This window comes from Pyxicephalus adspersus, chromosome 1 (genome assembly GCF_032062135.1).
Source record: "Pyxicephalus adspersus chromosome 1, UCB_Pads_2.0, whole genome shotgun sequence".
NCBI classification, from domain to species: domain Eukaryota; kingdom Metazoa; phylum Chordata; class Amphibia; order Anura; family Pyxicephalidae; genus Pyxicephalus; species Pyxicephalus adspersus.
The window spans coordinates 117,152,388-117,217,518 of NC_092858.1; the positions used below are offsets into that span (position 1 = coordinate 117,152,388).

Consider the following 65,131-nt stretch of genomic DNA (forward strand, 5'->3'; position numbering starts at 1 on the left):
GTCTCTAATAACCCCCCTTCCTGTCCCCAACTGATCCTTTTTCTTATGTTTTTTTTTTTCTGGAGCTTAAAATGCTTGAACAGTGTGGCTATAAGTGATCTGGGCAATTTTATGTATATCATGTAGGCACATGTTTGTATACACGCTCTGTGTAATGTTATTTCATTGACTGTTAATATTTACAGGTTAGCACAGGTTTTTAAAGCTCCAGAATTTATTGGAGGTCATTGACCCTCTGTGTCATATAGGAAGTGTAGGCGCTAAAGATTGCCAAGGTGCAGGGTCTGTGGAACTGCCCAGAGTTCACCAGAGCACCCTGCATGGGATAATAGGCTTTGCTGTGGACAGCTTTCAGGTTGCACTGGCAGGAGATGACAAAGTAAAACAAAGTGTGATAGAAAACTGGCAAGTAAGGTCAAAGTCAAAAAATCAAAAGGTCAGAACAGACAGGCAACAAGGATCTTCAAAAAACAGAAAAAGGTTGGGACAGGCAGTTAAAAGAAATTATAGTAGGAATCAGCCCTGGAACATAGCTCATGGGTACAGAAGCTTCTCCAGACATGACCAAAAATGTCCAGTGGCTTCTTCCTTGGAGCCAGCTGGTGGTGAACAGAAATGTTTTAACAGGTGAACATTGTAGTTTTCCAAGGATTTCAAGAACCTAGTATGAAACCTAGGTGTAGGAGAGGGTGATCCTGCAGAGATCCAGTTCCAATGAACAGCTGCAAATAGTGACATAGGCCAGTTCTTAAGACTGCAAACTGTGATGCTGAATAAATAGGATAGACCTTTAAAAAGCATGTTCTTTAACTCTTCCAGAAATGTGTTACACAAATCATAATACACCTTCTGTTGAATATGTAAAGTGATGTTTAAACTGGATTCTTATATGTATTTTTTTCCATAAATCTATATTTTTCATAATTTAATTTTAATTATGTAAATAATTTGCTAAAAACTACTTTTCAGGGAAGATAGATGAAATAAATGTTTATATATGATGGTATCAATACATTTTTGCATGTTTTACCCCTCATTTATTCATATCATATATTTAATCACTGTACAGATTTTCTTTTACTTAAACAGTGGTATACTTTGGGCCCTGGAGCCTGCTGTACGAAGCAAGTCAACCACAATACAACTCAAATTTTAACTGCAATGGTATAGGAAAATCAGTAAACTTGATTATTATGTAGGGGAGGTTAAAACAGTAACAAGTAATATTAAAAAATATTCACAATTACACTAAAAATCAAAGTAAAAAATTAAATAACAGATTTAATCTCTGTATGTGATATTCATAATTTGTCATGTGACTCAGTGGTGTTTGGTGGCCTGGGGGATCTCCTTATTGACCTGGATCAGGCCATTCATAAGCTCATGGACAGTCTGTAGCTCTACTTGGAGGAGTTAGTTGCACCAATACCTAATGTCTCCATTGGATTCACAATGGGGGAAGTGGGGGCCAGTCAGTGCAGGAACTGCTCATACATTCTGGCCACATAAGACGGAGCTTTGTTCCTACTGCACCAGTGTAAGGTCTAACAATTGGTCTTTAATTCAGGTACCTAATGGCAGTTTGGTTACCATTAGCTAACACATGGAGGTATGTGTGGCACTCAAATATATGATCCCAGGAATATCACTGATCCACCGCCAAACCAGTCATGTTGTATGATGTTGCAAGCAGCAAAATATTCACCATGGGGTGTCCTGACTCTTTAATATCAGTCACATGTTCATTGTGAACCTGATCTCATCTGTATAGAGAATGGGGTGCCAGTGGTGAAACTGCTAGTTCTGATGTTCTCTGGCTGTCAGTCAAGCTGTATGATGACGGGCTGTGAGCACAAGTCCCAATACAGGACATCAGGTGCACATGCCACCCGCATGGACTCTAATGGAGTTTTTGACTGTTTGGTTAGATATATGCATATGAGTATCCCACTGGAGCTTATCTTGTAGGACTCCTGTTCTTCATTGCACAAAGACACAGATACCAGTATTGCTGCTGGGTTGTTGCCCTTCTACAGCCCTGTCCAGCTCTCCTTGTGTAAAGGTATTTCCTCCACACTCTTAAGACTGGGCTAAGAGAAACTGAATTCCTTACAACAGCACAAATGAATGTGCCATCTTGGAGGATCTGGACTACCTGTTCAACCTGAATGGGTTGGAGGTCTGCCTCATGCGACTGTACAGTACCTGTGGTCATGGTAGTAGCAAAATGCAAAACCGATGAAAAATCAGTCTGGAAGAATAAGGAGAAAGAAAAGGTCTGTGGTAAAATCATTACCACTTTGGGGGTTGGCTTGCTTGTTGTCCTGTCCAACAGCAGTTGCTTTTATTTGCACCAAAGTAGGTGAAATTGATTCACATTTACTTATGCTTCCTAATTTTGACAGGTTGGTATCCTAATTGACTTTTTGTTATACAGTGTTGAGTCTTGAATTACGTGTTCTCTTTTTGAGAAGTGTAGTTTAAAAATGTGCAGTGCTCCAGATCACTCAAGCAAGGTCCAATGCTCGCTTCTGACAGGACCCATTCCAGGACTATTTGGTGAATGTGAGCATGTGTGTTCCCAAAAGCCAGATAAGGAAATACATGTGTATACTTTGCATCAACACATGGCTGCTGGTAGGATCACCAAGTGTGACTTCATTAAATGAAGATTAAAAAACAAAATATATTTTCTCACATTACTGGAACATCTTCAACAAGTGTGTGGGTTGAAATTTGCTTTTAATTATGATAATTATGCTGCTATGATTTTGGAATATTTATATTTGTCTTTTTTAACTTGGGGCTGCTGTCAAGAAGGCTTTTGTGCACTTCAGAAATGTTAATCTCCCTATACAAGTCTGCTAGAATGCAAAAGTGAAGCATGCAGCAAATACAGAAAATGTAAGTTCAGTGACTTATAGGACTCTGTTTAAAAAACAGGGAATCAGACATTCCATCAAACATGCCCTTGTGTTTCAATGACAGTAATTAATTACCACCAAGGAATGATTGAGGGAATGTCAGATTCCCTGTTTTATAAATAGAGTCCATAATGTGTTGAAGTGTTGAATGAAGTTTGAAAATTAAATAAAACAGCAAGCATGCAGGTCCATTTTTGCAGAAAAGACATTCTATGGTACTAAAATTATTATTCAGAATAGGTGTCCTTTAATTTAGTGTGCAGTTTAGTGTTTAGTGAGCTGATTACCTCCAAAGGTCCCAGCATTTACATCCGAAGCATATTTCTATCCTAAATGAAGAATTGAATGTAGACATGAAGAAACAGGAAGAGTGTCATTTGCAGCAAATGGCCATTTCATCTAAAGAATAGAACTTTAATGTTCAGATATTTGGTATGTAATCTGATACTTTATTTTGATGTTTATTAGGGTATACTTTAGATGGTTGGGCCTCCTTCCTTCAGACATTTCTTACCTTTAGCATTTTTAGATTGTGAGCAGACCACTTAGGCAATTCCATGTCTTGTTACATTTTGCATTGCTAACAATTATTGTATATTTATTTGTACCCCATTGTAAAGTACAATGACCTAAAAAAAGTATATACATTTCAAAAAATTGCAGAGTGTTTGAGGCATACTAAGGCCTTCACAATGCACAGTGAATAGCATAATTAAAATTTAAATCTGCACGTAACATGGAAAGGATTATGTAATGAAAAAGAATTGTATATTTTTAATCAGAGCATATATATAAAAGGTAAGATGCTAAAGTTTGCCTTAAATAATGTTTTATCATTTCACATTTGCTTCTTTATATTTTTCTCAGTGCATTAGCTATAAAAAAAAGTTCCACTTCCTGTCTAACTGCTTTTGAAATTTTTGCAGTAGTATAGCACAGCATTACACTGCAAACAAGCAAGACCAGCAAGATGACCTTAGTTATGCATACTAAGTAGCTCCTTTATAGATGTAAAACAACAAAGAGAAATAAGGTTTGTAAAACATTCCATATTTTTGTTTTATTTTTAATTCAAACAGATTTTACATGTATTTCTACAAGTATATTTACAAAAAAACCCTACACATGGGGCCTGATTTATTAAAGCACTCCAAGGCTGCTGATGATAGATGATTTCATCAGCTGGGTGATCCAGCAAACCTGGAATGGATTTCCCAAAGTTATTTGCTATGTGTTGGCAAATGTTTTCAATCCTGAACCAGATCCTTTTAATGTTTTTTTGGGATCACCCAGGTTTACTGATAAAAATGTATCCTCTCCAGTCTTGGGGAGTTTTAATAAATAGGGCCCATTCTGTTACCTATTGGCCAACTGTCAAAAGAGTACAGCAGTCACAATATTAACAGTCAATCTGTGAAACAAAAAAGAATACCATCTATAAGATAACAATTTCTATAGGTAGTAACATATAAGTGGAACACATTTTCCTAAACAGAATATGCCCAAATTAGGGCATGAAGGGATACAAGGGTGTCCTTTACCAATACTCATACCATCCACTCAGTTCAACAAAAAGGATATCTGCTTGTTAACCTTGTCTGCAAACAAATCTTTGTCTGACATTCCATTTTCCTGGGAAATCATTAGGATAACCAGGGGGTTTAAGGTTTTTTTTTAATGTTTAAAGGATCTACTTGCTGAGAAAATCTGCTACTAGGTCGTCTACTCCCTCGGATGTGCTGCTAAAATAGATTTAACTCTCTGGGCTTTGCCTGGGCAAAAATTGTTTGAGTTCCACTTGCCTGTTCCAAGTTCAGTCTTGTTTGTTCAGGAGGGCTACTGGAGTGACATTATCAGAAAGAATCTTTATAATATTTCCCAGGCTTGCTGGATCACCCAGCTTTACTGATGAAAGTGTATCCTCCCCAGCCTTGGAGAGCTTTAATAAATCAGGCCCAATGTGTAGGGTTTTTTTATTGATATACTTATAGGTGGTATACAATCTGAACACAAAAATCTGTTTGATTTAAAAATAAAACATACAAAATTGGACTGTTTTACAAACCTTATTTCTCTTTGTTATTTTACATCTATAAAGGAGCTACCATAGCATGCATAACTAAGGTCCTTTTGCTGTTTTGCAGTGTAGTGTTGTTGCTATATATTACACTGCAGGAGACAGAATATAATAGGCGAACCTGGGTGATCTAGGAAAACTGGAATGGATCTGGTCCAGGATTGAAAACATTTGTCAACTAATAGCAAATGATTTTTAGGAAAATACATTCCAGGTTTGCTGGATAACCCAGGTTCATACATGATAGTCTCTCTTTTCTAGTCTTAGGGAGCTTTGAAAAATCAGGCCCATTATCCCTAAATTTTAGCAACACTGATATATTGTATACATTCAAAAAAACACAATCTGAAATTATTAAAAAATAAAAATTAAAATAATAATCTATTCTAGAGCTAATATTATCTTGTTCAGTTGTTGTGATATAATTATTATCCCAGTGATCCCAAGCTCCCTCACACAGAGTGACCGATCTCTTTTGGTGTTCAGAGGCTGACGTTTTAATCTAGCACCATCTGAAATCGGTTATGACGGAGGGCAAAGAACATCTCCTGGATTGCACATAAAAACCTGGTACCTGCTCAGCTTGAACGAACAGAAGAAAATAAAATGTGTGCTGAATAGTTAACAGTTTGTATGTACTGGGTTTAAGTTTTAATATTATGTTTGGTGCACAATAATACATTGGTCATGTTTCTTTCTCAATGCAGAGCAAAATTAATAAGTACCAGCAGGACACTATATTATTTTATTTTTATTTTATATTATTTCTGTTCTATTTCTATTTTTCTAGTTCCCCAATGGACTGTTTTATGTATTAGGTTTGGATTAGAATCCTTATCTTTATTGAATGCATAGTTTTTAACTTTGTGGCCAGACTATTCTGTTGGCCTATTCACTCAAAGTAATATTTTAGTAATATGATTACCCAGACTTTTTTTTAACAGAATAAAGTATAAAGGTTGAACTTAAGTTCAACTTTTAAGTTTGTATGATCATGAATGCTATTTTTGCAGAAAGGGACAGGCAATGTCCCTTTCTGCAAAAATGTGTCTTGCCTGCCTGATTGCTTTGCATGCACAACATCAGCTTTGGTTGCCGGGGAAATCCACCATTACCAACTTCCCATTGGAGTTACTTCATCCCAATATAGGCCCAATCACGACATCTGAAGGAGGAAGAAGCGTAGGAGCCTAAACACTGGAATGTGGACAGGTGAGTCGGCTGACCTTACAGACTGAATTACATTGGTACTGGGTACTCCACTAAGCCTTAATAAAAAAGCCAGGGATAGAATATTAATTATAGCAATTTGAGTTGGACAAACCATAGAAATAATTAGAATTGCAACATTCAAAATAACTGATGTACAGAATGCCGAAAAAGCCCTAGGTAAACTGTAAAAGAATTTAAAACATAACCGTGTATTATAATACCATATTATATTTATGCCAACAATTTCATTTCAGGACCAACTCTTGCTTGTGTGTTCTACCCACTTCTGAGTCCAAGCAGTACTGACACACAAAGGCTTAGCAAAATCTTAAATTGTTTTTAAAGACAACAAACACAAAAGAATAATAAAAATTGCGAATGGTAATTAGGTAAGAAAATATATAGGCTCTGGGATGGGAGAGGAGGAGAGAAAAGATTCACAAAGATGAGAATGGTCATACAATTATTTGATAGTGATCTAGAATGCTGAAATCCACATTCAGTCTGTTATTTCTTGTGTTATTTGTCAATGTAGTTCTCCTCTTCTGTGTATTCCAGCTATGTTTGTATGTAACTCTTTGGTGAAAATATGAAGAATATTAATAAATGTGTTCCTGGGTACAGCTCAGAGGTCAGTCAGTGGCCACGTCACTAGCCCTATCCTCCAGATTTTGAGTTTTACTACACCTAGCCACTAGGTGGTAAAGTGGTACTTGTAGCTTATATGATGAAAAAGAGGAATACCTGATAAGGAATAATTTATGTTCCTGTTTCCATAGTGTTAGACCAATACCTTAAAGAGGAACTCTTGTTTATACTCTTTAAGGGGAAATCTGACTGTGGTATTCTTGTCAATGTCATACCAATTGTCTAGCTAAAAAATGCTTTTCCAATTGCAATCCCACTTTTTGGTTGAATGCTTTAAAAATGGTAGAAATGAGAATGAAATACTATATTACAGGATTTACAGATGGATTCCTTGTAGGGTTTTTAAATGAAAAATGCTTAGCCCTAGGAAATCTTGTTTTATATAAATAAAAATGTTTGCAATTTGTCTGTTTATTTTCCTTTTTTTTTTTTTGTTTTTGTTTTTGTGCCATGGTGGATGGGTGAGAATATATCTCTATACAGCAGGAAAAGAAGACAATTTAAATGCTCTCCATATTTGAATAGAAACACCCCTGTAACCCCTGGTAACCTACAGTGTTATTGTGAATTTTCTGCTGCTTGAACTGCTGGCCTTAAGAAAGAATGCTGATTTTGTTTGGTGTGGGGTCGGGAAGAAGATACCTGCAGTGTGAACAAGGAGAAATAAAGAACATTTATAGTGGAGGACGGTGTGCACCCAGTGGAGTTTTGCCAGAAAAGAAACAGAAGAGAGACCCTAAAATAGTTAAAAGGAGACATCTGAAGGACCCTTATCTGCAGTGAAGTGGTCGGGAGTGATAGCATTCACCTTGGAAAACTGAGTATTATACTGTGATTGTGCCAGTTAAAGGGATCTGTTCTCTTCTGATTGACTTGATGTGAAGTTTTGTTAAGTATTTGGCTTCTTTAATGAATTTCCTTGTGAATTACAAATACTTCTGTTTAGCCGAGTGCTCCAACAAATGACAAGAGCCCCAACGAAGGACACACTGAGACTAGTAGAAACATTGGTGTGTGAGTTTAGACTAGTAGTTGTAATATAGAATGGTTTCATTTATTAATTGTTTTCTATGGTTTAATAATAACTGACCTTCTTAAATTTACTGCAGAGTTGCTTTTCTGTTCCTGCCTAGTGTGTTAAAGGTGTGGCCTCTTACAGGCTGTTTGGGAGAAGTGAACATTTTGTTTTATGCATATATTTTTATATGTTTCAATATTGCTGATGTTTCATTGCACATTAATTGGATTCCATTTTCAATAAAAAAAATTAAGAAAAAAAAGAAAGATGTCTGTTATGAATCAATGTCTACATCTTCAGGCAAAAGCACCATGGGGTCACCCTAAACTTAACATAATAGACATCAATACGTATAATGCAAAATAGCCATACTAAAATGTACTTCTGCATAGAACTGCAATTTAGAAAAAAAAACACTGTTTACATATGACAAAGTGCTTGGTAGATCTGCTTTTCTTTCCCTATTAGTTCCCACATATATGTGATTGTTTTCTACAATTGTGGCATTATATACTTATTGTTGCTAATGAAATTCACCTGTTTTCTCATATTTTGACTTTTATTTTAGGTAGAAAATCATTGGGGGGACTCTTTATAAAGCAAATCATCTGACACTGCACACACATTCTATGGTGGAAAATCTTCCAGGTACATGAGAAAAAAGAAACCCTTTACTCTACAGTGGGGAAAAATTTCTATGTGTAACTGGAAAATATTGGCGTGATTTTTTAAAAAAAATCATATTGCCTCTATTAGCAATGGGATAGAGAAAGGAAAAGAAGAGTGGGGGAGAGAAGGAGAGGGGAAACAAGCTGGTGGAAAACAGAAAGGGGGATTCTTGTATATCATTAGGTCTCAATACCTTCCTGATGAAGCAAGTTTTAAACCTGCGAAACCCATAGAAAAAAAGTCAAAAATTCCATCTGACCTATATGAGACTATGCTATGATGTGAAAATATTTTTGTTTTTATTTATATATAGTTATATTGTCAACTTTTTACTTGTGTTTTAAACATTCTAAAAAAAAGTTATATTTTCATTTATTTTAAAACTCTGTGGCCAAAAAGTCCCGTTTTGTTTGTGATACCTGTATGCTTACAGAGGAGACTAGGTAGTTTTGTTACTTGGCAGCAAAGTTAAAATTTAAACTTGTGGTTTAAAAATGACTCTTCAAGACTCACACTAGTCACCAAAGGGCTTGTTAACTTGCAATATAGTTTCCCCCCACCCTACAGTCACTGAGTGTTCTCCCTAATAATGTCACAATAAAAATAGTATCTTCAGTCCTTTGTGCATAATACCTGTAAACCCCTGAGGGTTTACACATTTAGGCTGTGATAAAAACTTGTGGGCCACAATGCAAACAAACAATAAAGATGTATGTTTAAAACTAGATTATTTATATTTTAAAAAGAAACTAAATTGAAATGTTTCTAGATACTGTAACGTAAATGCACCAAATAAAAGATGACAAACTAAGAATTTCTACCATTTGATTCTCATTTAATGCAACATTTAATCAATGAAAGATACAAAACTAAATCTATTATACAGTGCTGGATGGTCATATTGCTCCCCGCTCACCATTTCTGTTTTAGAGAGCAGAAACTCTACCATACAGTGCTCCCTGTCAGTTATAGGAGGATAACCTTTTTTGTATCCCAAAATCTCTGCAATGGATACTTCCAATGCAAATGTAACTTTAATGAAATTTTTGTGACAGATAGCCAAGAGGTACATGTTGTTACTACTACATCTTCCCATTCCTGAGCAATTAGGGTTCACAGAAAGTAAGTGGCCAGACATGTGTGACAGGGTAGCACGGTATGACAGATATAGTTTTTCTTATCTTGTGACGGTGCCGCAGCAATACAATTTTAGGAGGAGTTAGCCACAAGAGTCCCCCATTTATCCTACATTTTATTATACCTAAAGTTACCCTACTACCCTTCTCAGGAGAAATTGGGGTTCAAAGAACATAAAGGGAAATTTAAATGAGACAGGGCACCATGGTGGGTTTCCCCATTAATCTTACATTTCTCTACAGTTAAAGAGAACATGGGGTTCACAAAAGGTAAGTGGCCAGCTATGTGTGTCAGGGCAGCACGGTATGACATTATAGTTTTTTAATTCTTGTGATGGTGCAATAGTGATGAAATTTTAGGGGGAGTTGGCCACAAGAGTCCTGCACTTGCAGTCACATTCCTACAGATAAATCTGGGTTCATGGGACAGGGTGGCATGTTATGATGGGTATGATATTTTAATGGGGAAGGGGGGCGGGACAAATGTAGTTTCCTACTGGCTCCCACTTCTCAGTTGCCATTATCCCTCTGTTCCAGAGAAATTGGGGTTCAGAGGAGGTACGGCCAGCTATGTGTAACAGGTACCCCATCAGACGTTCAGTCCCTCACACTGATTTGACTCCAGGCAGCAGTGAGCAGTACTGAGCGTCTCTACCTAGGGAGCATTCTATGACATCAGAAAGGTAACCCCACCGCAACCTCACCGCCAGTCTGAACACAGCCTTGATGTTTTGGTAACAAGCAAGTATAGAGTATATTTGGAGCACCACAGTATAGAGCAAATTGACAGTACCCTAATGCTCATTGCCATGGAAGTCACCCCCGGGAGTCCCCAACATGCAAATCAATTTGGGGACCCAGGTTTTGAAACGGTTCCCTGTGTACCCTGAAAATGTCACGTTTCTATGATAATGGGATAATGAAGCTGCCTGGACAAAGACACAGCTCTCATGGTGGTGCAAGGTGGGCGGGGAGCAGCCATAGCTGATTGCCAGGTCCATAGTACACGGCCACTCTCAGGGAGCTCACACTCTTGGTAGTACTATCTGATAGAGGAACAGAGGAGATGCGAGCACCCCGTCCTCCACAAGACAACCACCAGAAAGGGAATGAGGGGAGGACTGGATATGGTCCGTGGTTTGTAGGTTGCTCACCCTTGACTTACACCATGAAGATAAAAAAATGGCATAATTAGTCCTAAATTACTCTTGCCTTATGCTTTTAAGTATATAAGTGATATTGCTTGAGACATACAATTGAGTGGAATTATTTTTTTTTTATCCCAGATAACAACTAGAGAGAACTATACAGAAAAGGGAATTTTAAAGGCATCTGGTTATCAGACAAAGTTGAAGAATTTAAAATGCCAGTAAACTTTACTTCATGTCTCATAAAACATAAAAAATCTAAAAAAAAAACATCCAAAAATTACCTTGATTTAATAAAGCTCTCCAAGGCTGGAGAGGATACACTTTCATCAGCATAGATGAAAAACCTGGAACGGATCTGGTCCAGGAGAAAAAACATTTGCTAATAAATAGCAAATTACTTTTAGGAAATCCATTCCAGGTTTGCTGGATCACCCAGCTTCACTGATGAAAGTGTACCCTATTCAGCCTTGGAGAGCTTTAATAAATCAGGCCCAAAGTGAGGAAAGTTGTAACAATGATTTGGACCTATGTCTTTCAAACTAGAAGTGTTTGGTGACAGAAAACATTTCGTATTACTTTTTTATTACACCATGTAGAGGACCTGTCTAGAGGTACTGAGGATACATGTAGAAAAAAAGGGATAATTAGGGCTGTAATTAAGTCTTAAGTATTTTATGGTAGAATATTTTAGTAAAAGCAAAACTTTTTTTTTATTTATAAAGTATGGAAGCAATAGACCTTTTGACATTTTTTGTTGCATTAATTGGGGAGATTCACTACCCTGATTTCTCCTGGTGATCATTGTCACAAACACATCATTTTAGCAACAATCCAACATTATGGAGTTTATTTGTACATTTTATAGGCTGGAGGACCTATACAGCTGTCACTGCAATACAGCAAAACAGAGCAGTTCACAGGATTAGGAAACTAACATTTACTGTATTTGAATGCTGCGTTCCCCACCTCCTGCATCAGCAATTATGCATGTGTGTAAAAGAGTCACTAGGAGAAGGGAGACTGGGTGGAGGAGATTTGGCAGCTGGACAACAGCACCGGGGTGCCAGCTGATGCCACCAAACTAAGGGTGGACAGACAAAGACACGGTGGGACTCCTCCAATAACAGTTGCATAATGACACTGCATTTGTTTTAAAGAGTGCATCTGTGGTAACAAGCGAACTGCCAAATGGGGTTATCCTGCCTAGCTGGACAAACTGGTGCCCCAGAAGGCATGGTAAGGGATACCACAAATTAATAGAGGAGGCACAGGACTTCCCATAGACACATTAATGAATTTTGAATATGAGGGCCCAACATTGTAAAATGCCATGAGAGAACAGCAGTGGGGCTCCCTACCCCTAAAAATTTGTGACCATATGGAGGGACGTCACCTTGAATGGTGGACACCTAGAGATGTACTCCAGTCAGACAGGTGGAAAAGACCACTTTATTAGGTACGCCTGTACAACTGCTTGTATTTAGGAAGCTATCAATTTGGGAGACAGCTATATAATTCAGGTGCCGCATCCATAATTAGAATTTCTATGTTTATTTTGCAGATTTATTGGACTTTTAAGGCACCAAAAATCATTATTCTTTATACAACATAAATTATTAAAACATATTTTAATATTCATTAAAAAGCATACATGAGATATCAGTTGACAGTTTTCCATAGATTATATTAATATAGATGTTACCAAAAAATTTTTCATTTATGGGACACCAAAAAAACAATAAGGATCAGTCTCATTTAGCTTAATCAGCTTCAGGACAAGATGTCCCTATGTATAAAAAGGGCAATATAGATCTTATAAAAGATCTTACACATCATTATTGAACTTTGCACACCATCGTGTCATCAATTACTTGGAAGCTATTTGGAGGGAGGAATATGTTATTCATCTTCAAACTTTTTATATCTTGTATTCTATGTCATAAAAATATCTCAAAATATATAACCCTTTTAGAAAGACACTTAGTCCTCAGGGAATCTGCTGCATGTCTGTGCGGTTTCAGAAGATAATTATTATTACTAATACTATTATTATTATTCCAATCTACATATAAACATGAGATTTATCCTTCCATTACTCAGTTTTTGATTCTGCCACTAGATGTCATTAGAGATTTATGAAATGTTGCTGCATCAATAACTCTCATATCCTCAATTATAACCAAGTATGGATCTCATTTGAGTAAAATAGTTTGTATTGTCACATATATTAGTCTAACAGATCAGATATAAATATTGCTGTATCAAACAGCCAGAAAGCGGAAAATATGTTATACTTTTAACAAGAGAACATTTTAAATGTCTTCCTCTACACCTGGTGGGATGGGTGAGCTTAATGACTTATAGCCAATTTGCGCATTGTTGTATGAGATGAGATTTCCAATGCCGCACAGAAGCTATCCTCAGAGAGATTAAAGAAATAGGCCAGTGTACTTCCCTGTTGAGTATAGATAATGCCACCACAGTGTTGGAAGGGCATGAAGAAGACCTGAAATCCCTACAGGGACTTACAAAATAGGTTGTGACGCAGCAACTTACGGCTTAGAAGTTTATCTGAATTTATTGTTGATCTACAGCTGCAATCATTGATGAACTCAGTGTGCGATCCTCAGGGCACTAGAGGTTAATTAACCTCTAGTGCCCCGGGATCGCCTGCATTTACAGCTGTGACTGCAAAGTTCCCACGTTCACGTGACCGTGGGAACTGAACTGCAGATGAATTCTGCAGTTCCACTATGATCCCTGGGGCACTAGAGGCTAATTAACCTCTAGTGCCCAGGGATCGCAGAGGATTTCCAGGGCTGCATGATGCAGCCGTAGAAATCCTTTTGTTCGGCGAGAGCTCGACCTCTCGGCGAATCAGAAGGCCATACTCGCTTACATTTTCGGTAAACCGGAAAGGCCCGATTCGCCGCAAGATTGAACTTAATATTCTCACTCGCTCATCCCTAGTAATAAGGCAGATTCTCCTTTAGCTAATAGTAAAATTAATAGTTAGGTTGACAAAAAGTACATCAAGTTAAACCACTAGGGAAATACACAGATACCAACCCTATAGATATTGTTGATCCAGTGGAAGGCAAAGAAAACTTTAATACCAAGTTATATTCTGTGCTTCTAGAAAAGCACCCAGCTTTTTCTTACAGCAACCTATAGTACTTGTTGAAACTTCTTCCTGAGGGAGCCTATTCCATATTTTCACAAACCTTACAGTGAAGAATCCTTTCTTTATCCGCAGATTAAATTTATTTTCCTCCAGATGCAAAGAGTGCACCTTGTCTCATGAAATTACCTTACAGTGAATTATTGAGAAGCCGATTCTCTTCTCAATGAATAGTTAAGATTTAGTTCAGCTAATCTCTCCTCATAGCTAAGCTCCTCCATTCCTTTTATTAGTTTAGTTGCCCTTCTCTGGACTCTCTCCAATTCCACAAAGTCCTTTTTGCAAACTGGTGCCCGAAACTGGACTGCAAATTCCTAATGTGGTCTGACCAATGCTTTGTACTGGAACAGGATAATGTCTCCATCTCTGCAGTCTAATCCTATTTTAATACATGAAATTACTTTGCTAGCTTTTGATATTGCAGCTTGGCATTGCATGCTGTTATTAAAGCGTACCTAAGTTCACAATTTTCACTTTACATATCAGGGTAGACAACCCTTTTATTTAAAGTAGAAATTCTGTTACTTTGTGTTTTTTTTGTAGGTGCAACACCCCTTTTTTTTTTAAAAAAAAGGGCGCATCACCGCCCTCCTTAATTCTTTATCTCCTAGGTGACTGAGAGTGAATGGGAGTGCAAAGCCTCCCGGGATACCTACGTAGGCCCTTGGCTGCTCCTTGGATGCTTGGGCATGAGTAGAAAGAGCCCTTTCATCCAAAGGGGAAAAAATTGGCAATCTCATGCATCTGCAGTGAGATCGGCAAGTTTTTTTCCCAATCTGTGTCACTGGATCTCGTGCCTGCGTCGGATGATGTAGGAAGAAGAAACCGGAAGAAGAGTAGAAGATTTTAGGACAGTTCTCTATTCATTTACAGATTGAATCTTCTAAACCTACTGTATAAACCCTAACTTGCATATTAACCATCTGTGGGGTGGAGTCCAAATACACTATATCATCTGCTACTCCACTGTTTACCTGTTTACTTACTTCCTCATAAAAGAAAGTAAATTTGTTTGACATAGAAACCTATCAATGTGGTTCTTTATCATATTCTCTAGGATTGTTTCAACTATAGAAGTTAAACTTACCAGTCTGCACTTACTTGGTAATAACTTTACTCCCTTTTTATAGATAGGTACCCCATTAGCCTTACACCAATCCATTGGTAGCATGCCACTCATTAAAGAGTCTCTAAAAATTTTAAACAATGGATTTGAAATAATTGAGCTCAGCTTTGAGGAAACCTGGATGTAATCCATCAGGTCCCGGTGCTTTATTAACCCCAATTGTATCTCGCTGTTTCTCAATCAATTTTTAAGGCAGTGATATTGCTATTTGCATTTTGGACCTAAGCTCTGCCATTTTCCTTTGGGTACACAGAGCTAAAAAAAGTTTACCAACAGTTACCAACCCAAAGACTTCCTTTAGGGATCTACATTCTCAAATCAGATCTTTTTGCTATTAATATATTTACCATTTTTTTTTTGGGGGGGTGGGGGGGTTTGCTTTACTTTCTTTTGCAACCTCTCTTTAATTTGAAGGAAGTTTTGCACATTTGTTTTCTTCTTGACATGTTTTGTTATATTCTTTATAATTTATAAATGATGAAGGTGATCCTTCTTTTTTTCATTTTAGGAAAGTCCATTTCTTGTTCTTTACGTCTTTTTTAACATTAGCTGTGAGTTTAATTTTAGCCCCTTTAACTTATTACTTATTGGAATATATTTTGATGTGTGTTTGCGTAGAACAGACTTTATACATTCCCATTTCTGTTCTGTGTTCTTTGAGGACAATATTGTCTTCCAGTACAAGTCCCAAGGAGCCGTCCTTTAGAATGGAAAATTTGCTCACTTAAAATTAAATGTTTTTATCTTTCCTTTCTTTGCTTCCTGTTTAGAGCCTAAATTAAATGAAATCATATCATAATCATTGCTACTCAGATTTTATTTTATACGGACATTTGTTATAAGCTCTGCACTGTTAGAAAAAACTAGGTCCAGCAAAGTATTGTTTCTAGTTGGGGCTATAAACTGTACCAATATATTATCTTGTAATAAATCCATACGTTTGCGCCCTTTTCCTGTACCAGCAGTGCCAGTCAATGTCAGAGTAGGTAAAATCGCCTATCACTACCAATGTCCCAGCCTGTGCAGCTCTTTCAATCTGTGCAAATAGTTTCTATTTTCCAAGATTTTCTATCTCTTCTTTAGCACTGGGGAGCCTATAGCAAGCTCCAATAATTAACTGTGTATTATGCATCCCCATATTCAACTCCACCCATAATGTTTCAACCTCATCACATGCCCTGACAATTTCTTCTTGCACATTCACTTTCAGATCACTTCTCACATACAGACAGACACCACCACCTTTTCGTTTTACTTGTCTTTTCGAAAGAGAGTATACCCAGGAACGTTAACAGCCCAGTCATGTGATGAACAAAACCAGGATGCAGCAATACCAACTAAGTCATAATGCTCTTCATTTGTTAAGGCTTCTAACTCCCCTATTTTGTTTTCCAGATTTCTAGTATTGGTGAACAGACTTTTTAAACTATTGCTGCATTTACAAGCAGTGTTTGCTAAATCCTTTTGTTTTTCAATACAATTAATACTGCACAATCCATTGTTTGTGTGTAACATGAGAAACTCCTTATACTTATCCATAATCCTTCCCCCAACTATCCCCAATCTACCCTAAACTGGTGACTAACCCCTGTCTGACCTTTCTGCCACCTTATTTGACTTTCACTTTTACATCAGAACTTAAGCCATCCTATTAGCTGTCTACGCTTATGCTGCCATTCCTGTGTTGTGCATGGCACAGGCAATATTTCAGAGACTATAACCTTGATCAACTGATCAACTAATGATTTTAAGGATCCATCTTCAATATATCCTGTTATTGGTTCCAATATGGACCAAGACACCTGGGTCATGCCCAGCCCTTCCCAGTATATTGACCACTCGGCCCACGACATGCCAAACCCTGGCACCTGGGAGACAGCCAACTATTTGGTTAAAGGGATCCGGGCGACAAACTATTCTATCTGTCATCCTGATTATAGAATCCCCTATTACAACCAATTGTCTACGCTTTCCTGCATTTCCTTCTCTACCTCTACTAGATGGGCTGCTTCCCCGGTGGTATGTAAATCTTTACTTACTCCTACAGTGGAAGTACTAGCCCATATTCTCAAAATATGGGCTTCAAAAGATACTTTAAAAAAAAAGCCATGTCTTTTATTTGGGACATCTTCCTTTTCTTTTACTTCTTGTTTTGTCAAATTTGGATTATTCTCAGAGCATTCTACCTATGTTTCATCTGTATGAGCCATCTATTTACCCAGAAATGTGTATGTTTGTTTGAAAATGATACACCATGAATGTTGTGATTTTTTACTAATTGTCTCAATTTTTACTTGAGATATTGTTAAAGAATGAAAATAGGTATATGGAGACCAAAAAGTGGAAAGTTCCTTCAGAGTTTTTCTTGTTTTTGTTTCCTGTTGTTTCTTTTAGGGGTCTATTTTTAATACATTAAATCTAACATTCTTTAAAATATTACTGCCATTAAAACACCTGGAAGATTCTCTGCCAGGGAATGTTGTCATTTTCACTCCCTTATAAATAGATGCCCTAGAGCAGGGGTGTCCAAACTTTTTTGCAAAGAGGGCCAGATTTGGTAAGGTGAAAATGTGTGGGGGCCGACCATTCGGCACATACTTAAGGTTAGTGTGGGCGTAGTCTACACAGGTCCCGCACAGCACACGCCTACCAGGGTGGCGTGAGGGATTACCAGTGCACGGAGTCCGGTGGGGTTCTTGTAATCAGAATGGGTGTGGTCCGTGAGGGTCCTGCACAGCACACGCCCACTATAAAGTAGGGGATTACCTGAGCAAACATAGGGACTCCCGTCCTGATTGCGGGCTGATAAACTCTAATGAAATATAAAAAAGCTTTTTTGTATGCTTTTTGTATGTGAGGCTGTGGGCCAGGGGAAATCTGAACACAAGCTGCAATTTGCCCCCGGGCTGGACGTTGGACATGCCTTTCACTCACTAAATTTAGCCAGTTATGCCTGTAATGTAGCATATTATAAGGAAAACTACATTTTTTTCTCTAACTTGATTATTTACCTAGAAAACACCTGTGAATCAGCCAATGTTAACCAAGATATCAGATAATTATAAAGGGGAACCCTGTCCATTGGGACACAGAAATTTGAAGGGGATTTTAGAATCAGTCAATGAACACTTTAAGCTGTTTTCTTTGCAATGGCGGCTGATTTTTATACCAGTGCTAAAATCTCCAGGCAGATCTAAGATATGAATGAAACTATGAATTATTTATTTATGAATTATTCAATATATTTTTGCATGTAGTTTAAGTGCCTAAATTGACTTTGTATTAGCCTCTCGTGTTCACCTGTGGAGCAAATGTGCTGATCAAGAACGTATCATATGGAAAGGTTGTTGCCCAGAGGGGACACTACTACCTGTAACAGAGAACATGGTGTCACCTGCTTAGCTGTGCAGTTTAAATATCAGAGCTAGATGGACATGAGACCTCAAGTGCATGTCCTGACATCCTTTTATTGTTTACTGCTTGTAATGCTAAAGAATATAATAAAGACTGTGAACATAACACAGCAGACATGCTACAGGAGATGGTCAGAGATGGCAATATACTACAGCCATGGAGACTAGGGACACGCTACAGGGACTGTCATAGACGATTTGTTGTATGGCCTATTACACACCATCAGACCCCCTGAAAATTTTGTAATAACTAGAGAGGTCAATTTGATTTACCAGTCAATTTACAATCCCTGAGTTTGTCTCAAAACATGCCAATCATGTGTAAAACATTCTGCCTTTCCCATCAATACGAGTGGGATGGGGTGAGCCACAGAATCTGGCTGTAAAGACTTTAACATATGGGACACCTCTTCTGATTTGTTTGATCTCATCACCCCATGTTTGGCTGAGAACCAAAAAATCATCTGCTTATGATATGAATCTGTCACTAAATTCACTTTTTATTCATGTGCAAATAGTTAGTTTTACTAAAAGGGTAATGATACCAAACGTAAAAAATGGTCTGTGTGTATTAGGCCCTACATTTTTTATATACAAGTCACTCCCAGATATCAACCTGCTGACCAGTGAACAATAGTTGTGGCCATTGACTTTCAGATAGTATACAGTAATAATAACAATTTTCATTCCAAAATAAAACCTGCTTTCTCTCTTTATGTTTTCTGCATATTCAAGTGCTCTTGAACTCTCATAACAGTAACCCACTTCTACTAAACCCACAATGGAAATCTATCATTCAAATCTATTTAATTCTTTCCATTTGATCATTTCGGTACAATTCAAGATACAGGGATGGGAAGGGGTGTAGGGATACAAACTATTCTTTAAAATTATAGTGCTAGTGGCAAATTTGAACAAAGTAGTTTTATTTATTTTATAGCTTTTAGATCTGTTGTAGCTTATTCTTTCTCTGATCAATTCAGACCTGTCACCACATGATGAAAAAATCAGGTGTCACAACTACATAAACAAGCACTTTTTCACATTGAAATGGGTTGATTAGGGTGCTGTTCATATTAAAAGAATTTGGCTGTGCAAGAAATTGACTTTACTGTAATACTACATGCAACAAAAAGGCAGCCACTAAGCATGCAACATTTCAGGACTGTTTTCTTTTCCTTCTAAATCACATTTAAAGGATATAGTATTTTTTTTTACTTTGCTTTGTTAAATGTCACTGATGGTAGGACTAATATACTAATATAAAGTTTTTCTGTCAAAATTACAAAATGTATGGCTAATTTACATTGTCAGTGAAGTTGTGGTGCCTTTACCCCTTCCTCACGCCAGGATCTGCTGCCAATTGTTAACATAGTACATGTAGTGTATACCTGAGGCAGCCCCTTAGAGAATGACTAAGAGCTGCAGGTGAGTGGTACTAAAACTGCTCTATGCTGCCAGCTGTCACATGTGCAGATGCTAGTTCTTTTTAAAACCACCACTGCCATGTGAGTGCTTCAGTGGCTAGCAAGGTGCAATCCGTGGGGAGCCACACAAAAGTGCATGATATAGTGGTAGGGTTCAACTTGTCCTTAGTATCAAGAAAGACGTCAATGGGATTCATAATCAACTTCTGGTTTCACACATACTAGGCAAGACACAAACCATCTCCCCTGACACTCCACCCATCAACCATAGGTAGGTTCTTCCATGCCTAAACACAGCATAAATTCTGGCAAGGTACACTGTGTTGGATCTAGGATATTTAGGTATTTTAGTTATTGCGCAGCATCAATGTGCTCAGCAGCATAAAGTAGACAAGCCCTGACAAACCTGCCGCAGAACTTTAACAGCATGATGATATTTAGTCTTTTTAAACATAAAGTTTGTTAGCACAGGTCAAACACTTCATTAAAATGTTTGTAAAATATATTTTTTTTAGTTGAAAGTAAATTTCCTTCATTTTGGATACATTTTCTTTTGTTTACTCTTTTGTCTTCAAGAACCGGAAGTGTAGGAAAATCTTCTCAGAAAGCAAATAATACCCCAATAGTGCTTTCATTCATTCTTGTACTTTTCAAAAAAAAAAAAAAGCATACACTTTGAAAAAATAAAAAAATCTCATTATGTCATACACATATGGAATAATACAAGTGGAGCTTCGTGAATATGCCTATCTTAGAAGAGCAGTGTGCTAATATTGATATAAATATAGAACTTTTATGTTGTATTTCAAATTGTCATGATAACTTAATATCTATACATACGCAAATTTCCTAGATGATGTCTTAAATGTGCATTTAGCAACTTATATGCAAAGTTGTAACTATGACAAGGCCATAATGATGTAAGGTAAAACAAAATAGATAATTTAGGGCCTTGATGAAAGACAATTTTAAAAAGTCAAATAATATATTTTAAAGAATTGTATATTGTATGGTATGTATTGTAATATTGTTCTATATCCATCCAAAAAAAAAGAAAAACAACTGAGGAGGAAAAAAGGGTTGAGGGCTTGGACGAGGCACAGTCCCTCCAAGTCAGGGATAGTTAAGAGATAGGTATTATAATGATATTAATGATTGTTAACATTCTTTATTTAGAGGGGAAAAGGTGTGACAGAGACCAATAGAAAATATAATTTACATAAACAAAAGAGGAAAAGTTCAAGTGGTTAAAGCAAATGCCAAAACTCCACACACTGCAAATTTAAAGAAAGCTAAAATAACAAAGCAAACATGGCTAAGAAAATCTAGAAAATCATAACTTATCAACATATCTTATATTGATCATATTCAGAGTCACCCTGTCCAGTACAGACTTTAGAACAAATGCTCCACCATTCCTAGGGCCAATGAGGAGCACCAATAGAGTGGGAGGAGCAATATAAAAGTCCATGGCTATACGTGGGATGGCAATCAGGCCTCTAAAAGCCATGTGCTAGTGCCAAACATAAAAAAGACATATAAAATGCAATACTAGGCAATAAAACCTAGGCCTAGGAGGGATAATAGAACCCCAAAGGCAGAGAGTAGGTTATAGTTGTGCATGCACTGCAGCCTATATGCATACACACATACATACACTTGAAATGGTTCATCCTTCTGTTCTAAATATATTTTTATTATACTTTATAAGAGTACTGTACATGGTAGGGAGCTGTAAAAAGGAAGTGTGGATAAGAAAAGATATAGGGGAGTAAAAGAGGTAAAGGCAGTGTGACAGGTGATTGCACAGATAGCAGGAAGGCACCATACTCTACATTCTCTACGAATAGAGTTTGAGTCCCACACTTGTTGAAATGGCTTCAATTAGATAAAAATGAAAACAAAGTCCAGCTAACTCTAGCAGTCACATATAGTCCAATGTAGGCCTGGCCGTAACCTAAGAAGCTCACATGTCAGAATGCATCCTTCTAGCCATGAAGCAAGAATCAAACAAGTATCATCGGACTTAAGAGTAAGAGTAAGAAGGGGAAAAAGAAGGAACACCAAGTGTGAGGGTTACCTTCAATTTATTGAGTTACAATCCTGGGAGTAGGAGGAAGCAATGGGAATAACCCATTTGTAGGCTGACATAAAGCTTTCAGGAAAAGGTGAGTTATGTTTTGAGACCGGTAGCCATTATTATTATTTTATAATAATAAATTAATAAAATAATAATAAACAAGTTTTTTTTATAGCGCAGCTCTGTACATTAAATAGGAGATGCAAATGACAGACGAATACAGACAATGACACAGGAGGAGGGGAGGACCCTGCCCAGAAGAGCTTACAATCTAGGAGGTGGGGCAAGTATCATACAATAGGTGAGGGAGATATGTAATGATGAGAAATAGTGGGGGTTTCAAACGACAGAAGATGATGGGTAGGCAAGTTTGAAAAAATGGGTTTTGAGCAGAAAGTAAGAGGTAGCCGAATAGGATGAGGAAGACCATTCCAAAGAGTTGGGGCAGCTCTAGAAATATCTTGTATCTGTGCCTGTGATGAGGTTATGAGTGAGGAAGTCATTAGTAGGTCATTGGAGGAGCGGAGAGAGTGGCTGGAGGAGTATTTTATTACCAGGTCAGAAATGTAAGTGGGACAGTAACTGTGGAAGGATTTGAAGGCAAAGCACAGGAGCTTTAAATTGATTCTCAGGTGAAATGGAAGCCAATGAAGAGAACTACAAAGAGATGCAAGTTAAGGAGAGGGGTGGGAAGGATGGATAAGTCTAGCTGCAACATTCATAATAAAATGTAGAGGAGAGATACGGGTTTAGTGGAATACCAGAGAGGAGGATGTTATAGTAGTCCAGACGAGAGATGATAAAAGCGTGTACAAGGAGTTTGGAGGTCTCTGGGGACAGGTAGGGAGGGGGGGGATTTTGGAGATGTTGCGCAAATGAAAGTGTCAGGACCTAGAAATGTTCTGAATATAAGGGGTAAATGAGAGGGCAGAAGCAAAGGTGATGTCAATACAACGTGTCTGAGGGGTGGGATGAATACCAGTGTTGTTAACATAGCCCTGTTGTCTTAGCCCAGAGGTAGGCAAACTCTGGCCTTTAGGCCCGATACGGCCTAGCCAGTAGTCTGTTCCGGCCTAATGCCCCCCTAGGCGATCTGACCTAATCCCAGCCGACAGGCAACCCGCGGCTCTTGAGCCTCCTTGGTATGTCTCCCTTCCCTATTTACTGCGGCTGGTGTTAACACTTCTGCCACCAGGGTAGGGGGACATTTCCTCTCCTCGCTATGCATTGTGGAGGAGAGGGGTTTCCCTTCAGGGGCGTCCCTGGTGGGGGCGGAGCCATCAGCTCGGGACTCGAGAGAGAGTTCGGCCTACTGTGCTCTCTTGACCTCCTAAAATAGCCTAGTAGCCAAAAAGTTTGCTGACCCCTTATTTAGCCTGTGTCTGGTGATACCACTGAATTTCCTGAACCCATTTACTGCCCAAGATGTTCAAACCACAGCCTCCCATTTCCTTTTATTATATAAACATCTCAGATGGTATACTTTTCTGTCATCTGTTGTGGGTCTGGACTGAAATCCTTCTTAATTCCAGAATCTGACCACAATGTATTCCCTAACACTTCCCCTACTAGAAATGCAAACACCCGCCATCTTGTCCATCATTATGGACATTAAAGTAATATGGCTTTATGTTTCTGCTTTTTTTTTTTGTCACACTTCAACTTTATTTGCAAAAAACAGAAGTAACAATAATTTAAAACAGTATACATCTTGTAGCAGCAAAATAAACTAAATGACTTATAAATAGTACACGTTTCTGCTTTTTATTATGAGTAACGTCTATATTTTGTCAGGACAAGCTGCACACACAGCAGAGGGCCCAGCAGCTACACAGTCTTTGGTGAGCGCCTTAAGAAGTGTTTGGCCCTTTTAAGAGCGGCTGCTGGGGTTCAGTGCGAGGCTGTGACGTCAATGGTGGAAGTGATCCGGCGTTGGAACATTTTGTAGTCCTCAACGCTCCAGTGTGGAAGGTCGGGCCGGAGTGAGGAAGCGGCGCTCGGATTAACAATTGTAATCGACGACTTTGTCCGAGTATTCCCGAGGCCGTGACCGGTTTATTGGGAATTGGGGCTTTCCTTTGTATTACGAGGCTAAACCGAAGGTTTAAGGACCCCTCCCCCACTTCCTTAAAGGATCCCACACATACTTAGAGCTCAGGGGCCCTTCGACCTGTGGCCCCGGAAGGTTTTTTTTTTTTCATTTCTACCCGTCTGGTAGATATTGAGGAGCCTAAACTGCGACTGGGGGTATCAAACACAACTAAACTAAGTTGTCCCCTTCACCTGCCGACTCGCCTGGCCCTGTTATATTTCTCATTAAGGATGATGAACCCTGGGCTGCCTTTCCTGAACCCTCCGACACTAGGCCAGCCCCCTGTCCAGCAGCAGCAGCCGCCTCCACAGCAGTTTAAGTCTATAGTGCCAGTAAAAAAGAATGCCATCACCGATGACTACAAAGTGACCAACCAGGTGCTGGGACTGGGCATCAACGGGAAAGTGCTGGAGATCTTCAGTAAGAAGACTGGGGAAAAGTTTGCCTTAAAGGTAAAAGGGGATTGTGGGAAGGGGCTGCCAATCACATCTCCCTCTGTGCATGAACTACATAGGATTACCTCATGCTGTTTCGTCACTGGGACACATAAAGTTAGGAAGGGTAAAAGGTGATGGTTGTCACTGGTTTAGGAAGTGGCATGGAATCTTTCGATGGGGACATGTATTCTGGTGACCATCCAATAGGTGATGCAGTCCTATGTTTTTATAAGGCCAGCATTGTTTGTGTGTATATGTTTCCTTCGCTTTTGGTGAGGGTTGAGAATCTTCTTTTGTATTACTGTCAGGTCTCATTTATAAACCATTCATGTTTACATATTATTATGTGATTGGTTGGTGAGGGGTTGCCAGTGGCGTGTGATTGGAGGGTTGGTGGGGATGTCAGTAAAATCTGTGCGGTAGTTGAGGTTTTCTTTAAAATGGACTTTCCGTTTTTATGAAAGTTTGTAATATGTTTGTAATCTGGTCATAGTCACTGGTGTATTACCACACTTGGCTGCCTCATACAGAACACTAAGGGACCTAATTATAGCACAGCGCTGAACCATTATTATCTCTTGACTGGACACAGCAATGTTTACAGCACCAATTACCTTCATGGTATGAGCCATTCATAAAATACAAACCTGCTCTGCCCCTGGGATCGCTTAATACAGAGATTCGCACTCTGATTGGAGAAGAGGCCAGTCATGTGACTTTGTGACAGTCAACCTCCCCTTATTGTTGTGAAGGCTACTTTTCTATGGTAACATTTTTAATTGTTTAGGTATTTTAAAATGTAAAAAAGCCCATAACTTTGCTGTTTCTTTTGCTTTATAAGGTTTACTTTTACCGTGACCCTTCACTTTTTTTACTAAATAAAATCATTTTTATTTCAGCCCCAGGTGCTAAGTTACCCTTATTTTTTTCTGTGGCTGTGAGGATATCGATAACGTAGCACAAAGTGTTCTAACCCCTTCCATCTGACAGCAAGAAAATTAGTTTGAACCAGATATACCCTTTAGCTCTGTTTTAATGGTTTGGGATGTTTTTTGTTTTTTTTTTATCGCTGTGGTCACTGTGCTTTAAGAGCTGTTGACACAGATGTCTTACCTCATGTGGCTCCAAACCTGTCATTCACTATTATTATTTCTTCTGCAATATTGACATGATCTCCATCGCCTCATCCGATTTTCACTTTAATGAATCAACTAGGACTAGTGTTTATTATTATTATTAATAATAATAATAATAATAATATTATTATTACACAGTATTTATATAGCGCTGTGTATTGTAGTTAGTATTTATATAAAATTATATAGTTATTATGTTATTATATTAATATATAGTTATATTATTATATAGTTATTATATGTTAAATAGCACTGCGCTATATAGCTATTACGCAGTGCTGTACAAAGTCCATGTCACTAGCTGTCCCTCAAATGGACTCACAATCTAATGGCCCTACCATAGTCCCATGTCATTACCACAGTCTAAGGTCAATTTTTTTCGGGGGGAAGCCAATTAACCTGCATGTTTTTGGAATGTGGGAGGAAATTGAATTACCCGGAGGAAACCCACACAAACACGGAGAGAACATACAAACTCCATGCAGATAGTGTTCTGGCCGAGGTTCAAACCTGGGACATAGCGCTGCAAAGACCAGAGTGCAAACCAGAGGTTTTACTGCAGCCATCCTATGTTATAAATGTATGATGGACACTTTGGTAGTGGTGATCTCCATAGGCCTCATTGAATCAAACCGCACTGATCTCATATCACCCTGGTTGCTGTTTTTACTGCAAGTTCCACATTTAAAGCAAAACTAAATTCGGTTAATACTGTACCATTCCTCTCTCTTTCATGGGTGCCGCCCATCTTCTCTTTTTTCCTTCCCATCCTCGCCCATGATAACGTAGGCGCCCGGAAGTTCATTTAATCCCGGCAACCTCTTGGGAAGCTGGAATGTGCAGCACCATGATTTTGACAGATGAAGGGAGCAATCGGGCAGGTAAGAATGCTGCTTGCATAAGGACATCACCTGTCCTTTTCAGCAATAAAGCCCAGCCTGCTCACAGGTTTTTAAAGTGTAATAATGTGTCCTGACCCTTTTTCTTCCAATCTGTAAGTGTATAGTGAACGTGGTACTTGCTGTCAGACGAGACGGTTGGTGGCAGTCATAAACACTTGTCAAATTTCCCCATCAAGACTATTTGAATATTTTGTAAAAAAAAGTTATCACACAGTATTTTTGTTTCTTCTTGGGTTTATTGTTTTCTTTTGTATCACCTAAAAGGATTTCACTGGATATCTATTTTTGGCAAAGGCCCCAAGTATGTTTGATTGACAGCTGTGTAAGCAAATCATTACGGTGTATACATGGAAGCACAGCGATGGACACCTGTCACAAATATCAGTGCTTGTAAAGTCTACGCTGAGCATTGCAGCTGGTTATCAGCTTCCTTTTTTAGATTGTGGTAGTGAAAAGTAAATGATCTTTAAATACTCTTTAGGACATTACATAAAGCACTGGGCACTCTGCAACAACGTCGTGCTGTTTTAGTTTTTGTGCTGTTGTAATGTCTTGTAGGATGACTTGTATTGAAATATAGACTAGTTCAAGCTTACATATAAGTAGCAAATTGTATACTTGGTTTGATTACAACTTTGGTTAGTTTTACCATTACACTGGTAATGTATTTATCTGTTCTGTGTTTTATTCTTTTAGTGAGGTTGGTTTATTTATGTGTGGGCCATTCTTCTTTGTTAATCAGGCCCAGTGTTTTGTGTGACAGAATATTTATGTGGCCATTACCATTTAGTATATATAACAGAGGCAAGGTTGCGAGTGTAGCCGGACAAATGTATTCTTCCACAGTACAGGTCACACAGACCTCAGTGAAAGACTTGTTCTAATTTCAAAATATATAAAGTAAGATAATGGTATTGTCATTGACATCAAATATGTATATTGGCTTACTTCTTACCTGTCTAAAGAAAAAGAATGAACACTCAAACGGAGGGATCTCTGGTGAGCGGTGTGCAACTAAGAGGAAGCCAGGGGGAAGGTATAAAGCTAGGTATAGTTGTTGTCTGTTTCCCCAATACAAAATCAGCATTTGACCCAAACTAAGGCGACGCAACCTTTGTTGTTCCATTAAAAGGGGCCGCCATCTTCCTCTTCTTCTTCCCGGAGATAATCTTCAGCTGGACCGGGATAACTCCCGTGCAGGTGTTGGGGACTTCATCCCTTGCACACAGTAGGGAAGTCAGGTTTCCCTGGCAACCAAGCTGATGCTGCGCATGCAGCCAGAAACCTGGAGCCATGAGATAGGTAAGACACCTCACCTGTCCATTTCCTGCTTGATCAGGCATTTGTAAAGGTTTTCAAGAACTTTAATCCTTGTGGTGCATGATGATTGAGACTGGCTTCTCAAAACTCAGTAACATAAGGTGTGTTTTTTTTTTTTTTTTTTTTTTCTTTAGATAATAACTAATGTTTGGTCAGTGTATATATATATATATATATATATATATATATATAGCAGGGGTTCCCCCCACTACCTGAAAATTATTTCAAGGGGGTTCCCTCATGTTGAGACGGTCAAGAAACACTGAGCTAACTCGCCTTTCTCTGTTTTCAGTTTTGCTCATCTCTTGTGGAGAGTCCCATTCATATAATTATTCACTTTCTTGTTTTCTTGAGTAGCTCCGCTGAGCTGCACTTAACCTTTCAACTATGTTGCTACCACCTTCCCCATACTGATCTGTCTGTGAATCTCAGAACTTGTTGACTAGAAGTTATTGCTGATGTCTTCTTCTAATAAAACAAGTTGCCTGGATTTTATCCTGATCCAAAGGCTGAAATACTTGAGGTGCTGACCCAGAACAAGTATGTTGATTAGAATGCTTGTTCTAGGTCAGTGACTCAGAAGGTATTTAAGTCTGAGGCTCTTTGACAACTAACATTTTTCAGGAGGTCAGTAGTAGCAGCCTACATATCTCATACTAAATCCAAGAGCAAAAAGGTCTCCTGATATCCATATTGAAGCTGTAGTATATTTGTACAGATCCAACACACCCCTACTGCCTAAGAAGCTAAGGTTCTGCTATTATCAGGGAATGAGGTACTGTGATGCAGAGCTATAGCTCCGACTTAGTGGAGGCTTGCTAGGCTTCAGTGTAAAAAGATCACTACTACCACATAAGGAGCAAGGAACCTTTTTACGGCATATGGACAGAATTTTCAGCTAACACCTTTTTACCCATTCACAGGGTTTTAAATTGTGTTTTACTGACTGTAATTTGACTTTGGTTTATGGAAAAACACATGCTGTTTATTTATTATTATTAATATTATTTTTTTACTTGGGACATGCTCCCACTGGTGCAGTCCCCTGAATAGTGCTATGTTCAAGAGTGTTATAAATACCTATACAATTTAGCATCTGTAGATTTCAATGGTGTTACAGAATCTTGAAATTTTAAACAAGCTATGATGAATGGACCTAGGCTGAAACATGCAAATTTAAATTTCAATAGTCAGCACTCATGTGTTAATGTCAAGCAGACCATATTCCTCTGACTTACTTAAAGCAACTGTTGCCTTGTATAGACATCCAGATTTCCTGGGACTGCTGCTGGGCTATCTTGGATGTGAGGTCAGCAGGCACTGAGCTGTAATTTTAGTGACAGTCTGTAGTATTCCTTTTTGCTCCTCTTCTGGCAACTACATAAAAAAGGTTACATAAGGTTATGATTTTGCAGTAAGATCTTTGGTTGTGCAAGGAAAATTACTTTTCCAGAAGTGGTTGAATTGGCAGACTAGGTGAAGGACAAATTGCATGTGAGGGCTGCATGCTGAGATTTTCTATATACCTAAAGTTTGTCCCAGAATTTCTCAGATTATATAGCAGTAAACCCTTTTAGGACTGTATACAGACATTCAAGTAACTTTTATTTTTGTTACCAGAAAATAATTTTTTTAACATTCACTGCCAGTGATGTATTCTAGCATTGCTTGTGATTATTGACATCACACTGACCTTTGCCACCACAAGGTTCAAGATTCCCTGTTAGCCTATCCCCAGTAATATTCCATTTTCATCACACACATGCTCGCACTCTTTCCTCTGATGCACACAATCTCTAGTTGCCCCTTTAGAAAAATTCTGTGCATTATTTGCTTGCAATCTCACTACAAAAAATGTGCATCTTGGCTATGACTATGTCCTTTCCACAAACAGGTCACTGAGCCCAAGGGTTCAGTATTAAAGGTCAGTTCGGTAGTAGTCTACCCTTCCCCCTGCTTCCACAATGAAATTTTCCATTATTACTCTGAGAATGTGCATTAACTCTTTATTTGCCTACTTAAGGTACATATGCATTCAACCATTAGTATACCAACTGCACTGTAATCCCTGAGTGATGTGTCCTTGGTATATGGGCATTAATAGCAGCCAGACCCCAGTTTATGTGTTTAAACGCAGCATCTATTCCCCTTCACATACTTGATGACTCCTCTGCACCAAGTGCATGTGCCTAAACCATATACCATCTGTTCTACAGGGTAAATGTTTTAACGCTGTTCCCTTCCAGCAGCTTGTTTCCAGTGCAAATAAAAACCCTTCAGTTTGCAGTGCATGTATGTTAATGACTGGCACACAATTGCCTACTGAGGATAATACCTCATGTTTATTCTGTGCACCATCAAGTATTATCTTTTCTGCTTCTGGTCTAGTAGTGATCTTGGCTTCCTATCTCCCATGTCCTCTGTGCCACCTCAACTATTTTTGGACTCTTTACCAGCTCCTGCTAACAATCTGTTTCAGTTTTGCCCGCCTTTCAAATTCCATTGTCTGCAAATCCAATGATACACTTCTGTTTGTGTACTCTACGTCACCAATTTTTTTCTCTTCTATAATACATTCTGTGTATGGCCTTTCTATTTCACTGCCAATGGCTGCCAAGTGCAGTCTAGAGCTCAGCTCCCTTTCCCCTACCTTCCTGCACATTGTGTGCTATGACATACCTTTTGGAATTTTTTTTGATATCTCCAATTTCTCCACTTTGGCTAGTCATATATTTCACTGATTTGAATATAGTAAATTATCACTTCTGTTAATCTAGTTGATATTAACTCTTGTTTTTTGCCAGTTATTTTTTTGGGCTAATCATGCCTTTCTGTGTAAAGCTCATGTTCTGGTTATACAAATAATCAAACAAGGTTTTCCTTGGAGCACATTGCTCCAGCAACTTTTATGTGAACATTAAAAAAAAATGAAAACTTGATTTTGCATACCATAATGTGTTATATTTATTATTTATGAAAAAACATTCTAAAGTAACCTGTCTATTACCCTGGAGGTGATGTGCACATTAGCCTAGTTATGAAACAGTAACACCTATGTGAGGTCAGGAACTTGGTCCTCAGAAGATGTGGTTAATAACTAGCAAATATTGAATGGGTTAAAATTCACAGTATATAAGTAAGTTTTGTCAATAACTATGTTAATGTTTGAGCTCTTTTTCAATGCGACTAAATATTAGTGTTTGAGGTGGCGTATGTTATGCTCCACAGCAGCAGTCGCCAACTGGTGGTCCGTGGCTCCAGCCAGTGCGCCCCCCACCTACCATAGCAGCGGACCATTTGTCTCCCGTAGGGATCACAGGCTCAGGCTGGTGGGCGGACTGTGTCTCTGGACACAACCTGCCCACTCTCTCATCCCAGGCTCAGCCCTTCGATGGTAGCATGGGTAAGTTTTGGCATAATGATGTCACTATGGGGAAAGTTTCTTCCCCTTTGAGTAGCACACAGCTCCCGGCGCATGCACAGTACAGTTTAGTGGTTCGTAGGTCAGAAAAAGTTGGTGACCACTGCTGTACAGTGTACTTAATAGGGCCATAAAGATAACCTTGCCCCACCATCCATCCCTGGCACAAATACCCCTCACATTTTATGCCCACCTCAAAGTTTTAATCTGTGGAAAAGCAGGGTTACCTCTGACCCCCTTGCCAGGTTTTGTCTTTACTCTACTGTAATTACTGCTTATTTTTTTAAGGCAATTCAAATTAAGACTGGTCTAGTATTCCATCTTGCATCATTTCGTGTTTATCTTAGTTTTCAACGTTTATCTACGCCTGCTTAGTACCCATGGTGTTCATTCATTCTTTTCCTGCTAGTTCAACAGTGAGGTTTTGAATTCTTTCCACATCAGCTCATAGACAGCAGGGATGTTTGGGCTATTTGATTTAGTGTAAGAGGACTCTCTTGATACACTTGTTATTTCCTAAAAGACATTTTTTAAATGTTTACAGTTTTCGCAGAATTATATTAAAAGGATTGATTAAAGACATAATTATGTAATTTAGTGTTCACACTCAATAGTATATTTAAGAAACTCTCAAAAGATAAAACACCCCAAGAAACTTAATAAGCAATAAGAGGAGAAAAAATGTGGTGGTGAGGGGGAGCAATCAAATTTAAGTTGCTGTAATACTTTATAATCAATAATTGGAGAACCTGGTACACTGACAGTGAGATTGAAGTACATTAACCACATCCTCACACCAAGAAACGCTGCCACATGGGGAGATGTTACATGTACCAAAGAGAACAAATAGGGGCTACAGTAAGTGGTACTAATACCGCTCACTACCGCCAGGTGTCAAATGTGCAGATGCTGGTTCTTTTTCATGACTGGGAAGAAGCCGTAGGCTGTTTTCCAACCAAACTTTCAGTAACCACCCAAAAACTGCTGGGTGGTTACCCAAAAGTCCCAGATGTTGCGCCCGGCTAAAAAGAGCTTGAGAAAACACTGCAAAGATCAAAGTTTAAGGCAGCCCACCCCTTTCCAGCAAAGAGTAAATAGGGAAAAAAAAGACCAGTTTAATTTCACAAATGGTAAGCTACTCCTGACTGACTTAAAAGCAGAGATTTCACAAAAAGAAAAAAAAAAGTATTTAACTTGTTAAAAGCTTTCGATCTATGTACACATCACATACCGTGAATCCCTGACTGCCTTGGCCTTCGTCTTCTTTCCGGGGCTTACTTTTCCATCCACCACCACCGTTTTCTTCCTCATAGGTTCTTCCTTATGTCTCTCGATCTTGAACTGCGCATGGGCAAGATCTGGTAACGTGCCTTTATCTAAATGTAAAAAAACAAATGCAAATCTCCCTACGTACGTTTGAGATTGGGAGCTTTTTATTTATCTTTTTTACATTAAAGGAAAAGCAGCCCCCTGGGATAAGTGACATAAATATCCTAGGAGGCTGGGGGTTTCCCCTTAAGGCTTTACCGCTGCACCAATAAAGACAGAAGGGGAAAAGGAGGTACCGTATTTTTCGCCGTATAAGACGCTCCGGAATATAAGACGCACCCAATTTTAAAGGAGGAAAATCTAGAAAAAAAGTTTCTGAAAGATTATTCCCCTTCTGATCACTCATGTGCCATTCATACCGGTATTCCCCTTCTGATCACTCATGTGCCATTCAAATTCCCTTTCTGATCACTCTGTACCTTTCAAATTCCCTTTCTGATCACTCTGTACCTTTCAAATTCCCTTTCTGATCACTCTGTCATTCAAACTCCCCTTCTGATCACTGTCATTCAAATTCCCCTTCTGATCACTCTGTGCTTTTTTTCTATTGTACGGCAGTTAGGACAGGGAACAGCAGGTGGCGCTGTGCCGGCTTCTTTCGCTTTGCTTTACAGACAGGAGAAAACACGATGCTGGCAGAGGAGAGAAGAGAGACACGCTGCAGCCAGAGACACACGCAGGATCGGGTATCGGGTGAGTATAATATTTTAATTTTTTTTTTTAACACATTTGTCGTATAGGACGCACTAACTTTTCCCCCTAAGTTTTGGCATGGCAAAACTTCGTCTTATATGGCAAAAAATACGGTATTATGTAAAAAAAAAAATTAAAACAACCACACAGGTCCACTTTAAACTTACCTGTTCCCAATCAAGTACTATATTGGTTGTGGTGTTTGTCAGCAGCACCAGCTACACTTCAACATCTTTCTGGCTGGGGTCATGTGTGCACTTTGAACTCTTCATTCTGTCTCCGAAGAGGTTTTTCTCCCTGTGCCAGTGGTGCAGAAACTCTATATAAAATTGCAATGATGGATACAAAACACATTGCCAAAAATACATGGCCTGCACTACCCTGGATCAGGGACAGATGGATATATAATTTTCTCAGGATTGTCTTGGGGTAGGGAGTACTCCTTATAGTTTACACACTGATGCTGCCTAATGACCTGTTGCGTTGTGTACAAATATTTTCCATTGAAAAAGAGCCACTAAAGTATGGGAATGCCAATGTACACAGGTATGCAGATGATTTTATGGGTGTAACTAAGTTGCCTATATAAAATGCAAAGATGGTGTTCCTCGCCCACACAATGCTCAACAATTACCGTACTAGTCTAAGCTTAAAAACCAACCTTTTCCATGAGTTGCAGTCTGCACCTGCAAAAATGTAATGTATCAGAAGCTTTGTTTCCTCACAATGACAGAAGGGGTGTACAGACTACGTGGCATAGAGGGAGTTGCTTTGATGTTCATATAAAGATCTGGCAAAAGTGTTAGCTGATAATTGTGCATCACAGATGTGAAGGATGTGTTATCTATGGACAGCTGTATTTTCAAATTAAAATGAAATAAAAAAAAAAAAAAGCCACTAGCTCTCCACACTAAAAAATGTGAAAACTCCTATTCTCCTCCCTAAGGTGTCATGTTATAAACTATCTGCTTATTGCAACCTTTAATGAAAGAGTATGTTCTAGTGTTCTGTGAAAATGTATGGTATTATGTAGTCCTGGGTGAATGTACAGAGAAGGGAGTATAGCCTTTTATCATTAAAAGTTTAACATCAGGCCTGAGTGCCTATGGCTCGCTTCCTGTTTCTATTAATATTCTTGTACATGTAGCCAACTAGGGGACTATAAGTGTGTTACTTGCAGGATTACCAGATGAAAGCATGTGAAGTAGTTGTATGAGTAGCATTTTTGTTCCCACTGGCCAGCAATCTAAAAAGGCATTCTTCCCACTGACAACCAAGCTAATGTAATGTGATCTGTGGCTTTAGTAATTATAGTTGGGGTCCCCTTAAGACCTGAAAGATATTTCAAGGGTTCCTTCTTGTTAAAAAGCTCAATAAAGCTTTATCCAGGCATTTAACAAATCTATAAAGCAGAGGAGCACTTTAGTAACCCCCCTTTTTTTTTAAATACATTTTTCTTGTATGTTTACCTTCTGAAATGTTATGTACTGTTCATTTTTTGAGGTAAAAGCATATTTTAAATCTGTTTTCTTGAGTTGCTGCAAAGTAAGAATCAAGGGGCACTAAGCCTGTTGTAATTTACAGGAGTCATTTTGAAGAAATTGTCTGGTTTAGCTAACCTTTTCACAGCAGAGTTTGGAAATGAGAAGATCTCACAATCATTTGTAATTGGTGGCAGCTTTTGTGTGCATTTCCTCTGGTATACCCATTTCTGGATAATGAAGTTTGTAATCCTTCATGATGATTGCTTTGTTGTTATCTCCTCTGTTACCAGCTGGGTTTGCTCCCTCTCTTCTTTCTGTGACAGATATTCTTTTTTTATAACACGACACACGTCGGGAGCAAAATGGACGCATTTGCTACCGTCTTTACGGTTTCCCATCCCTTTTTTTTGTTATCGATAAGCTGATTGTTGATTTCCTTTTATGCAATGTGTGAATTTGAACCTTAAAGTATTTTTACTAAGAGCAGAAGTGTTATTGGAAAACATTAATACCGACCAATATATGCTTGATCATTCTGGATATGGAGAAAAACACATTTTTACCTTATTCCTATTAAAAACGTATTAGCAGGTATTAGTTTTTTTTCTACATTTTTGTTTACAGAAGTTGTACAATTGTTAGTGCTTTTAATTTGGGTATGCATCCCTAAAAAGGGGCACAAGATAAATTTTGAGTTCCTGGGAGATTCTCAAATATTCTATGTGTGACAGAATCCACTAACTTATAAAGAGAATCAAATTTTTTATTAAATGTAATGAAATGGTTTGTCTGATAAACCTATAATTTTTTCCCTGTTGATAGATGCTTCAGGACTGTCCCAAAGCACGCAGGGAAGTCGAGCTGCATTGGAGAGCATCCCAGTGCTCACATATTGTAAAGATAATTGATGTCTACGAAAATCTCTACCAGTCCCGAAAATGCCTGCTCATCATTATGGAGTGGTAAGTCTGCTTTTTAGTAGTAATATTGATAGTAATACCACTAAGGCATTGCTAAAGTTTGGTCTGTCATAAAACTTTAAATGTACAAAGTGTTAAGTTTTATCAAATTACATTTGATTTTTAAACACTAATTGTACTATTTGTAAACAAAAAAAATAATTAATGTTTGTCCTGTTGCTCTTTCTGCCAATCTGCACTTATTTGAAGAGCTAAGCATGTCAATGACTCTTTAGCGTTTACACACGTGATGCCTGATTCCCAGTGTGCGTCTGGCCACTGTAATCATACGTAATAGATCCAAAGTGGATTTTGTGCTTGACACAGTCTGTTTTATAGTGCTTTAAAGGGTTTTTTCTTCTAAAGAATATCTTCGATATTTTTGTATATCGCTTGGTATGTACAGGACCAAAATCTTCAAATTTTGTTGCAGTCCTAACAGATGTTTTTAAAGGTAGAGGCTTTCAAAGTTGTCAGATGAGCAATAGGAATACAAATGTATTGAAACCATATACCTTCTCTCTAAAAGCCTATAGTTTGTCTCAAGAATGGGCACGCTAATTTAGCCTTTTGTCATAGAGATCTTCCTTAACCTTGCAACTCATTAAGGGATATAGGATGAGGTGTTTGAGAACACGTTTTTAATCCTCTAATAGTGGGGGTAATGAACAATTAAGTGCAAGTCCTAAAATCCTGTACACCTTTTAAAAATGAAACAGACCCCAGCACAGACTGTCGGATATGGTAAAATGGCTTAAAAATGCCCACCCTCAATGGAGAAATATGGTAGAATCAGGGTTTACAACCACAGGGAAACATTATAGTATTTACAGCAAATCAGACTACTTTCAGGTAGAATTTTGGTCATCCAGTAGTAGTTTCTACTTTGAATTTTTCATAGAAGATTTGACTTGACCTTGTTATCGAATGTTTAACATTATTTTCACATAATTGAATATTTATTGCTTACATCTCTAATAATTATTTTTTTGTCTATATTTTAACAAATTAAAGGTTGTATTGTAACTGGGAAGGAAAAAAGTTACTGTTGTGGTAATTTGTACCCTTTATCAATCTGAATAAATAGTATCTCGGTATGGTCCCACAATTTTACATGAAACATTTCTTTTCCTCTATTGCACCACATAATATTGTTGGGGGATTACAGTTCTGCTAAAGTATACATATGTTCACTTTAAGCTTTAGGATTCTACTATGTTACACAATACTCGCACTAATGTAATTTCCTTTTGATCAACAGACTTTGGTGGTTATATATTGCAGTTATTATTGAGGGTTGTGCAAATTATGGGTAAAAATTAAAAGCAACATGCTTTTTTTTTTCTTATTATTTATTTCCAATATATATTTAGATTTGCTACCAAATTGGTGTGGCACAAAAACTTTGAGAAAATGGGGAAAAAAAATGCACTTGGCCTTAGAGTGGGGGAAAAAACCTCTGTGGCCAGATTCGATTTTGTGGTTCTGAGTTTAGGTATTTGATAAACAGATAAATGGGCAAAAATACAGTTTCAGTGAGTAATGCATTTTTATAACTTTTTTTTGATCCAAATGCATGTATTAGGACTTGTGTAGTGCTGAGAAGGATGGCTGACTTTTGTGCACATTGTGTCCCACATTGTAGTCCCCACCCAAAGGTTTGGAAATATTGTTCCATCTGCAGCCGTAAACATATACAAATGTTTTGGGACTTCTCTGTGTAGAATTGATTGTAAAAGGGGTTTAATTAACAAAAGAAGCTTAGGTACTGCTTGAATTATATCTGATAGGAGAGAACCTAATTTCTCCACTGCTTCCCTTTTATTTAATATAAATATGGAGTGGTGATTTTTTTCTTGGGCATTCACCTATTTTATAGTAACTGTTTAAACCATGTAGATAATTCTGTTGCTGACTTTTTTGTTTCTAAATCTTGACTCTTACATTTCAGTCTTGATGGGGGAGAGCTTTTCAGTCGTATTCAAGACAGAGGAGACCAGGCATTTACAGAACGTGGTTTGTATATTTTTTTGTGTTGGTTTGTTTCCATGTTCTTTTAACTAACCTTCCTTATACATTAGTTCAGTGGTCGCCAACCTTTTTGGACCTATGGTTCACTAAATGCACGGACTCTGGACCGGGTATGCATGGGAAGCCGTATGTCACTTAAAGGGGATGAAACCTGCGACGGGAGAGTGGGCGGGTTGAGTCCGTAGGGTAGATCTGGTCTGCGGGGTTCTTCTCCTGATCCTGCTAGGGGGTGGTGGCGGCCAGAGCCGCAGATTAAATTTTTTAGACCAAATTTTTACAAAATTTTTTATCTTATTTTAAAGTACATGTCCAGCCTAATATAATTTAGGCACCATGGGTAACCACATCCAGTAACCACTAATATTGTGTCCGTATTCTACTTAACCTATACTTTCTTCCAACTTTCTAATGCCTTCCCCTAAACATGCCCCAATGGTCCAGTGCAGTGTATTTCAACCCGAATTCCTAGTGTTCCCATGTTTTTGTTAAGAGTGTAATCCCATAAAGTATTTTTTTTTTTATTTTTTTTTTTTAAGGAATTATAGGAAAGTTTCAGATGATGTACAAGGAGCACCTCACAGCTCCTCCTTGGGATATGTGATATTACCAGAAGCCTGTGGGTTACCCCTTCAGTTACCACTGTAGTGGTAAAGATAGAGGATTTTAAATTTTCAAAAATTTTAAATAGTTTAAAAAAAAAAAATATATATATATATATATATATATATATATATATATAATTTTTTTTCCCCCATTATATAAAAGGGATAGCCATAGTTTTTTATATAGTGTTAAAATGTGGTTCATGCATTTAACCATGTGATAGCACATGAGGGCTGGCACTGCTGTTGTCCCCTCTTGTTGCTGCAAGCACATGTTAGCTGATGGGGGTGGGACAGCCAGTGTTCCGCTTTCATCAATGCGGAGCACTTGAAAGCAGATCAGCCTGTTTTACCAAAATAGCGGTCTGTGAAATTTACCCACCCAGGTGGACGTGTATAATAAAGTAATCCGCAGCAGTGTGATAGCTGAGTGTGTGAAAGCTGCAGATCATATTCTGTGTTTAAATCTTCATATCTCCTAAGACTTTTCATTATACAGAAGGTACCCTCCCAGCTACTAAAAACTAAAATTTACGCTCCCAGATTAAACCAATTTCAAGATATTGGGGGCAAACTTGTGAAAATTGAACATGGATGTTGCTGTTTCAAAAGCAAGTGCTCCTAGGAACCCAAAATTGGACCCCCGGGGCCACTTACTTAGCAATGAGCATTGGCTTGTGAATACATTACTATTGAATTATCAGAACATAAGGAACTCTACCCATTTAAAGAGTGCCGCCCTGTTACACATTATTGTCCACTTCTAACACTTGAACATCAATTTCTCTGTAATAGGGAGGTGTAGGAAACTGAAAATGTAGGTACAAGGGGGAACATCTGTGGCTAACAATTTATTTAGAGGATAATAGCCACAAGTGTCCCCCACTAGCACCTATGTTTTTAGTTAGGTACACCCTGTCCACTTCTCTACCTTAACACCCCAATTTATCTAAAATGGCAATTTTGTATAACGGCAGTGCGTTTTGATGGGTAGAGTTGTAATAATGCTATGGTGATGAAATTTTTAGAGGTGTTATCTCCCACTTACACCTAGATTTTTGTTCACCTGCACCTCTCTGTTCCAGACAGGTCAGTGTTCAAGGAAAGAAGAGAAATGGACAGTTATGTGTAACAGGATTAGGCAGCGTGTTTTCGATGGTCAGAGTTTTTTTTTTTTTAAGTTCCAAAATTAATGCAATTTTAGGGGTTGTTACGCACAAGTTTCCCGTTCCCCCCTTGTCCCCCTTGCACTTACATTTTCGGTTTCCTCCACTCCCTTTTCCGGGGAAAATGGAAGTGGACACTGTAGAATAACATGGTTATAACAGGTAAGTTATAGTTTTAAGACATGTAGGTATAAATTTAGGCCCCTACCCCAATGCTTTTTGCAAGCGCTGTGTAATATGTTGGCGCTATATACCTGTGTAATAACAATAATATATAAGTGGCTCCAGGGGTCCCCAATTTGTTTTTAATTTTCAGGCTCCTAGACACACTTGCGTTTGAAACAGCAACTCCAATGTTTAATTTTCACAAGTTTTTAATATGGGGAAGCTGGGGGGCTGAAATTTTGGATATTAGTAGCCAGGAGGGTCCCCTGTTTATCCTGAAAATTTCACGTTGCAGATACACATGTTTGTTCTGAAGTTGTTAGGCTTCAGAATATGACATGCAGCTTTTACAGACAAACTGCTATTACTGTGCTGCTGATGACATTGTTGCACATGTACACGCCCCGTGGGTTTGCACACGACAACAGCGAGCCGGTGGGAGGAGGCACATGTGGTGGGCTGATATACAGTTAGGTCCTCAAATATTTGGACAAAGACAACTTTGTTCTAATTTTGGTTCTGTACATTACCACAATTCATTTTAAATAAAACAACTCGGATGCATTTGAACTGCAGACTTTCAGCTTTAATTCAGTGAGTTGAACAAAAAGATTGCATAAAAATGTTAGGAACTACAGTTTTTTATTTACACAATCACTTCATTTCAAGGGCTCAAAAGTAATTGGACAAATTAAAAAGCTAAAAATAAAATGTTTATTTCTAGGATGAAAACCTCTTGCTTGCAATGACAGCCTGTAGTCTTGAACTCATGGACATCACCAGATGCTGGGTTTCCTTCTTTTTAATGCAGCTTAAGGATGGTTTGTTTCACCTGCATGGAGAGCCTCTTTTGACCGAATGTTGTCATCTTCCACATACAAGCACCCCCCTAAATCAACTCCAGGCCTTTTATCTACTTAATTGATAATGACATAACAAAGGAATTGCCCACACCAGCCCATGAAATAGCCTTTGAGTCAATTGTCCAATTACTTTTGAGCCCCTGAAAAAGTGATTGTGTTAAAAAAGGCTTTAGTTCCTTACATTTTTATGCAATCTTTTTGTTCATATTTGTTCTCCTGAAATAAAGCTGAAAATCTGCATTTCAACTGCATCTAACTTGTTTCTTTTAAAATTAATTGTGGTAATGTACAGAACCAAAATTAGAAAAAAGTTGTCTCTGTCCAAATATCTATGGACCTAACTGTATATACACTCTAGCACAGGGGTGCCCACACTTTTTTGGTTAGCGAGCTACGTTTAAAATGATTCTGTCATCAATGATCTGCCATCAGTAGAAACTTGGACTCAAACTCTACAGTTATTATTTTGAAAGGCAGGGCTCCATGATCTACTCTCGTTGCCTTTGCGATCGCAAACCCTGCTTTAGCACATAGATGCATTTTTACTTTGTTAGGGTGGATTTTTTCTTTGCCCCTGTGGTTCATCGCAGTGCAATATGAAAGTTTGGGTGCCATTAACCATAAATGGGACTGCATCACACATTCTGTGTTGTGTACAGTACCACACACATGTAAATGGCCCTTAGCCTTTTAGAGTCATAAAGGGAATTGGACTATCCATTCTAAAAAAAAAGTTTACTTTATAACTTGTGTTACTTTTTTTCAAAAAGAAAATATACAGACTCAATGTTTTTAACTTTTTTAGAGGCTTCTGACATCATGAAAAGCATTGGAGAGGCCATACAATACTTACATTCAATCAATATTGCCCACAGAGATGTGAAGGTATTTAAATGTTCTATTAAAATTTGTCTTTATTGATAATGTCATTTTGATGTGTTTATGAAATAACGCTGTCTTTAGTATGAGCTGTCCAAATAGTTTTCCAAAATATAGTAAACTAACAAATTCAGTTTTCTTTTACTACCTTTTTAGCTCAGGCTTGGGTAGGGCTGTTCTTGGGATGCCTTGGCAACAGAAGAGAAATATTTATATTCGTATACATTTCCTCCCTTTAAATTCCAATTCCAAACATGCACTGGGTGACTTCTAAGCTTACTACACAAGTGTTTGCCTGTGCAGTATCATACAGCATTATTGCGACTTCAGACTTTCCCATAAACAGGTTTTACAGCCCTATGATAGTTAACAGCGCTATGGGCATTTTTTTTTTTTTTTTGCAATGTCTTTTTGCATGCAGTATAATTCATCTCCTTTGAATATACATTTGCTTGAGGCCAGGTCAAAATGCATAAGGTAAGGTTTTTAGGAATACATGGCACAAAAGCAGAGGTATACATTTTTACATTTTATGTCAACCTGCACTCAAATGTATCCTTAAACTGTTTTCTCCCTTGATTTTGGTGGGTGTGTAGGTAAGGTAGTAGACTAGAGATTTTGGCTACAATTATTCTAAGCATGGAATGCTAGTTTTATTTTTTTTAATTTTTTTTTTAATTCAATAAAACTTTGCATTTGGGGAAAAAAATTATGTACGTGGGCACAGCAGCACGTGGGACAGAGGCTTCTAGAATCCTCCCCAAATTTTGAGGATATTGGAATAGTTAGACGAATGGTCAAAATCACAGCGTTTGCAGACGACTTACTACTCTATATATATCTAAACCAAAACGCAGCTTACCTGCCATCCTAGAGATACTGACACAATATGGGCTGATCTCAGGAGACTCCATTAACCTGGATAAATCCAAGGCTCTCTACATAACTAAATTTGCGCAACCTAGATGGAGTCATCAATACCAGTTTGTATGATGTAAAGAAAAATTGCAGTATTTGGGTGTTCAGATTCCAAAAAATCCCACTAAACTTAACAGATATGACATTTAGCCCTAACGGCAATCAGTGAAAGATCACCTTTTGAAATGGTCTCATTTGACTTGCCTCATCAGAATGATTTTGTTTACAAAAAATTCGCTAGATGTAGTATTACGTAATATTGCTCTGCACCATGACTTCCAGAAATTCTTATTTATTGAAAATTAGGAACCTTATTCATTTACAAGTTTGTCTCGAACTTTGAATCAAATCAGTTGCTCTTAAACTGAGAGGTGTTGATGTCTGCAAAAACTCCATGACCTTACTGCAGCAGCTGCTGGGGAACCCATCATCATGTCCTCTTCTGTCCTGTATACTGTACCTCCTTCAGCTTTGAGTCACCATGTCATACTGGCATAATCGATGAATAGAAGCAAAAGAGCTTAGAATGATGGTAATGGTTTAGAAGGTATTTTGTCTGGAGCTGGGTTATAGTGGTAGTGTACAGAATTGTTTGGCTCATGAAGAGAGAAGTATAGAGTACAAAAATGAAAAAGTAAAACGGAGGAAAAGCTTATCAGTCTGGGGTGCAAGAACTGTTAAGAGTGTGAGCAAGAGTTTCAGTTAATGGCAAGCAAGGCTTGACCTTGAGGTTCTTTTCAATTATTTTATAAATTTTTGCCTTTGTATTTTCCCCATAAAGTGTTTTTTTAAGTTTTATCTAAAACACATTGATTTTTGATCATAATTTTTAAATCTTCTCTAATGGATTTACCAGTGAATTGAAGTTAACGAATGTAACCTAGCTATAAATGTATTTCTTTAAGTTTAAGTACTTGTCTAAAGGCTTTACAGTACAGTGTTCTCCCCAGCCCTTTTTAGCCAGGCGCACCACCTGGCACTTTTCAGTAACCACTGGGCTGTCTTTGGGTGGTTATTGAAGAGTTTGATCACTATACAGGGGCTGCCACCAGCCTACAATGTCTGCTTTAAAAAACGTCTGTGTTGATCATGGCATTAATCTGGGTTGGCTTAACTTCTGGAGAAAAAAATTTCAGCTTTATATTTCAGCTTTTCTCAAATATATTTGTGAGTGCTCTTACATAGGCATACAGATTCAAGATCTTTATAGCCACATTCTTGCATCAAGTTTAATGGGCATTAGCAGCTATCAAAGTACTTCCATTCATTTCCATGTTTATGGTTGTTTCCACAAGACAGACTTTTTACTAAGTTAAAGTTACAGGGCAGGAAAGCAGTTTTGTCTTATTCTCTATTTTGTGGTCATGTGCCAAAATGCTGGATGACCTGCTTCACTGGCTCTAATGTTGGTTGTGGATTCTGCCATTCTTGCAATATATGTGATTTACAAGGACCTTCCTCTTTATTTTTCATCTGAAATAAACTAAACTAAAGAGGAACCATGACCAGATTTTTTACATTATATAAAAGGGTGACCTAACCCATTTGGATAATGAAACAATTTTTTTTATACTTTATTTTCAAATATTTTTTTACAGATATCTTTCTTCTGTATGCACAGTATAACTAATACAAGTTTTTGCAAGCCCCAAAACACCTTTCCTTGGAATGAATTTGTATGATGTTTTTTTTCCTTACTTTTATGCTAAGAAACTACTAATTTTATGCCACCTTTTAACTATATAAGTACCTGTCTCGCTATTCACATATTCTGTGATGCAACCTAGTAGTTACAATTGTGTGTGTGTATCACAGACCTTCTCTTTATACATTTAATGTTTGAATATTTAAGCTTACCTTGCTGATAATGTTTACTCTCCTTGTTTTCTTTCTTTTTTACTTTTACAGCACCTGAAGTTTTAGGCCCAGAAAAATATGACAAATCATGTGATATGTGGTCACTTGGTGTCATCATGTATATATTGTAAGTTTTCATGTTATTCATGCTACCTGTTCTTTGATTGGAAATTTGTTTAGCTGTCATCTCTTAGGTAGGCAAATTTTAGGACCTGAAGAGAAAAGTGTTAGATTCAATTTTAAAAGTTAGATTTACAGTTGATATACAAGGCATTTCTGTAAGTATTACTAAAAATGGCTAGTGGGAAGCACAGAGTCCTGTCTCGACTTCCTTTATGTTTATTAGCCAAGTGTTTTGGAATATAAAAACTTCTCTGCATATTTACCAAATCCTAAACCCTTTTCTACTTTCCTATGGACAGCAGGGCTGGAAAGAGAGGGGCATTTTTTTGTAAACTCATTACATTCACCATTAATCTGTGCAGGTGTCCTTTTTCAACTACCGTGTTTTTCGTACCATAAGACGCACCTAGGTTTTAGAGGAGGAAAACAAGAAAAAAAATATTCTGAACCAAATTGTATATAGAATTATTTAATAAAATATAGCAGAATAATATTTAATGAGAGAGAGATTGCAAGTTGCACAGATATTGCACTACAAGACTATAGTGACAGGAAAGCTACAACTTACTTGTCATAGGAGTATGACTTGCTGCACAAGAAACCCAGCACTGCTCACCTCAGAATGCCCTCTCTCCCTCTCTGCCCCACTCCCCACTTTTACACAGAGCCTTCTCACACTGAAACACATCCCCACATCCCTATAGACTGCTAGGAAACAGCAGGGAGGGGTAAGGCATGATTTTAGTGCAAGGTCCCTTGGAGAGGGTGGAACGGCACTGCAGCCGTTCCCCTCCCTCTCCCTGAACGATCCCGGCATCAGTGTTAACGAGGCTGCAGAACGTAGGGGCCATGCTGCAGGGAGGATGCCAGGCTAGATGGAATTGCAGCCACCTGCCTGGCCCCCCTTGGAAGCGCCGACAGGTTGTAGTTGGACCATAAGACACATCCCCATGTTTCCCCCACTTTTGGGGGGGGTGCGTCTTATGGTCCGAAAAATATGGTAAATAAAAAGTCAAAAAACTTCCTTTAGCTTAGTTTTTAGGCATATACCACTGTGTTTAAAATGCTGCAAGATGATTTTAAGGATGATCTGTAGTTCTTTGTTCAAAGAATGTGTAAATCATGTGTGGTGCTTTTTAAGTAGTGCAGTACTTTTATGTTGGTTTAATATTAGGCTTTTTAATGTTCCCTTTTTCTCCTTTTTTCATAGGCTCTGTGGATATCCACCATTTTATTCTAACCATGGATTAGCTATATCTCCTGGGATGAAGAAAAGAATCCGCATGGGACAGTATGAGTTTCCCAATCCAGAGTGGTCTGAAGTGTCTGAAGAAGGTGAGGGATATTTACAAACTTTTTTTGTATTACTCTCATTCTAAATCTGCCAATGTTCAAACTTTTCTAAGCAATGGTCCTTAATAGTGATATCTTCCACTAAGGAATTCCTGACTGCCTATACCATTTTTATTCTTTATTTTGGCATACCTAGGTTATCTGAAAATCTGTATTATCTTTTTATTTTTTTATTAAAAAATGCAGTGAGTGGCTTACATCTTTCTCACACACACACACACACATATATATATATAGTATATGGTATATGGTAGAATGATCCTTGTCACTGTAGAACAGGATGTGCATTCTACAGGATAGCAGGCTTCTAAATATAATTAATTTAAAAACGCCTGATAAAATGCAGCTATCACACCTAAGCATGGGTTTTGAGTTTGTATACGCTTCTAAGGGAGAGGAAATATTCAGCTTAGGTGAATGGCTTTCTTATGGAGAGGATATTGGTGGTGTATGATATATCATGGACTTCCTGGAGGGGGGGAGTGTGCCTTTGTACTTCCTGGTGAGAATCCTTTGGTTCTCCAGCTTTTGATAGAGCCCAGTCTGTTTCCATATGTCTAAAACTCTTGTTGTGATGTTGACACTAAGCATCATGTGATCAGAGATTCCAAGCACATAGGCTTTATATTTAGCACTGGAAGCTTAGTAATTTACCATAGGGGCAGACTAGGTTGATTGGCAGTAAATATTCTAACTATGCATGGAGTACTGGCTTAATGTACAGCATTTTCATACTATATCAAAGATAGACAATTTGTGTTTGAAGACACGTAAGTCGAACCACCTTCAATTATATCATGCAGATGCATGCTCAGTTTAACAAAAGTATGGGTTTTGTAAGGGCCTTTTGACCCTGGAAACATGTGGAAAAGAATTCTGATCTCATTTACTCACTTTGGTCTGCACTTTTGTACAATTATTGGGAAAAAAAAAATCTTTAAAACTTGTGAAAGTTTATAGTTGCACACTATTATAGTGTAGTGTAGTTATATGTGATCACCGGTCTCTTTATTGGGTACAGCTGTGTTCAGAATATTAGCAGTGTGTCAAAAAAAATAAATCTTAAAAATCCTTACAATAGCTTTTATTTCCATACATGCAAATGCATTGGTAACCCTGCGCATATTTCAAATCAAAACATGAACAATTTATCAATATTGTGTTATTCCTTTACAGAAAGCAAAGAAAAGAGGTTATTGGGCTTTTTAAAATATTAACGTGTAAAGTTCAATTAGTGAGGTCAATGACTGTTCTTACTGATGGTCAGGAAATGTTGTACATGCTGGTAATAGGGCATCTATCCCTTAAATGCAATATATAAAAAAAAAAAGGGTCTATCTGGACCAGGGGTCAGCAACCCGCGGCTCCAGAAGGAGGGGGGAGGATGGCTATTCCCCTTCCGGTGTTCTAAAAAATCTACCAGGGTGCGTGTACAAATGGGCGTGTACAATGACATCATCGTCAGGAAAGTTTCACAGCTGTGTTTGCGTATGAATGCAGCATGTCATGTACTGCAGCCTTACATGTACAAACCTCCATATCCTCCCAAACAGTATGTCATAACGGCTTGAAATTTTCAGGGTAAACAGGGGACCCTCATAGCTAGCAGTACCCTTAATTTCATTTTCTCACCTTTGACAACTTTCAAAATATGTGGGTCATAATTTAAAAAAAAATGTAAATTTGAACATCGGGGTTGCAGTTTTAAAAGTAAGTGTGTCTAGAAGCCCGAAATTAAATATACAAATTATGGACCCCCGGGGCCACTTAAATAGCAAGGAGATGCGAACCCCCAATTTTTTACCTACCTGTCACAAAACTACAAATGTCTTACTACACTACCCTGGTCCCTTCCCTACTTTGAACCCCATTTTCCCTGGATCGAGATGTACAAAAACCAAAAATGTAGGTGCAAGTGGGAGCCAACTGTGTGACAACACCCCCTAAAATTTCATCATTAGGCCATTTTTAGAACATGAAGAACTCTACCCTGTAAAAAAAATCTACCCTGTTACACATTGGTGGAGGCTTCCAGCACCTGAATCCCAATTTCTCAGGAACGAGGGTTTACAAGTGAACAAAATTAGATGTGCAAGTTGGGGACACCTGTGGCGAACACCTAAATTTGAATGTTTTTCACCTATTTTTCACTTTTTACGTACTTGGAAGGAGGGGTGGAGAGAAAGAGAGAGAGGGGAGGGGACATTGTATTTTGTGAAAAGTATTGTATGGTTATGTGATTTTGTATATTTGGTTTTGTTTGATAATATAAATAAAAAAAAGTTTTTAAATAAACACCCCCCAAAATTTCATCACTAAGGCATCATCAGAACATAAAGAACTCTGCCCATCAAAAAAATCTACCGTTACACACATTACTGGAGGCTTTTAGCACCTAAACCCCAATTTCTCATCAACAGGATGGTACAGTTAAACAAAATTAGAGGTGCAAGTGGGGCACACCTGTGGCTAGCACCCCCTAAAATTTCATTAAAACATCATTAGGCCACTGTCAGAACATGAAAAATTCTGCCCGTCAAAAAAATCTACCCTGTTCAAATGTAAGTTTAAGATTTAATCCTACAATGTAATATTTGATATACATAATTGTGTGTAAACATTTGATATACATAATTATGTAGGCTATATATTTATTTACGTAACTTTATATTAATATTATATATATTTAATTACTTAAATTCTATTTATCATTTACCAAATAAATTATGTATTTAGGGAAAACGAATTATGATTGCTGGCCTTTAAAATATAAAAGTATATTCAAGAATAATTACTGATTACTTTAATCATGAGTATATTAAGTCCAGTGAAATACAATAAATACTGCTCAAATTCATAAAATAAAACATGATACTGGAGGCATAGTTCAGTGTTTAATTTATTTCAAAGTAGGCCTACACATGCACACTGCACTTTCTGTTTGTTGTATTCTGTTCATCCTAGGTGAAGTTTTTAAAAAAAGAATAAAACTTTTAAAAGTTTATAAGCTGTGTTATGTTTTGCGGCTCCAGACTATTTTTCTTTAGTGGAAGAGGAAAAGAGCAAAATGGCTCTTTTGATAGTAAAGGTTGCCGACCCCTCATCTAGACATTGTTCAGAAGAACAGCATATTTTCATTGCTGGACCTTAATTTAAAAGAAAACTTGTGGGGCAACCTTGAAAATGCTGTTTCTGTGGCAGAACCATGAAATATGGAAGAATTGTGGAATGTAGTTCAATCATCCTGGACTGGAATACCTGTTCACAGGTGCCAGAGGTTAGTTGACTGCATGCAACACAGATGTGCAGCAGTGCTCAGAAGCTAGAAGTTAAACAACTAAATATTAGGTAAATGATACAAAGTAAAGCAAAATCTTTAAACATGTTTTCAGTTATAAAGTGAATCTTTGTGTTTGTAAAGAAGAATGCAGACAGTGCTATTTATTTTTATTCGAACATCTTATTCCCCTTTCTTTATTTTCTGTCAATTTTTCTTCATGGTTTGATTTGGAATAGAATGTGCGGTGTTCCCAATGCATTTGTGTGTATGAAAATAAACCTATTATGATGAACCAATCGTTATTCACCTTCAAGCACCCTGCTATTATTCTGAACACAACTGTACATCTTTTCAGCTGCTTTTTAACACAAATATCTATTATTCAAGGCTACCTTCAGCAGGATAATGCACCTACAACTATCAAGTGACTGGTTTGCATGTACTGCATGCCCACTCCTCTACCCTGTCTCCTATTGACCTGTTCAACCTCTCCCTTTCCCTATGATCTTGCCCTTAGCCTTTAAACTTGCGGTTGTTCTTCCACTTTTGAAGAAACTATCCTGAGATTTCCTCCCTAATCTCTAGCCAACTCCCTAGGTGCGTTAGATCTAAACATTTACAAGGCTAAATGTGATAACTCATAAACACACACTTTTGAACATTTCTAATTTCCAATTATCTACAGAGGTCATAGGGGTTCTTCATGCTGAATTTCAGTTCTCAGTGTATTCCAGCGGTACTGCTCCGAACTGAATTTTCTCACTAAAGAGCTGTGGACCTCCACTAGTAGTCTTAGGATCGCAGTGAGGTAAACCTTGTCCTGCAGTATGATGAGGTAGGAACAAGATGAAGTGAAGAGGTGCTTATGATAGTAGTATGGGTGACACCGGTGAATAACATTGTGGCTTAACAAGATCCTTCACTATTTTTCAAGATCCTCATTCCATCCCAGCCTAACCAATCAAGATAAATACAAAACATTATTGTTAGCTTTAGGGAAATCTATCCTCTGTTTTGTGTTAGTGGTTTGGCATCATAGTTCCCGGACTAGATCAGACTTGGCTTCTTTTCTTTACATACAGTCCAGTTTTTAGGAAAACCCACCTGAGCACAGGCTACCTAGTAAATCACTTACCTTCCTCCCTATTTAAGCAATCTCCAGTGTGAATTCTATGCCTTATACTGCATGCACATTGTGGCTCCCTGCTTTCCATGAAATACCCATATCCAAGTTGACAGCTGGAGGCCTCCAATATGTTGGCTGACTGATAGTAATGATTGGGGCTGTTGTGTGCATGCCCAGTAGAAAGATGATTTTTTTAGTAGCAAAAGCAGAAACTGTGGTGTTTTAGCAGATAGGCTTCACTCAAGGTGGTAGGGGAGCTGAACGGCAACTGTAATTAAATATAACAGAACAGAGAGACATGTTTAAATGGCCAGGATGCTGTTAAATTATTCTACATTATGAACAGTGTCGCAGCTAACATTAGTTTGCGCCGCATGTGAATGGGCCTCCAGTTCTTATGTTTTGTTTTGCGTGTGTGTTCTTTTTCCAGTTAAACTAGGTGACCTATATCTACTTACAGTCTAACCTTTTTAGCTTTGTAAATTAATGGTTTCAACATATCCTGCATCTACCAGTAACATGTGTGAATGGTCTAGATTTAGAAAGATTTTCTAAATTTCCAGAAATTGCAAATACTTGTTCTGTACGCTATTTTTGCCTACTTTTTTCTCCCATTATCCTAAAGTTTGGGTGAATTAGTTTTACAAATATACCACTAGATGTCCTAACTATCTATATCAATGGTGTCCAAAACGTCGATCACGATCTACTGGTCCATGGTAAAGGCAACGTGCGTCGATTGCAGAGCCCTACCTTACCCCTCCCTGCTGGGATATCCCTATAGGGATTCTGGCGATGTCTTTAAGTGCACTTGTGAGAAGGCTTCTGTAACGGTGGGGAGGAAGACAGGGAGGGCTGAGGTGTGCAGTACTGGGCATGGCGGAGGCAGTGTGATGGTTTGGGCGTGCATGGCTGTCAGTGGCACTGGGACACTAGTGTTTATCAATGATATGACACAGGACAGAAGCAACCAAATTAATTCTGAAGTGTTCAGAGACATACTGTCTGCTCAAATCCAGCTAAATGCAGTCACATTGATTGGGAGGCATTTCATAATACAGATAGACAATGACCCAAAACTTACAGCCAAAGCAACCCAGGAGTTTAATAAAGCAAAGAAGTGGAATATTCTTGAATGGCTAAGTCAGTCACCTGATCTGTACCCAAATGAGCATGCATTTCAGTTGTTGAAGACTAAACTTCTGGGTCGATTTTCCATGCAAAAATCGGTATTCCCGAGTCAGACTCGGGGTACCTAAAAGCAGAATAAAACCCCAATTACCTCATTACATCGCTGTCCTGCTGGTCCCTGCAGGTCATGGGGACACGTCTGCCTCCTACGATTTCCAGCCGCAAAATGCAGAGACGTCCTTCGGGGATTCCCGTGACGTTGGTGCGGCCAGGACTTAGCGGTGGGAAATTCAAATAGTTTTGAGTCTAATACAAACAAATATTCATATAATATATATAATTATATTATAAAAATATTTATGGACCTAAGTGTGTGTGTGTGTGTGTATATCCAAAAATATTGACACCCAGAAAATGCACCACTTCTCCCAGAAAATTGTTGCAAATAAAATGCTTTGGTATTGTCATGTTTAACTTTTGTTGGCACTGAAAGAACACAAAGAAACAGAAAAGAAATCCAAGACATTCCACACAAAATTTCATATTTGATAGCAAACCCTTTGGAAGAGTCGCTTTCTGTAACAATCCATGAGTCTTTTACATCTCTGTTCTATTACGCTATTCTCTAAATTCTCCACTAGAATTTTGGACCACTCTTTCTTTGCCTGCTGCTCCAGGTCTCTCAGATTTGAAGGGTTCTGTCTCCCAACTGCTGTTTTTACATCTCTCCACAGGTGCTCTATGGGATTTAGATCTGGACTCCTAGCTGGCCACTTCAGAACTCCCCAGCACCTTTTGGACAATGACCCAAAGTATACTTTGGGTCATTGTCCAGCTGTAAGACCCATGACCTCGGCTGGGACCTAGCTTTTTGACACTGGGCCCTACTTTTCATCCCAGAATTCTTTGGTAGTCTTCAGATCTTTCTAATACAATGCAAAAAGTCAAGACTACCAGTGCTTAAAGTGGCAAAGCAACCCCAAAACCTCTGTAAACCTCTGCCACGTTGGACTGTAGGGACCGTGTTGTTTTATTTGAAGACTTCTTGTTTTCTGTAAAAACGCGAATGATATGTGTTACCGAAAAGCTGTATTTATGTCTCATCTATCCAGAAGACTGGGTCTCCAGCCATAGCGTTCCTTTTCATTCAGAAGGAATGGCAATGGATAGTGCGAGCTGACACTGTTGTATCCTGTGCCTGCAGGTCAGCTTGAATTTGTTTGGAAGTTGATCAAGGTTCTTTATCCACCATTCGAACAATTCTTTGTTGTAACATATCAATATTTCTCAATTGTCCATGTCCAGAGAAATAGCTACTGTGCCATAGGCTGTACATTTCTATACAGTGCCTCCAGTGATGTTGCGCATCATGGACACAGGGACATTAAGATTTCCGGAGATGGACCTTAGAATTGGCCATGCTTTTCCATATTCTGGTTCTCAAATCCTCAATATTTTGCTGTGCTTTCTTTTCTCCATGCTCAGTGTGTTACACACAGACCTCCAAATCTGAGAGACCTGGAGCAGCTGGCAAAGGAAGAGTGGTCCAAAATTCCAGTAGAGATATGTAAAAGATTCACTGATTGCTACACAAAGTGATTACATCAGTTATATCTTCCAAAGGGTGTGCTACCAAGTATTAATTCCTGACAAAACATGTTTCATGTGGAATGTCTGTTTTCTTCTTTTTTCTTTTTTGTGTTCTTTCCATTCCATCAAAAGAAATAAACATGACAATACCAAAGCATTTGTAATTGCAACAATTTTTTGGAGACGTGGTTCATTTTCTGACAAATTCAAGGGTGCCAATATTTTTGGCCAGGACTGTGTGTGCCAGTGTATTGTGACCAAACGCTTCAGTAACCATCCAAAAACAGCCGGGTGGCTACTGAAAAATGCTGACGGGTGTGCCCGGCTAAAAGGAGCTGGGGTGAACACTGGTGTACTCCCTATAACACCCCAGAATATATATTAGTGAGTGTGTTCCGGGAAGAATGGTAATTACTTCTACATTTCTGTTGAACACTTCCCAGTCAAGATGAAGACTGCATAAGAGAACTTATGTAACACACTTCTGTGTTAGCAGTTGTATTTAAACATTATTAGAATTGTCAGTGTAACTATTACTGGGTGTCATTAACCAACTGGTTTTTTTCCCCCTCTGGCATAAAGCAATTTTTTCTCCAAAAAGTTTATTGTGCTGCTTTTTTTTATATGTGTTTTTATGAATGTAGACCCAAGGTTGTTTTATTTGAATGCCGGTTTATTCACCAACACAGTAGACCATGCAGGTGATAACATACAGTTATCCACCAAAGCATTAAAACCACATGTATAATATTATGTAGGTCCCACATTGCTTCAAACTGCCAATGGCATGGACTCCACAAGACCTTTGAAGGTGTACTGTGGTATTGGGTAGCAACACATTAGCAGCAGATCTTTACAGTGCCAGCTCCCCATGTGGCACCTGAGTGTAAAAAAACATTCTCTATCTGTTTTCTAGCTCACAACTTTTGTTTGTGATCGATTTTATATTCTACTGCCATGCACCACAGTGCATTCTCTTTTCATGGCTGCTGTTTATGTCCAATGCAGTGCATTCTCTATTTCACTCCAGCATGTTTTATACTGCATTTGTTTCATACTATCTGCAGTGTGTTCCCTTTTCCTCACTTCAAATGTTTGTGATCTTTGCTGCCCACTCCTGAGTTTACTTTTTTCTTTCTCTGTAGTTTTTTTCCAGAATACACACTCCTTATCAGTGTTTCTTGATTCAACAGTTGCTTAGTAATGCTCACACTCTTCTAAATAAATTCTTATGAAAGGTAGATCAGATAAATTGTTAGCTATGCAGGTCACATCACTTTTCTCATTCAGGTACCCATGGCTGCTCCCAGTCTATGACAGATGGAGATCTATTCTGTTTTATAATTATTTTATTACCAGTACATTAGCGTTTTCATTGCCATACACATGAGACACTTTGCTTGTTTGCTTTTAAATTATTTTTTTTTGGCTTTTTTTTTTTTTTGTTTCTAGTAAACTTTCAATTTTATTTGCATTCTTGGCTTACGTTTAAGAACCTCAGTTTTAAAATCATTGATTCTTTTTTTTTTTTAGTGAAACAGCTGATAAGAAACCTTTTGAAGACTGATCCAACACAGAGAATGACTATAACAGAATTTATGAACCACCCCTGGATTATGGTATGTGAACAAAATATGTTACTAGATAATATGGAAATGGGGGGGGGGGAGTGATTTTTCATCACTAATAAAATGATTATACTGTAGCTGAACTGTTAATGGTTACATTCTGTTTCATACTAAACACCTTTATTTTTTTTAAACCAGGTAAATGAACACTTTCATATTTTATGTTTAAATACATGCTTTAGCCATTAGGTGGTGCACTATGCAGGAAGTTTTAATATTGAGGTTTCAACATCTTTCTGGTACAAAAATGACTCTTCTTCCTCCCCTTCATCCCCTGCATCAATGTTCTGTCCTTGCAAGACTGCAACAGTCTTTAAGAAATCTCTAAAAAGTGTTAACATGTTTTAATGCACCTTAGAATGGTGCATGCTGTATACCATCAGCTGTTTCATCAGTTTCCCAGCTGTTAAATTATTATATTACTCAGTGTTCTTATGTGTGAGTGAGTAGTTTTCTATGTAATGTTCATGTGTTTAAATGTAAGGGTGAACTGTACTCAAACACACATAAACACAAAACATATAGTTCCAGGTCATTTGAAAATAAGAAATATTTCAGTAGCACATTTGTGTTACAAGGGGGCTCTGGGTTAGTGGTGGAGGGTGACCGGTTATCCCGGGGCAGTATAGGTCAACTCTGTTGTGACACAGGGATATTCTCTCTAACTGTGCCAGTAGTATCTCACCATTTTGCTAGTGTTTACAGGTAATTTATGTTAGTTCTGATCTGAAAACATAGGAAATAGAACTGACAAGTGGTAAACTGAACAGATCCCATCACACAAACTTTTGTGTTTTATGTAGGTTATTTAAAAGGAATCCTAGATCTTGTCATCTTGACATAAACAGATATGCAATTTATTTATTTTGTCTTTTTTTTTTTTTTTTTTTACAACAGCAGTCTATGCAAGTGCCACCAACTCCACTACACACCAGTCGGGTTTTAAAGGAAGAAAAGGATTTGTGGGAAGATGTTAAGGTAAGAATTGAGAAAATGATTTCTTTATCAAAGTAATTCCTGTTTTCAAGATTTTTTTTTTTAATTAATAGTAGATGTTTTTGCAAATAGTGAGCTAGTGTCATAGTGAGCTATGTCTATAGTAAATGTTTTCTACATTGGCTACAGCTTTGGTACCCGCCTCCCCCTTGGCCACTTCACTTACAACTAGGCATAGGATCAGGCATGAGTATTCCTGACAATTAAACAAGAGCGGCCATTGCTTGTATTAGGTTCCTATGGATCTAGAAGAATGTCAGCCACTGCACAGAGGCTCCTCTGTGTGCAAATGCCTAATAAAAATGATAGGGAATTAAGATGTCCGAGAATTTTGTTACTTGCAGTGAAGCATTTTAGCTCCTGAAACTGAGGCACCTATGCACTAAATCAGTTATGCTAAATTTAGGTCTAAACCCCAGCAGACCACTTATTGAGCACTACTGTAATCTAGACTTAAGGGACTGATCATAGATATTGTTCACAACTCGGTCTTACTTTTTTATTTCTTCTAATATATGCTTTTTTCTTTTAATATATACTTTTTTTTTCTCCATTGCAGGAAGAAATGACCAGTGCTCTGGCCACAATGAGGGTTGATTATGAACAAATTAAAATAAAGAAAATAGAAGATGCCTCAAACCCTCTGCTTCAGAAGAGGCGGAAGAAGATAACACCTCATGTTGCCACTCACTGAGCTTATGCCTGTTCACTCTACCCTAGAACTGTTAAAGTCTCACCAGCCACTGTTAGCTGCAACTGTGGCTTCTAAGTGCCACTGTAATAATAGGGGAAATGGCTGTGCATATTGGGACTCGCTATGTACTCCACAGTCTGGAAGTTTCATTAAGTTTTTTTTTCTTTTCTGTTTTTAGAGACTATCCACAGTGTGTGTGCGCGTGTGTATGTATGTGTGTGTACATATATATCTGCAAATGGACAACTTTTGTAGGCAAAATCAAGCTTTTTGATAATTCCACCCAGTACAAAAATTTTAGTTACATGGCTGCTTGTAAATGGAATTACGTGGTGGCTGACGATGTTTTCTAAGAACTCTAGTGCAGAGCTGGCACCAAACACTGACTAAAGGAACTAGCAAGCACTGTAATTTTAATCAGTAGGCCCCCCTAATGTAGAAGAAATACAATAAGCTATTGAAGTAGCAAAATTCATTTTTAGAAATATTAGGTTTGCAGGTCATAGGCTCTGCCCTAGTAGCTAAATAACTCAAAATTTCTAGTTCACACATGTGGTCACTACAAAGACATGGTGGTGCCAAATACACCAATTCATTTGCACATATGTGGTAATCCATGTATTTGGAAATCCAGATCTAATGTATTGAGCAATGCCACAAGTGTTTCCATGTTCAAAAAAAGAGGCCTGCCCGTTACTGGAGTACAACATCGTAGTCTGTTTGTAATACTGTCCTTTGTTGCTCACCACTACTGCTTGTCCCATGTGTATGGCGGTTGTGCTTAGACTGTAGCTCTGCAAAGCATTACACTCAGGGTCATGTCCTATTGTAAAACTGATTCGGGACTATGAAATCATCTTTGATTACCACTTAACTTTAGCAAGTAGGCCTTCAGCAGGAAGCTATAATTTAGCAAGTAGGCCTTCTGCAGGAAGCTATATTTTGCTTAGGACGCCTTAAATGTTTAATGAACCCTGGCCCAAGTTGTGCTTTGCAATCTGACTTCTTAGGCAGACGTCTTTTCCTTTTTACATCAACTACTCAAAAAGTGAGAGAAATAAAAACCTGACAGAACCCACCACCCATACACACATGAAAAAAGGTGCTTTTATTTGTGTTTTTATCTTGTCCTGATGGCCAACCATGACGTCAGCAAATGTTTCTTCAATGGACACAGCAATACTGTTTTAATCCTTTCAGGCTCTATCCAAAACTGTTTTCATTTTTTAAAGTTCACATTAAATTGCAATTAGTTGCTACTGAATAGTGAGCCATGTTATCTGCCAAATGCATGAACGGAAGGAAGAACCTGCATTATTCAAGACCAGCAATCTCACGTTTAACATTTTGCAGACTTTGAATAAGGTTGCCATGTTTATACTATTTGTTACATGGCACGATTAGTGCCATTTGTGCCTTGCTCTCTTTCCTTCTATGTGCAAGATTGTTTTATTGCATATCATATAGAAATAGATGTCTTATTTTGCTTAAATATAGCTTTTATTAATACATTTTCTGATTGTTTGCTATGTCTTGTTAAAATAGCATTATATTGTCACTCTGTATGTTTTGTTTTGTGTTTGTCACATTCATTTAAAGTATAATTCAACCATTTTTTTATTTTATTGGTTTTAGTTTGAGTTGGCAAGAATTAGAACCTCTGTCAAGTTGCAGTGCAATTCCAGCCCAAATTTTGTTTGTTTTGGATACAGTAGGAAAGGGTTCAACATCTCAAAATTTCTGTTGCTTCCTTTGCTCCTGTTGGGGAGAATTTCTATCTCCATTCCTGTCTGATGGTAGCCAACAAAACACGAAGTGAGGGGTAAAGTTGGTCGTACAATGCAAAATGGTTAGAGAGTGTTAGGGGGATCTAGACATCTTATAGAAAGAGGTTCTTATCTTTTCCCAAAAAAAAAATTAAGCTAATGTTACATTATTAGTAATCTTTCTTTAAAGGTAGCCAGAAGTTTAGACTTGAAATGAATATTGTTTTTTATTCACATATAAATGGTGTGCCAAGGGGACAGAGCATCATTGTTGGATGTCACAAAAGTACTTTATAAATATAAGCTAGTTATTCACCGCTCATACTTATCTTCTGGCTTCAATACTTTGACCCACAACAACTGTAGATAAGTAATTCTAATGACATTGGCGATAATGCTTATGTGTTTTTTATGAATTGATATGGAAAATTTTAAAGTCAGGTTAAGCCAAGAAACACATTTCATAAGGCAGACAGTAATAGTAACCTCCTGATTTCCCTGTGATTTTAATGTATTCTATCTCCAAACATCTTCACACAGGTTGGTTAATCTATAGCAACTGAGTAGTTTCTCCTCTGACTTTGACTATCTCTTGAGGACCTTTTTCAGCAGCTGCAAGGAAACCTGTAATGGAAGCTGCTACTATTGCCCTTTTATTGAACCATTAGCTTCCTGGTTCTGCTACTTCTGACCCCCATCAGAATTTCCTGACCTGGGAATTTCTTTGGGATCATAAAGTTGTAAGTTCAGAGACAGTGGAGCAGCCAACTTTTTGAGCAGGAGGTCAATAACAGCAGTCTTCCTATTTCTCTAGCTACCTCTTTTAGGATTGGCTGAATAGAAAAAGCAATTTAATTTATTTACTGGCGTATGTTTTTGCTATTAGTATGCTAATATTTGCATAGTTTAGAGAGAAAAATAGAGGCAGCGTCTGGCTTTTCTTTTTTGCAGTAGCTCCAAATCTGTCAGCCTTATTTTCTTCTTGACAAAATTTGTGAATTTATTGCTCTTATATTTTTTTATATATTTTTTTTCCAACTGTGTTCTATAATTTTTTCTGCAAAGCAAATTATTTTTGTTCTCTGCTCCTGTGCGAGTTCCACAAATTCCAAATTCTGTTAAAAGCAATTTTTTTTTTTTTTTTTTTTTTTTTTTGGAATTCTTGTAAAAGTATAATTTTGTATGATCAAATTTGTTCTACTAAACAGTTTTAGTATTTGGAAAATGGACTTTGTACTTTTTATTTTTAAATAGATGGCTGCTATTTATACAAATATATGTACACCCTGACAGTGAACTTCTTTTATTGATCCTTTTGGTTTTTTGAATTTACCATTGAAAACATTTTATCATCCGTTGGTATGTGCAAAAAAGAAAAAAAACTTGTTATGCCACAAATCCAGCAAGTTCATAGGTTTCTGTGCTCATAACATAGGTAGGGTTTTTCAGCCCTGCCCCTTTTAATTATGTAAACTACAGAATACCTCCTCCTGTGTTATAAAAAGGTGATGATCTGTTTTTCTAATGTACTTCCTGTCTTAAGAGGGCAATACCAATACTCTATAGATATAGTACAGTGAATGAGTGCTGTCACCTTAGGGCTAGAAGAATGTTACTGTACAGGTTGAAAGAAGCCCTGGCTGGTAAGCTGCAGTATATAACATTTTTATACTGGGGTTAGATAAACTTGATTCTTGGACATCTCTTCCTATGGGATTGTGAAAGATGTCTGAAATGTTTGAATGCAACACAGTCAAAAGAAGTGGTAATAGTGAGCCATTGAACTGTTCACAGAAGAGTGGTAAGATTCTAAAACTATAATAAAGAACACTGTATATAGGTGTATGGATACAAAGTAATACAGTGAGGAAGACTGCATACCTGTTCCTTAAAGAGTGATGACATAAAAAGTATCAGTTCGTATAATCTCAAAGTATATGTATAAAAAAAAAAATGTAAATTTACATGTGTAAACCCTGAAACAGAGGACGGGCTTACAGACATGTAAAATTGAATCGTAATGTTACAACACGGTAACACACAATTTTATTATGACCTCAAATGCAAAAATCTGCGCAAGATATTGCTAAAAGTTCACAATACATACTAGGACCACACTCTCCAGGCCAATCATAAATATTTGCTTATAATTTACTCTTTAGTGTGACTATACAGTCTCCCATATATTTCAAAAAACGTCATATTCCCTAAAGTGTCCATGGATAATGATTGCATATATTATATATATATATATATATATATATATATATATATATATATATATATAAATTTATTTATTTATTATCTAGTAAAGCGTCATTACTTTGCTTTCTCCACAGAGGGTTTTAGCCGGTTGCTCCGCCCGGCTGCCATGCCTCCCCCGCTCACCTCGTTCACAGCTTTAATGCTCTGGACAGATCTCAGTGAGGCTGGCTGCTCTGTGCTGTCACCCAGAGAATTGCCGCTGTCGGTGAGAGGTGGGGGAGAAGCTCAGCACACAGCTCAGCCTTGTTGGGAGTGGCTCACAGGCAGCCCTGCTCCCATATCTGATAGTATGAGCTGGCATTTCTATTAAAAGAAGCTGCTTCTAAAATGTAACCGCCCGAATGGGCGTGTACAATTGTCATCATCAGCAACTCTGATCGAAATCATTTTGTGCAAACCTTTATCCCCTGAACCGTAAGTTTTAACGACTTGAAAGTTTCAGGGTACACAGGGGGGATAGCCACTGGTAACTAAAATAGCAGCCCCCCAGCCTTACGAAGTTTCAAGATATGGGGATCACAAAATTAAAATCTTATGAAAATACAACACTGGGGTTGCTGTTTCAAAAGAAAGTGCACCTAGTAATCTTAAATTGAAAATACCAATTAGGAAACATATGCCACTTAAATAGCAAGGAGCATTGGGTTGGGACCCCATAACATCTGTGGCTACCATCCCCCACAATTTCATCACTATGGCATCATTAGAGCATAAACTCTGCCCACTAAGACAAAATGGGGTTCAGGTACTGTAAGGGTACTGTCATGGTAAACAGGGAGGTGTGTTTTGATGGACAGATTTTTTTATGTTGTAATGATGCCATGGTGATGAAGGTTTGGGGTGTTAGCCACAAGTGTCCCCCACTTGCACCTTTATTTTGTTTCCCTGCACCTCTCTGTTCTAGAGAAATTGGGATTCAGGGTAGAGAAGCAGACTCGCCAGTGTAAAGCTGCCGGAGATGCACGGCTCCGGCCGCGAGCTTTTTCAGTTGCTGAATAGCGCGACGGCGTACGATTTCGGATCGCGAATAGGAATGCGCGAGCGATCATCCGATTCTGCTTGATGAATCAGGGGCCTAGTGCTCATTGATAGAGGCCATCGTGAGTGCTGCTTTTCCATGGGAATGAGAAGGGCATAAGCATGGATGTCTAACACAATGGGACTGTTTGTGGTAGTATTGCTGTGGGGCTATACACTAAGGGATTTTAGCAACAGGGTAAACTGGTACAGTACATATTCATAACTGAACATTAATGGGGGAGGGGGACACTTTTTTGTTTTATTTTGATCTGCCCAGATACAAACAGTGGTATATTCACAGGGTCTTACTATATCAATAACTGCATCTTTAAAATCAAACTTTTTATGCATCTCATGGAAGTTTACCTCTTTTACAATATTCTATAATGTTTATAGTGGCTATTGCATTATCCCAGTTGGCATAGCCTTTTTAAAAGCCAACTTGATACAGACATACTAATATTTCCTTATTTTGAAAGGCAAGTAGCCAGCATTATCACAGGGTACTAAATCCCAAGGAAATTAAGGGCAGCACGGTGGCTCAGAGGTTGGCACTCTGGCTTTTGCAGCCCATGTCCCAGGTCAGAATCTCAACCAGGGCACTATCTGCAAAAAGTTTGTATATTCTCCCTGCGTTTGCATGGGTTTCCTCCCACATTCCAAAATCATGCAGTTAGGTTAATTGGCTTGCCAAAATTGACTGTATTAGTCTGTAATAAAGACATTTGACTATGGTAAGGACATTAGATTGTGAGGGACAGCTAGAGACATGACTGGACCTTGTCAAGCACTGCGTAATATGTTGGTACTATATAAATAATGTGTAGTAGTAGTAACACTACTTAGTTGCTTGTTTAATAACTTCTGGTAAATTATTCAAAAGAAGAATAATCTTTAGTAAACTCTTCACTACAGGTTTGCAGGTTCTTAAAAGAACATCCAATAGATGTGCGAGATTCTACTTTAGCCTTCATGAAATCGTCAGTTACAGACACGTCCCTCTTTTTCGTAGAGGTACATTTTTTAATCAAATTGTCTTCACATTAATTATTAAATATACTTTCTTTGACATGACCCCTAAATTTTCCATCTTGTTTAGTGTGTGTTTATTTAGGCAGGGACATTGCTAAAAACGATTTGGACTTTAGCTCTGCCATTTTCCTTTGTGTACACAGAGTTAAAAAAAAAGGTTTAGTAAATCCGCCTTTTCTTTATCCCCAGTTACTAACCCAGAGCGTCCCTTAAGCTGACCAACAACGCCGACGAACGAGGATAGTCGGCCAGCTTGGGGGATCTGATTGGACGACGATTGTTTACCATCTATCATGTGTACGGTCATTCAGTGATCGTGCATAATCCGAGCATGCGTGATTATATATATATATATATATATATATATATATATATATAAATCTCTCTCTCTCTATCAATATATATATATATATATATATATTACTAATTAAGAGGACCTGTCATATGAAAAAAAAATATGACCTGTCATTATTCTTTATCATTCATATGACAGGTCCTCTTTATATCCTATAGCCTCATATCAGTATCAATAGCCTCATCACTACCCTTCCTTCAGTACACCAAATCAGTATAGTTTAAAAAGGAAAAACAAGCACTCAGTCTCACACATGTGTGGTGCAAGGTGGCGCTGGACGTTACAGTTGGCATTAGAAAAAAAGAGGGAAGCTGAGCCAGCATAAGACTGAAGTTGGGGTGAATTCACACTGGTAGTAAGGTTGCATTTGCTGCATTTCCCCTTCCTCACGCCAGGAACCACTGCTGCTTAAAATACTGCTAGCTCTGAAAAAGCCATGCACTTACCGACTGTTACCAATCCCAGGTGCCTAGCAGTTACCAGTAGTCACTTGGGAACAGTAAGTTGGCCAGTTTTTTTTGCTGCTAATGTGAAATAAGCCTCACTTGTTACACCACATTGATCACACTATTACACTACTTTAAGGCATTACACTCTTAAAACTTAAAACACTAGGCAGTTGAATGAAAATACACAGCACTGGACAGTTGGGGCCATATTACATAGAATAGAAAAATTGGACATACTTACAGGGAAGGCATTAGAAAGTTGGAACAAAGTATAGGTGGTAGGTAGAACACTGACACGAATAGGGGTTACTGGATACCTGTGGCATAAACTACTAGGAACACTAAATTTGCTGTCTTGTCCCACCCGCTTTTTGACCACCCAGCTACAGCTTTCCCCCACCTGGCTGAAAAAAAACTCTGAGAAGAACACTGCACACTATCTAGACCAATTGGATATGACTCACAACATGTCACTGGTCATATAGGTAAAATGGTCAATGATGCGTAAAAAACAAAGATGCAGATGGATGAAGCACTTAGGTCATGTTCAGACCTCCATTTTTCAGGCTTTTTAAAGGGGTTTTCAGCCTGCAAATTGTTTAAATGAACATTAATTGGTGTTGCAGGATTTTGATGTTTACTGCGTTGTTCAAAAGCTCATGTAACTTCAAGGGTCATTTTGCTATCAAAACACTTCCATAGACTTGCATTCAACTTCTCATAAAAGCTTGTGCAGTCATTTATGAGCATTTGTTGCAGACCTATAAGGCATTTTTAAGGCCAGTAAATTGCTTGCCCAATAGCCAAAAAAAAAAAAATCACAGCTTTTCCAGGCGCTTAAAAAGCGTGAACAAACACCTGTAGTGCTTTTACAGGCTTTTGCAAATGTTGGTGCTTTTTGCCTGAAAACAATCCTGAAAGCCTTGCTGTGCAGAGTAGGCTTCCTGGAGTATATGAACAGCAATGTTTAGAGAAAATGGTGCCTGGGAAAGAGGAGAAAGTGGTCTTGGTGTGGAAATCGCCCCTGATATTGAATATATGTTATCGAAAGTGGCACTAAGCAAAATAAGGTTTATGTATTATGCTACATCCAATAAAAATAAATAACAATAAAAAAAATAAATCTTATTAGGGCAATTGTTAAAGCGGACTTAAACTACAATTTTTACTTTACATAAATAGGTAGATAACCTCCCCCCCCCCTTAATTTACAGCATGTCACCAATCTCATGCCTGTACTGTGCCACATCAGGTGATGAAGACAGAAGCCTGAAGAAGAGGAATGGAGATGGTGGCACTTCCTCCATGCTTGGGCGAAGACTGGTAACAGGACGGCTTGGGACCCAATCCAGGTCAGTGAAAAAAAAAAAACAGTGAAGTGTTGTGTTTTTTTTGTTCTGCTTTAAAATCATCACACACAAACAATATGCAAAAGCAATATGTACATATTAATTGCAGCTAAAACATCATGACAATTGCATCAAAATTCATCAAGATGGTTGCATGTAGCTTGAGGGTAAAACAAATAGATGATGTGTTTTGCAGAGCAACGTCTGCTTTATTACGGTAGATCAAACAGATGATGCAAAATATGATGTGTGGCTACCAAAGGTTGGATTTGGGCTTTATGGACAAAACTATATTACAATAAAAGAATTATGTCAATTATTTGGTACTGAATTTGTTTGAATATGACACATGATACAAATACAACATACAGTTAGGTCCATAAATATTTGGACAGAGACCACTTTTTTTCTAATTTTGGTTCTGTACATTACCACAATTAATTTTAAATGAAACAACTCAGATGCAATTGAGCTGCAGACTTTCAGCTTTAATAAAGTGGGTTGAACAAAAAGATTGCATACAAATGTGAGGAACTAAAGCCTTTATTTTACACAAACGCTTCATTTCAGCGGCTCAAAAGTAATTGGACAAATTAAAAAGCTGAAAATAAAATGTTCATTTCTAATACTTGGTTGAAAACCCTTTGCTGGCAATGAC

At 38.0% G+C, this 65,131-nt stretch overlaps 1 protein-coding gene and 1 long non-coding RNA gene across 2 annotated transcripts in view; both read left to right on the forward strand.

Annotated features, from left to right (window-relative positions):
- Positions 1–8,145, forward strand: part of LOC140340114 (uncharacterized) — a 43,789-nt gene extending 35,644 nt beyond the window's left edge. The window contains exon 3 of the long non-coding RNA XR_011922591.1: positions 1–8,145. This exon is cut by the window's left edge and continues 2,551 nt beyond it. This is a non-coding gene — a long non-coding RNA (uncharacterized lncRNA).
- Positions 8,146–23,975: 15,830 nt separating this feature from the next.
- On the forward strand, positions 23,976–57,795 carry MAPKAPK2 (MAPK activated protein kinase 2). The gene is made up of 10 exons (XM_072411814.1): positions 23,976–24,606; positions 35,699–35,838; positions 37,787–37,851; positions 41,468–41,547; positions 44,058–44,070; positions 44,368–44,443; positions 45,650–45,774; positions 54,453–54,538; positions 55,445–55,525; positions 56,103–57,795. The coding sequence occupies exons 1-10, from the start codon at positions 24,385–24,387 to the stop codon at positions 56,235–56,237; spliced, it is 1,023 nt and encodes a 340-aa protein (XP_072267915.1). The 5' UTR covers positions 23,976–24,384; the 3' UTR covers positions 56,238–57,795.
- Positions 57,796–65,131: the final 7,336 nt, after the last annotated feature.

What these genes read in the sequence shown, in the direction of transcription:
- MAPKAPK2 (XM_072411814.1), top strand. Translation starts at nt 24,385, where the DNA reads ATGATGAACCCTGGGCTGCCTTTCCTGAACCCTCCGACACTAGGCCAG. An exon ending in GGGAAAAGTTTGCCTTAAAG is followed by an intron (nt 24,607 to 35,698) that starts GTAAAAGGGGAT and finishes CCCTGTTGATAG; the next exon opens with ATGCTTCAGGACTGTCCCAA. An exon ending in CTGCTCATCATTATGGAGTG is followed by an intron (nt 35,839 to 37,786) that starts GTAAGTCTGCTT and finishes CTTACATTTCAG; the next exon opens with TCTTGATGGGGGAGAGCTTT.